Source organism: Schistocerca nitens, chromosome 5, assembly GCF_023898315.1.
Source record: "Schistocerca nitens isolate TAMUIC-IGC-003100 chromosome 5, iqSchNite1.1, whole genome shotgun sequence".
Taxonomy (NCBI): domain Eukaryota; kingdom Metazoa; phylum Arthropoda; class Insecta; order Orthoptera; family Acrididae; genus Schistocerca; species Schistocerca nitens.
The window spans coordinates 689,354,298-689,426,386 of NC_064618.1; positions in this window are offsets into that span (position 1 = coordinate 689,354,298).

Consider the following 72,089-nt stretch of genomic DNA (forward strand, 5'->3'; position numbering starts at 1 on the left):
CAACTGCCTAATTTATTGCAACTGGAAGAAGATTCTCTGGTGCACAGTCTTGAAAAATATGCTTTATGGGGACAAACAGATTTTTCAGAAAAAAGTTAAATCGGCAAGGGCATTCGGCAAGGGCATCTGTCAGGTGTCGGGGGGGGGGGGGTTCGGAAAGTTCTCGGGAGGTGTCCTCCCACAAATCATCCTCAATTACTACAAAACAAGCTTTTTTAATGACTCTGGGAAAATGATGCTTATCATAAAATGAGGGACAGCTAAACAGTCTTATGATAAAAAGAACTGGATTCAAATTATACACTATGATGATGAAAACTTCCTGGCAGTTTAAAACTGTGTGCCAGACCAAGACTCGAACTTGGGACCTTTGCCTTTCGTGGGCAAGTGCTCTACCATGTGAGCTACCCAATCATGACTCACGCTCCATCCTCAGAGCTTTACTCCTGCCAGTACCTCATCTCATATCTTCACAACTTTATAGCTCTCCTGCGAGCCTTGGAGAACTAGTGCTCCTGAAAGAAAGGGTATTACAGAGACTTGGCTTAGCCACAGCCTAGGGGATATTTCCTGAATGAGATGTTCACTTTGCAGCAGAGTGCCATGTCTCCGCAATTTCCTTTCTTTCAGGAGTGCTAGTTCTGCAAGGTTCGTAGGAGAGCTTCTGTAAAGTTTGGAAGGTAGGAGATGAGGTACTGGCAGGAGTAAAGCTGTGAGGACAGGGTGTCAGTCATGCTTGGGTAGCTCAGATGGTAGAGCACTTGCCTGCAAAAGGCAAAGGTCCCAAGTTCGAGTCTCGGTCCGGCACATAGTTTTGATCTGCCAGGAAGTTTCATATCAGCACACACTCCGCTGCAGAGTGAAAATCTCTTTCTGCACTACGAAGATGTTCCAACTTGCTTTTGAATAAATTGAGCAATAAAATAATTTATATATTTAATTTCTTAATACAACATTTAGACCAAGACAATTAGAGAAAGTTACTGTGATCTTTTAATATTTGTTTTAGGTAGGTGTAACTTCATGTTTCGAAAATATTTCAATGCCAGGTGAAGTTACCCATTGACAAACAGGAAGTTTATATAGCAAACAAAATCTATCCTGACATATTTCTTTCCACATGATTGTGCATAATATGTCACAGAGAATGTTCTCTAATTAAAACATTACATTTAGTTTTCATCTTCACATCAAAATTCATAATAAGTCTTAAAAAGTGGCCATTTGTGGTATCTTATGGATACCAAGTATTAAAATTTCATAATATGAAGAGTTAAACTTACCAACAGTGCATGTATGCTTATTATGTATTATGTCCTAAATTTAAAAAACAGTTGTTAAATTTCTATAATCTAGGTGCTTTATTATCTTGCAGTGGTACAATTGATCAAACTGTAATACATTTTGTAATAAATATTTACTTACTATCATTACTTCTTCTTTTTAAAAAAGACAGAATTAATGAATTGCCTTGAACTCTCTTCATAGGAATTCCTTTGGCACATACTCCAACTAGAACTTTATTATTACACAAACACTAGACTGTAAGTGATTGACGCATGGTGTTCGATTGTTATCTGTCTGCCTCTTGGCTACCCCTCCTAAATACTTGCAGCAAAACAAAGCACATTTGAGCTTATCCATCCCACTCATTCATCACTTAGAGTCATACAAACACAATGCATTAAAAAGTTTTAATAGGGTCTTTCAGTGAAAATATAAGTAGAGTGTTGGGTTGTTTGGGGAAGGAGACCAGACAGCGTGGTCATTGGGCTCATTGTATTAGGGAAGAATGGGGAAGGAAGGCAGCCGTGCCTTTTCAAAGGAACCATCGCGGCATTTGCCTGGGGCGATTTAGGGAAATCACGGAAAACCTAAATCAGGATGGCCGGACATGGGATTGAACCGTCATCCTCCCAAATGCGAGTCCAGTGTCTAAATATAAGTAGATTTTATTTACTGGTGAATTAGTACAACCAGAAAACATTTAATTCCTACTGCATAAGAGCTCTTAATATGTGTAATTAGTGAAGCCTGAATATATTTGTTCAATGGTGTTACTATAACACACCCGGGAGGGAAGGTTGTCAATATGTCTAGGAGGAAAGAGGGTTGATATGCAGTACCAATAAAAGCTAACTTTTAGCACCTGAGACTGTATAACACCCCTAGATACAGAAACGAGGCTGGATATTTAACGACCATGTGCCTAAACAGACGTACCTGGTCCTTCCCACGGTGGTTGATCTGCTGCTCTCTGCATTAAATTCTGTGATGTGACCTGCATTAACTATTGTCTAGCAGGGAGAGGAGCCATTCACTCCAATACCAAGTTGATCTGGTAGTATTCACTGTATTCTGTTAAACACTCACACAAGGTGGGGCTGCACTGTTCACAATTAACATTATTCCACAACGGACATGATCAGTATTTGTACTCTTAAGTACATATCCACTATGATGTATAAGGTTGCTGTCTAAATGATGGCATCCAATACAAAAACATAGCTCATAGAACACAAAACAATGACTGTTCAATGGATGTATTTACAGTTGATGACTGGCATAGTTCTTCCAACAGTTCTAAAAACTCAGTAACTTACAACATGAGTGTGCTTGTGTCAGAAACGTGACGGGTATGCTCTATAAAATTCTGGGTACTATATACAAATGGGAAAGTACCTGCATTCATGATACACATTCAGTCAAAACAATATGTGTTTATTTCACTTAGAACTCACAATTAAGATCACACCAGTCCACATTATTTTTCTGTAACTGTCACAATGCAGTTGATTGTTGTTCTCTTGACATGACTCACAAACCGAGAAACATCATCTTTTTGATAAACATTGATACTGCCTCATGAACACTGAAATTAAACTCAAAACTTGTGTGGCAAATATCTTCAATTACTTCACCATAACTTGTAAGATATGTGCTGCAGCGATGGCATCAACACAATGCTCTGCCCATGCTCCACGGAAGCTATGCCATGATTGCCCACTTTTGCTCTGTGCTCGGCAGAGAGATGACTATTGATAGTCAAAAATACAATTCTATGCTTACATTCCCACATACAAAAGTTTTCGAATCAAATTCTAGTAGAGAACTGTGAAATATGAACAATAATGAAACCCTTGTGATGGCGGCGATTGGCAGGTGTTGGGGGGGAGGGGTGGAGGGTGGGGGGGGGGGGAGGGATGGGGGTGGGGTGTTGGCGTTTGTGAAACACACCATCCCATGGATAGTGCCACAGACACTGATTACTGCAAAGCCATACCATGTCATGCAAACAAATATAAAGAAATGTAATATTATAGTTTACACAAGAAATCATAATCACTCACAAACCCACTTACAGTGCAGCCCGCTACAGAAAATCATAATTACAATTATCAGATAAAGAAAAATACAAAGCAAAATACAATATCATTTAAGTTCCCAAAAAGGAGGTATGGATTCATAAATGCTACATAAACACAGTGATTTTAAATACACTGCTGACACCATCAGAAGAGGAAAAAAAATTTTTGCTGCACTTATACGTCAGCACTTGGTTGTCCACACACCCAGGAAAAACTTCATTACTCCCAGCACTGCACCCCTAGGGCATTCATTATACAGAAAAGTGGAGAAAGGTTTGTTCTGTTTCAGCACTGCCAGCTCACAGTCACAGATTATGTGACTGCAGATACAGCAATACTGTACTTGAACAACCAGACATCAGATCCCCACCCTCATCTTGTGGTAATCTGTCCATGGTATATATGAAATGAACATAACAGTCCCTTTTCAGTTTTGATCTACTCTTAATTTATGCATCATATCTTCATCTTATATCTACTCATAGTAGCCCTTACAATTTGCTCAACTAGCTTTAACAGGAATACATGAATTTAAGTAATATCTACTAAAGTTTAAATGAGCCTGAGCACACTGGGGATACTGTGCCCACTGAAAATATACATTGTCATGCCTAAGCATGATAACAGTTAATCTCCATGTTGTAGGGAGGAAAACAAAATTCTGCAAGTTACCCACATATTAAGAATCATATTGACAATTTAGAAGACACCCATCTAGCTTTTTCATAGAAAAATTTACACATATGGAAAAAACACTATAAATACTCACTAAATGCTCCCATAAGAAATAAATACTTATTCATACTGTTCAAAACTTGTCAGTCTACATAAACAATTAACTATATAATCACATACACAGCAGAATTATTTTACCTTACATTTTGTTTACAGATTTTAAACATATTAGTTCTCAGTACTGCTCATAATATGGTTTAATGTTTTCCACATGATGCATGCCCTCACCTCTACCAGACTTTACGGCTTCCGACTCAACAGTATTTGGACACTCGATACCTATAATATGATATGTACTCTTGTAGACAAGGTGGAACTTCTTTATCACTTTGTTTACCATGCTTGAATGCATATGAGGTTTAATTAACACAATCTCCTGTCTCATACCTCATGGTCCGCTCTCTTCTATTGTGCTTCTCCTTTCTCTGCTGAGCATTCTTACATAGCTGTTCCATGGATAACTCTATCTTTTAATCCCACATTTGTCCTATGGCTTGGGAGTTAACCAAAATCTCAGAAAATATACTTTCAGGTTGCTGGTTAAGCATAACTTTGCATGGAGTGAATCCTGTCATGGCATGAGTCATACTAGTGATTACTCCTTCGAAGTCCTCTAAGCAATCCTTCCACTTACTGAGCTTGTGGTACTTAAAAGTATGGCATATGCAGTTCACTTCCTTCATAATTCTTGTTGCTGGATTGGATTCTGGTCTGTATTTTTCTATTTAGACTTGTTCCACATTGTTCCTCTGTAACATCTCCTTCGACTCTCTTGAAATAAACTGTACACCATTGTGTGTCAGAATTTTCTTGGGTGTATCTAGCTATCCCAAAGCTAACTTCATCAGCTCTATGCCATCCTTAGGAATTGCCAGCAACTTCTCTTGAACTGCTACTGGTAGTTTACATATATTATGAAGGATACCATTGCCTCCCTATTGATTGGCTCTTCTAAATAGAGGTTTCTTTCATAATAATCTTGGAAAAAATTCTTGAGATTCCGGTCACAAACTCTATCAAACCTTATGCCTTGGTATAAGCTGTTTTGCACATCATTCTACTTTTGCAGATACCAATACTGTTTTATCACTCTCGAACTCCACATATGTCTTGCATTTTTGTCCTATTCTCATTCCACAAGTAGGAGCTTCACCTTCCATTCTCAATGCAATGCAGTGTATTTTCTGCTGGTCATCCCATAGTTCAGGTATCCCACTCTTAAATTGGTCTAAATAGTTTCTCGGATGTCATTTTCTGTTTGTATCAAAATTCCTTAAAATTCCCAACACTTAGAAATACCTTGTCATTTTGTATGCCAAGTATGCTGCCTCTTGTTATGCCTCCATTGCACAATAACAATTTTACTTTATTTTTAACCTGTTGACCGACAAGTGACTGGGCCTTTGATACTTCATTGCACACATTATGTATGTTATGAGACTAATAAACCACAATTCACACCTGCTCTACATGGCTCAGCACAACAGCTTGCATCTTGTGTTTACAGTCCTACACCTTCCCCATACAGTCTTTCAAATTCTATATCATAGACCTCAACCCTTTTGCCAAGTTCCTCTTTTACCTCACTGACTTCAGCTTTAGCTTTGTCAAAACGTTTTGCCTGCTCTAAGATGTGTTGATCTAATTGAGCCATAAGTGTGTCTACCTTTTCATTACACTTGTCCCCCACTTTCTTTAGGGCTGCCACCTGTCGATCGTTATCATCCTTCATTTTGCTTATTACTTTCCTCAAATACCTGCTTCAGCACACTTATTAATGTTGTGAACATGTCAGAGTCAGACCTACACTCTTCTCATCTAGGTTTTAGCCATGATTGGTGATGACACAGCACCAAGGATTCCCATTTCAACCAATAAACTACAGTCCCACATACCAGAATTTATTGATATTTCAGTACTGCTATCTTGAACCTTCCTTTCCAGCAGACTACTTTCACCTGATGAATCTCCATCTACATTCCTGACCATTGCCACTGCATTGATGTTATTAGCTGACATCATGAGTTACTTACGCCACACAATCAAGAAAAATGGAAAAGGAGGGAAAGAAAAAAAAAAAATTAATGACCAAATCGCAGTAACCTTCTGCACAGTACACAAACAAAACAATAAGTTAAAAGGCAATGCCGTATCTCTTCAATGCACACCAGACACACATAGAACCAATGTCACAAAAATACACACATATTTACACAAAAGATTCACTGCTGCTATAGCATTACATTAACATATCACATGGGCTACTACAACAGGAATGGGCAATGATATTTAACTTTACTGCACCAATTGACCATTGTCAAAGTGTAATGCCAATATGATCAAGTTGCCTCCACTGCATTATATCAATGCTAGCTGCATCTCCTGAGGTTATCTAAATAAGTCTTCTTGTGATCTAGTAACCATTAACAGATTATCATATCAGTTTTACAAGTTGCTTCCACTGTAACAATTTAACACTATTTGCATGAAATTCTAGACAAAGTCTGCATTGCTAGTCAGTTACACTATGATATTCTTTAAATGCTCAAGGAATAACAGGGCTGCGTAAGTGTTGACTGCCCATTGGCATGTGCTGCCCTGACTTCACACCAATTCTGGGTGTTGCTGTGTTGATCAGCACTACCACCCACTGGCTGGTTGGCAAAATGCAGCACTGGTGTGGTGGTAATTGTTCACACTGTTCGTAGGTGCTACCTACATCACAGATGTTGTTGCTTGCAATAGTAGAATTACTCTCCAACACTGGATCTTAGCAATGTGCTCTGTAACAGACAAGTAGGTTTGCTGTAACTTAAACTCCTTTGGCCACAGTGGGCACAGTTTGTCTGACACCACACAACAATCCAAAATATCCAGAATGAGATTTTCACTCTGCAGCAGAGTGTGCACTGATATGAAACTTCCTGGCAGATTAAAACTGTGTGCCCGACTGAGACTCGAACTCGGGACCTTTGCCTTTCGCAGGCAAGTGCTCTACCATCTGAGCTACCAAAGCACGACTCACGACCGGTCCTCACAGCTTTACTTCTGCCATTACCTCGTCTCCTACCTTCCAAACTTTACACAAGCTCTCCTGCGAACCATGCAGAACTAGCACTCCTGAAAGAAAGGATACTGCAGAGACATGGCTTAGCCAGAGCCTGGGGGATGTTTCCAGAATGAGATTTTCACTCTGCAGCGGAGTGTGCGCTGATATGAAACTTCCTGGCAGATTAAAACTGTGTGCCCGACTGAGACTCAAACTCGGGACCTTTGCTTTCACGGGCAAGTGCTCTACCATCTGAGCTACCGAAGCACGACTCATGACCGGTCCTCACAGCTTTACTTCTGCCAGTACCTCGTCTCCTACCTTCCAAACTTTACAGAAGCTCTCCTGCGAACCATGCAGAACGAGCACTCCTGAAAGAAAGTTTGGAAGGTAGGAGACGAGGTACTGGCAGAAGTAAAGCTGTGAGGACCGGTCGTGAGTCGTGCTTCGGTAGCTCAGTTGGTAGAGCACTTGCCCACGAAATGCAAAGGTCCCGAGTTCGAGTCTCGGTTGGGCACACAGTTTTAATCTGCCAGGAAGTTTCAATCCAAAATATGCTCACTGTTTCTATCCATTATTCACTGTTTCCATTTTCAAATAAATCAGCACTTCATCACCAAAGATTACAAGTCCTGGAAATGCACATCACCGTGTAACATGACTGGGAGGAAAGAGGGTTGATATGCAGTACCAATAAAAGCTACCCTTTAGCACCTGAGGCTCTAAACCAACCCTAAACACAGGAATGGGCTGGATATTTAATGACCATGTGCCTAAACCCACGTACCTGGTCCTTCCCACAGCGGTTGATCTGTTGCTCTCTGCATTGCATGCTATGATGTAGCCTGAGAGGAGCCACTCACACCAACAATACCAAGTTGATCTGGTAGAATTCACTGTATTCTGTTAAACACTCACACAAGGTGGAGATGCACTGTTCACAATTAACATTATTCCACAATGGACATGATCAATTTTGTACTCCAAGTACATTTCCACTGGGACGTATAAGGTTGCTGTCTATGATGGCATACAATACAAAAACATGGCACATAGAGCACAAAACAATGACTGTTCAATGGATGTATTATCAGTTGATGACTGGCACAGTTCTTCTAACAGTACTAAAAACTCAGTAACTTATAACACGAGTGTGTTTGTGACTGAATCATGACAGGCATCCTCTATAAAATTCCGGGTACAATATACAAACGGGAAAGTACCTGCATTCATGATATTCAGCCATTCAAAACAATATGTGTTTTTTTCACTTAGAACTCACAATTAGGATCACATCACTCCACATTATTTTTCTGTAGCTGTCACGACGCGGTTGATTGTTGTTCTCCTGACATGACACACAAACCGAGAAACATCATCTTTTGGATAAACATTGATACTGCCTTGTGAACACTAAAATTAAACTCAAAACTTGTGTGGCAAACATTTTCAGTTATTTCACCATAGCTTGTAAGATATGTGCTGCAGTATGGCATAAACACACTGCTCCAGTCACACTTCATGAAATCTATGCCATGACTGCCCGCTGTTGCTCTGTGCTCAGCAGAGAGGTGACTATCGATATTCAACGATAGAATACTATGGTTACACTACTTTTTGTCAACTAAGACTTAAAATATTTGAATTTGCTTTTCAAAAAATGTCGTTGGGGGGGGGGGATCATGCAGTGCTCCCCCCCCCCCCCCATACCTCACCCCTGTGGGGACACACATGGGCCACTTGCTCACAGCTGTGAGCTGCTCACCTTAATATTATCTATGGAATAGTTAATCATAATTTACATCAAAGCCACTGATTTGTTTAGCACAATTCCAAGACTGGCACAGATTTGTTTCTTAAACATGATAACTCCTGGAGTTGTCCCATAATAGAAACCCTTAGAAACCAATTCAGATTTCAGTCCAACCTCTAAAATTGGAAAGGCTATGATGACATTCCATTTTAGTTCCAATCAATGCATCTATGCCTCAATAAACCAAAACTGATGACAAATGCAATTTCAATTTTTAATAAGTTATTCTCTTTTAGTAATCAGCGATTCCTTTCATGTAACACATTCACTGCATGTTTTATCTGCTTTTTTATTTTATTTTCTCTTTCTTTGTTACTAGAAAACCTTACTCCCAAAGGTAATACTAATGATTTATCCTCTTTAACACTCATCATAGAATGGTGTTCACTTAGTTTTTCATTCTAGTGATTTGGAAGTTGATTTAATACAAAATTCAATCTAAAAATCATTGCTGTGGGCCTGATGTCAGCTGATAACGTTTTATTATGATATTATGTGCATATATTCTATGTAGTGTGTGCTGTGATGGATATTTAGAAGTGCTAGAATAGTGTAGCCTTTTAAATTATTGAACAACTGCTTTGCAAAGCATTATTTCGTGCTAGGATGTACAAAATGAGAGAGTACAGTTGTAACAAATGTGCCTTGTTTTCAGGGGGATGGTGTCACCAGTCTCCATCCAGCCTCCCTGACTAATGTTTCCTGTGGTTTCCTTTTGCTAATCATATGAAGTGGATACCTGCATGCTTACTCAGTCACTCCTGTAGTATTCAATAAAATTAATTTCTCTTTCATCAATGAGTGAGGAATACAGACTTCCAGTGCCTATGAGTTTTAATAACAGTTTTTTAGTATTTTTACTGACTGTAATGGGAGTTGCAACTCTCTCTAAGTGCTGTCCAGCTGGATTGTCTCTTTGTGAACATCACAGTCTTCTTGTAATCATGCTATTTATCAGGAGTAACTCTGTTTGGTAATAGATAAATAAATTATGACTAGCCTTTTGCATGAGGACATGATTATCAGAAGGGATTTGGTTGGTACTTACTAAATATTGTACAAACCTCACTTATTTTAATCTTTGTCAAATATCAATGTTTGACACATAATATTTTTACTTCAGTTTTCTTCTTGCTATGTTGTATTTGATTTTTACAGGGATTTGTGGTGTTCACACAGTTGTTACTGACACACACTGTACAGTAATATGTATTTCATTTGCGAAATTTATGAAAGTTCTGTCTACACACCCTGAGTACAGGAAAGACCTACGCAAAATTATTGAGAAGATGCATGCAAGGGTGAAGGTAAGAAAATTCTTGTTTATTAGTTTTTGTCATTCTGTTTATAATCACTACTTTTAATTTTCTTTTTCTTAGAAGCAGAAAATACTGAATTATCAGCAAATAAAAATTCAGATAGCAGCCATCTGTCTCCCATCACATCTAAATGAAACACAAAAAAATCTTAAGATATTGCCTACTTGGAATAGCAATGAGTACTCAGTTTGTTCGTGAAGGATTATCTGAAATATAGAATAGGTTATTGGTCATATACATAAGTTAAAATAATCTTACGCTGGCATATATTATAACTTTCAACAGGAGTTGTAACGCGGTTATTGATATTACCCGTAATGATCTTATCTACCTTCTTTATCTGTTTTTTTTTCTTTTTTTCATTTAATGTGACTTCTGTTTGATGTAACATCAATGTAAAAGTTTTTTCATTATTTATAATAATTTATGTAATTGTAATTAATCTAGGGATGTAATGTCAAAAGTAATGTGAAGTAAAAAATGAAAGATTTACATGTTACTGGTTCATGAATATGGAAAGTAGGTTTGTAATCATGTAAAACTTGGAGCAAAGTCCCTCCACAGTGGAACTGCCTAGGTGGGTATAGAAAAGGTGGATCCTGCAGTTAAACTGCAAACCTCCTGTGTGGTATGAGTCAGTCAGTGGCTAATAGTCAAATAGTGCACATCTTGTGAACTGAAAGAGATGAGAGGAATTGCAACATTATATAATAGAGCCTCAGATGCAGAAGTAATGTGGCTTTTTATTCATGGCATAACTTGGTCAGCTCTGAACTATGAAAATGTGATTGGAAGGAGAGAAATTTCAGATCGCGTTACGTAGGAAGAACCATGGATACTTTTGTCATCTTTTTTTATTTGAATAGCAGAGGAGATTGATGCTGCCATCACCTTCATCTCAAATTATCAGATGAGTACTGTATAACTGCATGGACCAATTATGTGGTTTAGTTTTCAATAATAATTTTGTGTTCTGTAGACTTTGTTTTGAGCCACCGTGTGTTATCCTTAATTATTTACCTAGACAGGGTCCTATCCTAAGTGCTATGATAAATCAGAGTGTCTTATTTTACTGGACTGAAAAGCAATTATCTTATGTTACTAAAGGTAATAAACTTTGTGAATTTGTAAATTACATACTTATCAAGTGAACGTAAGTTTTGAAATACTCCATGTGATTTGCATTAATGAACAGTTAAATTTTGATCAAAGTATAATTACTAAGAGAAGATTTAAAGAATTTAGTTCAAAGATTTATTTTATTCAAATAATAGTGTTTACAATTTCACGTGTTATGCAGTTAGCAGTGTTTCCGATTTTGTGTTGTGGCTAAAGTGATCAGCCTCAATCGGAGTCTACTGACAGATTACTTCTGGCTCCCCATGCTAATAGCTGAGGCAGATTTAAATGTCATATTACAACAACAGCAATCTAGAATAAGCAACTGGCTACAAATATTCAAACTATACTAGATCTAGGTATCATACACTCCTGGAAATTGAAATAAGAACACCGTGAATTCATTGTCCCAGGAAGGGGAAACTTTATTGACACATTCCTGGGGTCAGATACATCACATGATCACACTGACAGAACCACAGGCACATAGACACAGGCAACGGAGCATGCACAATGTCGGCACTAGTACAGTGTATATCCGCCTTTCGCAGCAATGCAGGCTGCTATTCTCTGTTATGATATGGATAAGGTAAATGTAAATGGATATAAGCTCTCTGCACATGTAATGAGAGAAAATATGGAGAAAGGAGGAGTTGCCATATATGTCAAAAGTTATCATTGTGCAAAAAGTATAGAAACAAAAAAGTTTTGTGTAGAGAAACATATAGAAGCATGTGCCTGTGAGCTTAAATTAAATAAAGGCACATTTATAATTGTAACTGTATATAGGTCCCCATCAGGAAATTTTCATCTATTTCTGAAAAATTTGGACTCCTTGTTGTGCTATCTGTCAGACAGGGGGAAGCAAATAATTATTTGTGGGGACTTCAATGTAGATTCTCTGAAAGAGGGTAATAGGAAAAATGACCTTGAAGTATTACTCGGTTCTTTCAATTTGACACCTGTTATTGATTTTCCTACTCGGGTGGTAAAGGATAGCAGCTCACTGATAGATAACTTCTTTATAGACCAAGGTAAGTTTAACCAGATAAATGCTCAGCCTGTTGAGAATGGTCTTTCTGATCATGGTGCACAGCTAGTTACAATATATGACATAGCTCCATTCAGCAATACTAAACAGTCCTCCAAAGTAGAAAGTTCAGTCAACGATTTAACAATTGCAAATTTCAGGGAAAGCCTACAGCAGTTAGACTGGGATGAGGTGTACCATGAACCTGATGCCAATTTAAAATATAATTTATTTCATGTCATTTTTGTAAATGCATTTGAAAACTGCTTCCCCAAGAAAATAGTTAAATATACTCGTAAGAAACCTTGTAACAAACCATGGCTTACTAAGGGTATAAAAATATCTTGTAACCGGAAAAGGGAAATGTATCTGACAGCAAGAAAGAGTAGTGACCCAGAAACTATCAAAAATTATAAAAACTACTGTGTTATATTAAGAAAAGTTATTAAAAAATCCAGGAGTATGTGTATCATGTCTGAAATCAGCAAGTCTGATAATAAAATTAAAACAATTTGGAATATTATTAAAAGAGAAACAGGTCAACCAAGAGCAGAGGAAGACAGTATTACCATCAAATTGAATGAAAACTTTACGAACAAAAAGTCAGAAGTTGAAAATATTTTTAATAATCATTTTCTAAATGTTGTGGATATAGTAGGATCCAAGTGTTCATTAGAAGATGCTAGGCTGTTAATGGAAGAGGCCATACCTATGCAATTTGATACAATTGAAATCTCACCCACTTCTCCCTCTGAAATTAGGAAAATAATAAACTTGCTTAAAAGCAAAAACTCACATGGAATTGATGGCATTTCCAGCAAAATACTAAAAGCTTGTTCTCAACAGATAAGTAAGATTCTCAGCCACCTGTGTAATAGCTCTCTGGAACAGGGCATTTTCCCTGATAGACTGAAATATGCTATTGTTATACCTTTGCATAAAAAGGGGGATAGATCTGATGTCAACAATTACCGTCCAATCTCCCTTCTAACAGCTTTATCCAAAATTTTTGAGAAAGTAATGTATTCAAGAGTAGCTTCACATATCTGTAAAAATGAAGTACTAACAAAATGTCAGTTTGGTTTCCAGAAAGGTTTTTCAACAGAAAATGCCATATATGCTTTCACCAGTCAAATTTTGAATGATCTGAATAACCGAACACCACCCATTGGGATTTTTTGTGATCTCTCAAAGGCTTTTGATTGTGTAAATCATGAAATTCTGCTAGACAAGCTCTAGTATTGTGGCATGAGTGGGACAGTGCACAAATGGTTTAATTCGTACCTAACTGGAAGAGTGCAGAAAGTAGAAATAAGTAGTTCTCGTAACATGCAAAGATCAGCACATTCCTCAAACTGGGGAACTATCAAGAATGGGGTTCCACAAGGGTCAGTCTTGGGTCCTTTGTTGTTCTTATTATATATTAATGACTTGCCATTCTATATTCATGAAGAGGCAAAGTTAGTTCTCTTTGCTGATGATACAAGTATAGTAATCACACCTGACAAACAAGAATTAACTGATGAAATTATCAATACTGTCTTTCAGAAAATTACTAAGTGGTTCCTTGTAAACGGACTCTCCCTGAATTTTGATAAGACACAGTACATACAGTTCCGTACAGTGAATGGTATGATGCCATTAATAAATATAGACCTTAATCAGAAGCATATAGCTAAGATAGAATATTGCAAATTTTTAGGTGTGTCCATTGATGAGAGATTAAATTGGAAGAAACACATTGATGATCTGCTAAAACATTTGAGTTCAGCTACTTATGCAATAAGGGTAATTGCAAATTTTGGTGATAAACATCTTAGTAAATTAGCTTACTACGCCTATTTTCACTCATTGCTTTCATATGGCATCATATTTTGGGGTAATTCATCACTGAGGAATAAAGTATTTATTGCACAAAAGCGTGTAATCAGAATAATAGCTGGGGTCCACCCAAGATCATCCTGCAGACATTTATTTAAGGATCTAGGGATATTCACAGTAGCTTCTCAGTATATATACTCTCTTATGAAATTTGTTATTAACAACTAAACCCAATTCAAAAGTAATAGCAGTGTGCATAACTACAATACTAGGAGAAAGGATGATCTTCACTATTCAAGATTAAATCTAACTTTGGCACAGAAAGGGGTGAATTATACTGGCACTAAAGTCTTTGGTCACTTACCAAATAGTATCAAAAGTCTGACAGATAACCAACAAGTATTTAAGAAGAAATTAAAAGAATTTCTGAATGACAACTCCTTCTACTCCATAGAAGAATTTTTAGATAAAAATTAAGAAAAAAAAATATAAAAAAAATTAAAAAAATAAAAATAAAAAATAAGATAAACAAAAAAACACAATAAAATAAAGTTGTTATATTAACTTAAGTATGTTGTTAAATTAACCTAATTATGTCATGTATTGGAAAATTCGACTCGTTCCACATCATTACGAAATATCGTATTCATGATCCATGGAACTAGTATTAATCTAATCTAATCTAATCTAATCTCCCATGGAGATGATCGTAGAGACGCTGGATGTAGTCCTGTGGAACGGCTTGCCATGCCATTTCCACCTGGCGCCTCAGTTGGACCAGCGTTCGTGCTGGACGTGCAGACCGCGTGAGACGACGCTTCATCCAGTCCCAAACATGCTCAATGGGGGACAGATCCGGAGATCTTGCTGGCCAGGGTAGTTGACTTACACCTTCTAGAGCACGTTGGGTGGCACGGGATACATGCGGACGTGCATTGTCCTGTTGGAACAGCAAGTTCCCTTGCCGGTCTAGGAATGGTAGAACGATGGGTTCGATGACGGTTTGGATGTACCGTGCACTATTCAGTGTCCCCTCGATGATCACCAGAGGTGTACGGCCAGTGTAGGAGATCGCTCCCCACACCATGATGCCGGGTGTTGGCCCTGTGTGCCTCGGTCGTATGCAGTCCTGATTGTGGCGCTCACCTGCACGGCACCAAACACGCATACGACCATCATTGGCACCAAGGCAGAAGCGACTCTCATCGCTGAAGACGACACGTCTCCATTCGTCCCTCCATTCACACCTATCGCGACACCACTGGAGGCGGGCTGCACGATGTTGGGGCGTGAGCGGAAGACGGCCTAACGGTGTGCGGGACCGTAGCCCAGCTTCATGGAGACGGTTGCGAATGGTCCTCGCCGATACCCCAGGAGCAACAGTGTCCCTAATTTGCTGGGAAGTGGCGGTGCGGTCCCCTACGGCACTGCGTAGGATCCTACGGTCTTGGCGTGCATACGTGCATCGCTGCGGTCCGGTCCCAGGTCGACGGGCACGTGCACCTTCCGCCGACCACTGGCGACAACATCGATGTACTGTGGAGACCTCACGCCCCACGTGTTGAGCAATTCGGCGGTACGTCCACCCGGCCTCCCGCATGCCCACTATACGCCCTCGCTCAAAGTCCATCAACTGCACATACGGTTCACGTCCATGCTGTCGCGGCATGCTACCAGTGTTAAAGACTGCGATGGAGCTCCGTATGCCATGGCAAACTGGCTGACACTGACGGCGGTGGTGCACAAATGCTGCGCAGCTAGCGCCATTCGACGGCCAACACCGCGGTTCCTGGTGTGTCCGCTGTGCCGTGCGTGTGATCATTGCTTGTACAGCCCTCTCGCAGTGTCCGGAGCAAGTATGGTGGGTCTGACACACCGGTGTCAATGTGTTCTTTTTTCCATTTCCAGGAGTGTATGTTCCACTTGAGCTAAATAATATAGGGAAGTGTATGTTCTTGAGAATGCAAAATTAATCAGTGCAAAAGATTCTATACATCATAACTATTTCAATAGTAGTAATTTCCTGTAGTTAAACTAATAAAAGAAGGTCTTGTCCAAGACAGTGGTGCTCCACCATTAGCAGTATTTTTTTTACCTATAATTATCATTATCATCATACTGTAAAGTACAGAGAATAAGTGTTAATGAGAGCCACATGTTGCCTAGTTGCATTAATACTCCTGTGTAGTTAAGGTCACTCATTGGTATATTACTTGCTAAATCATGCTACTGTCTTGTATATAACCAGCAAAATAGAAGTTTAGTATCAAGTAAAGTCAACATACATAGTTAACTTTCTTTATGAACCAAGCTAGTACTGGGTACAACTTTTCCTATTTAGGCTGGTGACCATCTCTTTTTATGTAATTACAGTTAGCTTGATTACTAATAGAACCTTGGTTCAATTCCCATTTATCTTGCTTCTACTTCCTTTCAGTAGAAAGCTTTAGGGGAGCAAAATTAGTCTGATGCCTTACCATTACACATTGTCACAATCACAAATACAAAAAATCCTTTCACAGGAGTAACATTATCAGTATAGTACTAATTTAATGACAGCCAGTAGTGTTATACATGGCTTTTTCTGTGACAGGACTAGTTGCACTATTGGAGAAGAGTATTATAGAGTGATTGAATAGTAGTGGGGAGAATAAAAATGTAATATATAATGGAAACTGATTAAAAATTGCTGCTTGAATAATTAAAAAGGTAATTTTGAAAGAATAATTGAAAGAAATTGGAAGGTATACATATCCTGACTAACTTTAACTGCCATTAATATCAACAGACCCTCAATATTCAATACATATATTCAGCATTTAACTTTACATATTTCTTTTTCTTATTACTGCCATTGTACATAGAGCTTGGTATGACAATACTGGTTCTGGATCACCGCTCTTCTGCCCATGCAGATTAGTCTTGTCTACTTTGATCCTCTTGATGCAGGATTCGTGGCATGTTGCAGAGAAATGAATGGATAGGTATGGTAGTTCTGAATGTATGAATAAACTTTTCGATCTCATTCAGTTTCTATTGCACATTTTAATGTATTTCCTGATGAAGCAACTGATGGTTGCGAAAGCTTGAATTTTGTGTGTATGTTTGTGTTTGTTTGTGTGTCTATCGACCTGTCAGCACTTTCATTTGGTAAGTCACATCATCTTTGTTTTTAGATATATTTTTCCCACGTGGAATGTTTCCCTCTATTATATATTATCTATTTATATATTATCTTTCTGCTCCCTGGATTGGAATGACTCCTTACCCTCTCCCTTAAAACACATATCCTTTCGTCTTTCCCTCTCCTTCCCTCTTTCCTGATGAAGCAACCATTGGTTGCGAAAGCTTGAATTTTGTGTGTACGTTTGTGTTTGTTTGTGTGTCTATCGACCTGCCAGTGCTTTCGTTTTGTAAGTCACATCATCTTTCTTTTTAGATATATTTTCCCCACGTGGAATGTTTCCCTCTATTATATCCATATCATTAATTTGAACCCAACAATTACGTTTGTTATTGTCACTGTTGCATTTCGAAATCTTTTCTGTCGCCTTATTTTCTCTCTCTGTTTTTGCCACTAGTTTCACTTTGTATTCACCTTCTCCTTTTTACCGTAATATACTATACAATTTTATCCCGCCTATATGTACTCAATAATACGTAACCCACTTCCAAACCATAACCAAAAAATGTTTTTTTCCGCTTTCAACACTACCGCTGCTATAAAATCCACCGTTTCTAGTTCAAAAACAGTTCCTTTCACCTATTAAACAACCATTCTGGCTATTTCTAATAACTTTCACTTTATTTCCATTTCCGTTTTTCCCGCATCACTTATCATTTTTAGCCGCTTCCCACAGGTTTTAACGTCATTATTTCTTCGTCAGACAATTGTTAGCCTCATTTTCATAATCTGCCACCACAAAACCACTCCTTTTAATACATTTACACGCAGTTTTTTCGAAATTTTCCCGAATTTCGCCACCCTTTAACGTGTTTTGGCGGCAAGACAACCACCTAACCTTTGTACACATCGTCGTCTACTAACCCAAGTTCATCACAGGATCAACAGAGCCCAGCTTTAACCACACTTTTTCGCCTTTTTTCACACCATATCTCCAGTTGCTTTCTAGTTTACCTTTATCTCTCGCCATATATTTTTATTTTCATTTCAGCCTCATGTTACACTTTCCACCTTCTAATACCATGTCTCCCTCACAACACCCCCACAACGACCCCATTAAGTTTTATTTACATTCCCTCCGCAAACATGCCTTCGCCATAGCCAGGTTACGCTCCCATATTTTATTTTCTCAGGCTTGTCTGATATTTGGCATTACCCCCAAAGGCCTCACACTTAAATTCTGGCTGCAACCCTTCTTTCCATCAGTCCCTATACCAATTCCAAACTGAACAATCCATTGCCCTGACCCACCTAATCCTTCACCTACACATCAACTCAGCCAATGAACACACCCATCAACTCCTATCCTTAATAAAAGTCCTCAGTCTTTCCTCTCCCACATCCACACCGGCTGTTCAGAGCATCCTCCTACAGACCAACCGCAAATTAGAACAGCATGCCACCCTCCACCTCAAAAAACTATCCAATCTCCTGGTTTCCCACCTCCGGAAAGGCAACTCCCTCACCCTTCACAACCTTTCCAGGAAACCTCAACCTCCTCTCATTGCACACAGACCCAGTCTCTCCCATCTACTCAATCTCCCACTTCCAGCTCCACTCCCCCCAAAACCTCAAAATTCCAATCAACACAATCTGGAACCACAACACCCTAATTCAGTAGTTAACCTTTCCTCCAAACCTCTCTCCCAATCCGAAACCTCTGTCCTATCCAAAGGCCTCACCTTCAGCCCCACTCCCAGATTCAACCAAACAGCCCTTGTCAAAGATTTACTGTCCTACACTCGTACTCTCTGCTGGAAATATCACTTTGCAATGAAGAAAAATGATCCTAATCCTACTCCTAATGATCCAGTTCCCCAAGACACTATCCAAATTGAACCCTGCCTGGAACAGTTCCGTCCTCTGTCACAGCGGGACCCACCTCCTCTTCCTCAAAATCACCCTCTCCAAACCTTCCAGGAATGTTTGACTTCCAGCCTTGCCTCTCAATCCTTCTTAAAGAAACCTTAATCCTACTCCCAACATCACCACTGCTGAAGCCCAGGCTAGCCGTGACCTGAAGGCTGACAGATCGATCGTCATTCTTCCGGCGTCGGAAGTATGTGGCTGAGGCACTGCGTCAGCTTTCAGACAACACCACGTACAAAGTTTGCCAAGGTAATCCCATTCCTGATGTCCAGGCGGAGCTTCAAGAAATCCTCAGAAACTTAGGCCCCCTACAAAACCATTCACCTGACTCCATCAACCTCCTGACCCCACCGACACCCCGCACCCCTACCTTCTACCTTCTTCCTAAAATTCACAAACCCAATCATGCCAGCCGCCCCATTGTAGCTGGTTACCAAGCCTCCACAGAACATATCTCTGCCTATGTAGATCAACACCTCCAACCCATTACATGCAGTCTCCCAACATTCATCAAAGACACCAACCACTTTCTCGAACGCCTGGAATCCTTACCCAATCGGTTACCCCCATAAACCATCCTTGTAACCATTGATGCCTCTTCCTTATACACACGTCCAGGTTCTTGCTGTGATGGAGCACTTCCTTTCACGCTGATCACCTGCCACCCTACCTAAAACCTCTCTCCTCATTACCTTAGCCAACTTCATCCTGACCCACAACTTCTTCACTTTTGAAGGCCAGACACACCAACAATTAAGGGGAACAGCCATGGGTACCAGGATGGCCCCCTCGTATGCCTACCTATTCATGGGTCACTTAGAGGAAGCCTTCTTGGTTACCCAGGCCTGTCAACCCAAAGTTTGGTACAGATTTATTGATGACATCTTCCTAATCTGGACTCACAGTGAAGAATAACTCCAGAATTTCCTCTCCAACCACAACTCCTTTGGTTCCATCAGATTCACCTGGTCCTACTCCAAATCCCATGCCACTTTCCTTGACATTGACCTCCATCTGTCCAATGGCCAGCTTCACACGTCCGTCCACATCAAACCCACCAACAAGCAACAGTACCTCCAATATGACAGCTGCCACCCATTCCACATCAAATGGTCCCTTCCCTACAGCCTAGGTCTTCGTGGCAAACGAATCTGCTCCAGTCCGGAATCCCTGAACCATTACACCAACAACCCGACAACAGCTTTCGCATCCCGCAACTACCCTCCCGACCTGGTACAGAAGCAAATAACCAGAGCCACTTCCTCATCCTCTCAAACCCAGAACCTCCCACAGAAGAACCACAAAAGTGCCCCACTTGTGACAGGATACTTTCCGAGACTGGACCAGACTCTGAATGTGGCTCTCCAGCAGGGATACGACTTCCTCAAATCCTGCCCTGAAATGAGATCCATCCTTCATGAAATCCTCCCCACTCCACCAAGAGTGTCTTTCCGCCCACCACCTAACCTTCGTAACCTGTTAGTTCATCCCTATGAAATCCCCAAACCACCTTCCCTACCCTCTGGCACCTACCCTTGTAACCACCCCCGGAGTAAAACCTGTCCCATGCACCCTCCCACCTCCACCTACTCCAGTCCTGTAACCCGGAAGCTGTACACGATCAAAGGCAGAGCCATGTGTGAAAGCACCCACGTGATTTACCAACTGACCTGCCTACACTGTGACGCATTCTATGTGGAAATGACCAGCAACAAACTGTCCATTCGCATGAATGGACACAGGCAGACAGTGTTTGTTGGTAATGAGGATCACCCTGTGGCTAAACATGCCTTGGTGCACGGCCAGCACATCTTGGCACAGTGTTACACTGTCCGGGTTATCTGGATACTTCCCACTAACACCAACCTATCCGAACTCCGGAGATGGGAACTTGCTCTTCAATATATCCTCTCTTCCCATTACCCACCAGGCCTCAATCTCCGCTAATTTCAAGTTGCCGCCACTCATACCTCACCTGTCATTCAACAACATCTTCGCCTCTGCACTTCCGCCTCGACTGACATCTCTGCCCAAACACTTCATCTTTGAATATGTCTGCTTGTGTCTGTATATGTGTGGATGGATATGTGTGTGTGTGTGTGTGTGTGTGTGCGAGTGTATACTCGTCCTTTTTTTCCCCCTAAGGTAAGTCTTTCCGCTCCTGGGATTGGAATGACTCCTTACCCTCTCACTTAAAACCCACATCCTTTCATCTTTCCCTCTCCTTCCCTCTTTCCTGACAAAGCAACCATTGGTTGCCAAAGCTAGAATTTTGTGTGTATGTTTGTGTTTGTTTGTGTGTCTATCAACCTGCCAGCGCTTTCGTTTGGTAAGTCACAACATCTTTGTTTTTAGATATATTTTTCCCACGTGGAATGTTTCCCGAAAAGAATGAGAGGAAGGAAAAAAAAGTAATAATTTGATTCTTCACATGATGCTATTTAAATATGCAAAGCATTGCGATGGTAACATAACGCTCATTACCTAAAACCTGCTGGAAATCATTTTGACTACAGTCGTGTTACTGGAAGGTGTTGCAAATGGATGTTTCCTCATACAGTCACCCCGATTAGTACTATTATTCTATCCCTTTGTTTGACAACTGCTATTTCTACTAAAGTTACTGTCTTGATTTCTGTTTTGCTCTAAGCCTCTGTTAAGTTTGACTACATATTTTAGGAATTCATCTACAGATTCATGCATCCCATGTACTCATCCCCACTGCACTCTACTCAGAAGCCTCCTTTTCAAATCTTCAATCTGAGTGAGTCCATCAGATGGCTTGCTTAAATGAATTAATATCGTAATTTCTTTTCCACCTAATGCTTCCATGCTTTTCTGCCTTCCTCTATAAATTGGCTCATTCAAAAATTCATTTTCCATTCTTACTTCCTCTGTTTCAAATCAAAACATAATTGAAAAACACCTCTCAAATTCGTCAAAAAATATTTCAGTGATAAGTTTTGGGCTTGTGCATGACAGCACCTTCCCATCTAAACATTTCTTCACAAATCTGATTTTTAGATTAGCAGTTTTTACAAAGTTGACCCTATAACTGGTGTAGTAAATCAACAGAATGAATTTTACTGTCACCTAGGAATTGTTTAATTGAGAAGTTATTTCATTTATTGGTCCAGTTTATTCATTACATACTTAAATAGCCCATTGAACATAGGCCAAATCAAATATGAGAAAGAAGGGGACAGAGAGAGAGAGAGAGAGAGAGAGAGAGAGAGAGAGAGATAGAGAAATCAGTTTCATCATAAATTATAAGTAACAAAAACAACACAATTTGAACTTAGCTATAATACATGTTCAGTCTACAAGACTGCTTCTCATAGATTAAAAATTCTTTTACTGAGTAAAAACACTGTTCCATCAGAAGTGACTTAAGGTTTTGGGAAATTCCACTATCATGTGTGGGACAGTTGTACAGTACTTTTTTGTTCATAAGACACTGTTATGTGTTGCTGACTATCAAAAATATCAAAGCGGTACTGCATATCGAAAATAAATTATTACCTTTTGCTTTGACATATTCCTGAAGAAATGCTCTATACAGATGACACAGACAGGACATTGCACATAATACAGAATGGACATGTCAAGAATTAATCAAAAAATCCTGCCGATTGAAAAGTCTTAATATAATAACACAATTTTTTCCTGAGAATATAGAGTGTCTCACATTATATAAACAAAATACTGCTAAAACTTGTGTCATGGAAATTAAAAAAATAATAATAATAATTTATTTCTGTCTTGTGTGCGACAGAGGTGTCACATGCAGGACTCTGTACACATATCTGATGAGTTGCAATTATGTGAAGGGCTCAGTTAACATTACTAGCTGTTAACTTTATTCCAAGGCTACAGATGTCTAGCTTATGCAATATGTGTGATCTAGTGATGAAGGAAGTCGAAGAGTACAGTTTCAAAAACAGCGTATGCAATATTTAAAATAAACACTTTTTAAGATTGTTAGGTTGAGTGTAATATGAAGCGAAGTAAGATAATATAAACAGTGGCAGCTAAATATATCCCATGAAGCAGAAGTGGCCATGATTGTTTACAATTTCTTGTGTTGTAATCTTCATCAGAATTTCATTTTTATTGTAGAACTGATCACATGAAGGTATCTGGACCACCTTAGTGCATAATTGATATCTTGAACACCTCAGAGTCAGTTTCACAAATCTCTTTAGGATATTTTTGTCCATTGTATGACACAATTACTCTACCTCCAACTGACCAACTGTCATGTTGATTGTGCTTACAGGAGAAAATTACATTGCAATCTAATGCACTCTTTTTACATTATATTCCTTCTTCATTTATATATTCCTGCAATTTCAGGAAAATTTTTCCAAGATATATGTTGTTCAATGTTTTGCTTAATTGTCTCCTGATCCACATGGAGTACAGTAGCAGTTTGGAAACTTCTGATGGCACTTTGTAGAAGTCCTAGGCAGACTGAATAGTTGTTGCTTCCTTTCCTTGGATCATGCTCTTCTGGTGCGCAAGCCACTTTGCATTTCCATGCATTCCATCCACAACACCTTTTTCATGTGAAGTGACAAAATATTTCCTGATAATTTCTTGTAACACTTTACAAACAAAAAACCAAGAAGTGCAAATATGAATCAGATTTTTAAATTCTGAGGGTGGCCCATCACTCCAAATTATCACCTCTTCAAAATCAGATTCAAGTTCATTTTGGCAAATTGCATTATGTATTCATAATGACAAGTATTGTTCCTTTGTCCTTCTGTGCTGTATTTGAACATATCAAATAAGTTTTACATTTTCCCTTTCAGAATGTATCTGCAGCAAATAAAAGTACACTTCTGGAACTCAATGCACTCTGACTCTCATTTTGATACTCCCAGGAGTATGACATAGCAAAATCTACATGATGGACTAGTTTCCCACTTTGTATTCTTTTATCCTTTTCAAAATCTGCATGCAGTATGTGTTTAATATTCATGTGATGCAGCTTTTTAGGGAATTAGTCTATGAGCAATTCAAACAATTCTCCGAGACACCTCCCTCATCCTTACAGAGGAGCTGGAACCTCCCCGTATCATCTTCTCTCCATTCTTTCCAAGGTGTTACTTTCCTAGGCTCACTTGGAACCACAAATTTACTCTCAGAACTAGATGTGGAACATTTATTTTGTAAGGTGTCTCATAAAAACATTGTCAGATAATACTTCTCCAAAATTTCTTTCTTTCCATTTACCCAAACAACATACTATCTTTCATCCCTAGACACCTGTATACAATGTCAGGGCTAAAGAAGAACTTGGCAGCTTGGGAATAATATTTATTGTGATTAGATGACATTTTCATGTGCATTTAATTTGCAAGGGCCAGGCTAACTTTCCTTGTCAGTCCTTTGACTATGGCTATATTTTTGTGAGGGGATGTGGAAAGTGCGCAGACAGATTTGGTTAAAGCCTGGTCAAATGTCTGAGAACATCAGTATGGTGAAATAGTCAGTGTTGGGATGGTCAGAAGTACTGCATTCTTCATTTTTGACCTCTGAATGAACTTTCAGTCACATGCCTTCTTTCAAAGCTCCCAGAGTTCCAGTTTTGTCATATGTTCTTTTTATACATTTTTTAATTTCATTTATTGTTTTATCAATAATCAAATAATAGAAATGCTGGAGTAGGTTTAATAATGAATAAAAAATGGAGTACAGATAAGCTACTATGAACAGCATAGCGAAAGCATTACTGTAGCTAAAACAGACACGAAGCCCACACCTATCACTGAAGTACAAGTTTTTATGCTAACTAGCTCCACAGGTGATGAAGAGATTGAGGAAATGTATGATGTGACAAAAGACATTTCTGCTTGTGTCTGTGTATGTGCGGATGGATATGTGTGTGTGTGTGTGTGTGTGCGAGTGTATACCTGTCCTTTTTTCCCCCAAGGTAAGTCTTTCCACTCCCGGGATTGGAATGACTCCTTACCCTCTCCCTTAAAACCCATATCCTTTCATCTTTCCCTCTCCTTCCCTCTTTCCTGATGAAGCAACCGTGGGTTGCGAAAGCTTGAATTTTGTGTGTGTGTTTGTGTTTGTGTTTGTTTGTGTGTCTATCAACATACCAATGCTTTCGTTTGGTAAGTTACATCATATTTGTTTTTAGATATATCATTAAATAGTTTGTATCACTTCTTGCTAAGGTACTAAAGTTCTGTTTTGGACTCACCCGACATAGAATTCTTGCAGCGATGTGATGGCAGGTCAGCACTGGTGAACAGCAACTGGTGCCGGTGGTGTTGGATGTAGGCTGGTTTCCATGTCTATGTCCCTGCAATGCATGTGAGAGCTGAATACTCCCCACACCAGATCTTCTTAGTCATATCATTCTAGACATATCTCTTCTTAGTCCATTATGTTGAGATCTTCTCTCCGGTTTTTCCCGTGGCTTTCTAACCTCTTCTCCCTTACTTCTCTTTACAAATTTTCTCCCGTGGATACTCTGGCCTAATCCAGTTTCTCTTAATGGCTCTCTCGTCTTGTTATGCTAGGTTGCTATAGCAACACTTGATAGCTTTTCCTCTCTTTTACGTCTCAAAATTCCTGTTGTCTTTGGTCCTTTCACACCGGTTGCCATGTTCTAATGTTTTTGATGACTAAGAGTGCATGAAGTGTATGTGCAAAGTTCCCACTTCTCTTATATGAGTCGAATTGCTTGTTGTATACAGTCAATCTTTTTCTCTATATAGCCATCTTCTGGAATCTCTATGAACTTCTCCAAGAATGATGCTAGTTACAGGAACTTAAAAGACTCTCTCACCATTTGTGAAATAATTTGGCACTCAAAGAATACTTTTCAATAACTATTGGTATATTTGAGCTACATAAGAACAAAATTCACACTTTGCACATAAACATTTAACTTCTCGTAAGTAACTCATATCATCTCACATTAGAAACAGATTTAAGTCCATTTAGAAAAGAGTTGGCTTAACAACCATGTCTCTACTACAAATATATTCTAAAAAATATGTCTTGCCTCCAGCAAGTCCAAGATAAGAGATTTTTCAAAATTTAGAATCTCAACTGTTCTTTTGTCACTAACAATAGTCACATTAAAAACAGTGCAGAGTAACACAGAATTTCCTTGGTTCTTCCATGTGCTTTCACCACAACTACAATGGCTCATCCAACAAGTACTTGTTGGTGTTGTTCAGCCACTGCATTGACCTTTTGCTCACAACTGATTTCACACCTGCACACACAGACAGGTGACATGCAGTAGATCGGGTTCCTTCTCCAAATCACATCTAAAATATCATGTGTTTGAGACGGTGGAAGGCTGAGTGGTTCTAGAATTCTTGAAACAGAGTGTCATGTAAATGTAAGAGGGAACTTTTTATTGTAACACAGGGTCCATGGACAGAGAATTAATCAGCCATTATAAAATGTATAGTAAAATCCTAAAGAAAGTTATTCAGACATCAAAAGCACTATATTATGTAAAAGAAATTGAAAACTCCAATAATAAAATGAAAGACTGTCTGGTAAATAATCAGCAAGGAGACAGAGAACAATAAAAAAAGACCTGTAGAAAACTTCAAAATGGAACACGTAGGGAATCTTGAGCAAAATCCTGAGATCATAGCTGAAATCTTTAATAAACACTTTCTGTAAGTGTCTGAGCAAATAGGCTGCAAGGGTTCTGTGAATGATTCCTTGACCTTTTTGCAAAATGCTGTCCCTAACAAAATAATTCAGATACATATTAGACTTATTACAGTATCAGAAATTGAAAGAACAATTGCCTCCATGTAAACCAAGAACTCCTGTGGAACAGACAATATTTCTAGCAAACTGTTAAAATAATGTTTACTTCTTTAAGTGGTAAACTGTGTCATATTTTCAATGCCTCTTTGCAACAAGTTATTGTTCCTGATAGACTAAAGTATGCTATCGTGAAGCCTCTCTTTAAGAAAGTGGAGAAAACTGATGTTACAAATTTCAGACCAATATGTCTTTTGACTGTGTTTTCAAAGATACTAGAAAAACTTATGTATTCTAGAATTTTAGAACACCTACATAAATTCAGTATTCCTAGCAGATGTCAGTTTAGTTTCCTGAAAAGTGTGTCAACTGAACAAGCCATATATGCCTCTATAGATAAGGTTTTGGAATCTCTAAATGAGAAAATGGTGACAACAGGGTTATTTTGTGATTTATGCAAAGCCTCTGACACTGTGAACCACCAAATACTATTTCTGAAGGCAGACCTGGTGTAGCAAATAATTGGCTTCAGTCATACCTGACAGATAGGAAACAGAAAGTAGTCTTAGATAAGTCAGACAATTTATGTGGTGGAATGATTTCATCAGAATGGAGAGACAAGAATTGTGGAGTGCCACCAGGCTCTATTCTTGGTCCCTTACTGTTCCTGTTATTTATAAATGATTTACCTTATTCTACCACAGTACAGTGTAATTTTACCATATTTTCAGATGACACTAGCATAATGGATAATGATCATAAATGTGAAAATGTTCAAGCATCTGTTAATATTATTCTTATAGATTTAATGAAATGGTTTACTGCAAATGCTCTTTCACTAAACCTTAGTAGGACTAATTATATTCAGTTCACCCCAACTGCCAAAACTGAGGAAGAAATGAGTATTAAATATGCCACACAGGTCATAGAAAGAGTGGAAGTAACAAAGTTTCTAGGTGCAAAGATTGACTGTAGAGTAAACTGGTCCTGTCACATTTTAAATCCTTACAAGAGACTCAGCTCTTCAATTTTTGCAATGTGAATCATCTCTGACAGTGTAAACTTAACCATTAAAAAGGCAGCATACTATGGTTACTTCCAGTCTTTGATGGCATATGGAATTATTTTCTGAGGAAATCAACAACATGCAAAGAAAATATTCAATACTCAGAAGCATGCTTTAAGAGTGATGTGTGATGTAGACCCTAGATGCAGTTGCAGAAGCCTATTCCGGAAACTGGGAATTCTTACAACTACTTCTCAATACGTACATTCACTTATGTGTTTCATCAGTAAAAACACTGATTTATACAAAAGTAACACTGAATACCACCAGAACAGCACAAGGAGGAAACATGATTCCCACACTGAAGGTAAAAATTTGAAGGTTGTGCAGAAGGGTGTACAGTACTCTTGTATAAAGATATTTGATGCTCTTTCTCCAGAGATCAAATTTAAAATAGCCAACATTTAAAGAGCTTCTGAGGCAATTTCCTTTAGCCATACCATTTTACAGTTTGGAAGAGTTTATGAAACACAGTGAGAAACTGGATTAAAATAAAATAAGATGTATTATCATATAAACTGAACATTAAGCTGTACATTCTTGTCACATATGAAACTCTTTTAGTGTTAACAGCTTATATTTAACTCTATGGGTTATATGACCTTTTCATATTTAATTTACTATGTTTTATACTTTGTAATCTGAAGGCCGAAGGTTTCTCATTTCATCATATTGTGTTATGGTTCATTGTAGTAGTTACATAATTTTCTAATCTTTACTTGTAAACATAGTGTATAAGTACTTGTCATTAACAACCCACCAATATAAAAATTGACACACACTACATCCATGAGAAATTCTCACCATTGGATGCATAGTGTAAGAAATAAATAAATAAATACATAAATAAATAAGAATTTTATATGATATCAACAGTGATGGACAAGATGAACGGAAAGAGGACTTGACAACTACGATGGAAGACATCAGAAAAGATAAGTAAAAATTATTTGTGAAATTAACTGTTTTTTGTGGACTTGTGTGATTGCTAGGAAAATGAATACAGACAAGGGTAGTGGTGATGATGTGAAAGCTGTAGAACCCAGCCAAGACATCTTTAAACTGAGAGAAAGTCTAGAAAACAAAGAAACAGTGAAAACCAATATTTTTACAGTTGATTTTAGTAAAATTAGGGGAAATGAAAACAGAAAAGTCTGAAAACAATAGTAAAATGGACAGGTTACAATACCAAATAGCCCAACTTAGTAATCAGGTTTTGCAACTAAAATAGGGGTTGTCAGAGGGTTTAAAAAGTGTGAATGAAAAAGTCAATGCCTTAGAAAATAAATTTATTATTTAGGAAATCGAGTTCAAGAGAAAGCCATAGCAGAAAGAATGGAACAGAACTTCAGTAGTTTAGATCAAAAAATTTTAAATGTTGAAAACAGTAGGCAGACTAAAGTAAATGTTCCAGATCAAAAAATTTCAGTAGTTCAGGTAAATTGTATTCACAACAATCTGTATTCAAATAGCAGTATTGCATGGTCCAACATTCCAACCAAACGTTTTCTATCAGACAATTTACAGCCAGTGGATTTTCTGCACTGTAGAGATAGTTTAGTGTCAGGCACACGTGATGATCAAAAGATTAAATTTGTTAAAAGATGTCTTGAAGGCAAAGCTCTGTCTTTGGTAAATCTAAATTTAAGTCAGTGGGAAACATACCAAAGTTTCGAAAAAAGTTTTTAAGTAAATTTTGGTCAGAAGCTGAACAGGGAAGTATTAAAAGTGAATTTTCGAATGGTCCAGATTATAGGAATAGGGACAGTACACTGAAAGAGTTTTGTAAGTATCAACTTAAGAAATTAACTCACCTTGAAAGGCTACTTGATGAAATGACATTGATTGATGCACTCAAAAGGAGATTACCAGAAAGGTTGCAGTGGGATTTAGCACATGGACTTGCTGATTGACTAGAACAATTTTTATGATATGTAAACAGGCTGGATAGGGCAGTAGAAAGAAACATGTCCATAATAACCGAAATGATAGAGATTACAACGGTAACAACTACAGAAACAGAGATAGTGGAAACTTCAGTAAGGGTCAAAATGGTTAGGGACAGAAATTTTGAACATCAGCAGAATAAGAACAATGGGGGATACCTATGGGCAATGTAATAGGAAAAACAATAATAGAGGTAAATATTCAGGAAACAGCAGTCCGCCTCAATGAATGTCCACAGTTTTGGAGTGAGGAAATACAACAAGAACAGGACCCCCAATATACACCTACAATTAGAAAATAATAATGATATTAATAATGTAGCACAGGTGTCTGGAGTTGAACAGAAGGAACATCAGATTTCTCATTTATGTTTTGATCAAAAGTTTTGGAATACTGTGTTTAATTATAGTGTTGTAGGTATTAATCACAAACCAGAATGTGAGAATTATGAGGATTTTAATGTGGTGTGTACTAATGATTTCTTCTCTTGGTCAGAAAACAGTGTTATTGATGTATGAAATCAGGTGATGACTGTATTGGAACTGGATTAGGTATTTTAAGTCTGAGACTTGTAGCTTATTGCAAATGAATGTAGGTGAGGAATGTGCCTTTGATGGTGATGAGACTTGTGTTGTTAATCATGTTGTTGATGAAGTAATTTTGGAAGAGGATGATAATGAGTATCAGGTTTTGTGGAGTTTAAGAATAATGAAGTTTCAGAGTTATTTGTGAATACAGATATGATAAGTGATGTTTGCGATGATGCAAGTGAGAGTCCGGGATACCAGTCCAGTTAAAGCCTATTTTCATTAACATCATGCAGAGTAATTGTTCAAATAGTGAAGGTGAGTCATCTGTAAGCCTAGAGAATAAAGGTAAAAGTTTTTTGAAATTTTGTTTGGGACCAAATTTATGATAACATAGATAAATGCGCATTCTGGAATTAGTTAGCTGTGGTTGGTCAAAATTTGTGTCCATATTGGTGGAAACAAGTGTAAGAATATCTACATAGGAAATACAACATGAGTAACCAAAGAAATGCTATGGTGCCCTTCTGGTTAGCTGTACAGTCTAACACACTGCTTTCCGAGCGGGAAGGCATACTGGTCCCCGTCAAGAATCCACTTGGTGGATTTGTGTCGAGGTCCGGTGTGTCGGCCAGTCTGTGGATAGTTTTTAAGGTGGTTTTCCATCTGCCTCAGCAAATGAGGGCTGCTTCCCCTTATTCCACATCAGTTACATTATGTCAGTGATTGCTGTGCACTTTCTCCATGTAAACTCGTACACCATAATCACTCTACCACGCAAACATTGGTGTTACACTTGTCTGGTGTGAGACATTCACAAGGAGGTGGGGGGGGGGGGGGGGGGTTCCACTGGGCTGAACTGCACAATAACCCTGGGTTTGGTGTGAAGAGTTACAGTGGGGACGAATCCTCTCCGTTGTTTCTATGTCCTCAGTTCCATAAAATACAATGCTATGGTATTAGTAGAGTTGATAATACCCTGTAAGAATAGTGTTGGTGTAGCATTTGATGAAATTGAAAGTGATCTCATACATGAAGTGTCCAATAACAAAGATGATGATTCAGATTTTGGATGTTCTTACAGTAAGATTAAGATTTATCAGTGAGAAGGGAACTGTTTGACTGATACAGTTAGCCTCATTTGTGGTGTATCTGAACAATTTAGAGACTAGATCTAGTATAGTAAGAATTTTGTGAAAATGCCCATTGTAGATGTAAAGATAAGAGGAGCTATTGGTAAGCAAAGTGAGTATGTAAAGTATCAAGTACTGTTAACATATAGTATATCGGACAAGAGATATGAATATGGATGCATAATGGTACCAAGTCAAGAAGAAAATATTCACTGTGTTTGTAGATTTTTAAGCATATGTAATTTTGTTTTGTTTGCCATGAATGTACTGTGTAAGATCATGTAGTTTCTAGTTTTATCTTATCCATTAATTGAGTTTAAATCTATCTGTATATGCATAAGACTATATAATTGTGTTTTGTTTGTAATTAATTTAGTATGTAAGATGACGTGATTTTTAGAGATTTGTCTTATCTATTGACTGAGTTATAATTTATGATACATTATATTATGATTATGCTCTGTAATAGATTTCTGCTTTAAAATTTAAGATATATATATATATATATATATATATATATATATATATATATATATATATATATATATATATATATATATAGACACACACACACACGCACTCCTGGAAATTGAAATAAGAACACCGTGAATTCATTGTCCCAGGAAGGGGAAACTTTATTGACACATTCCTGGGGTCAGATACATCACATGATCACACTGACAGAACCACAGGCACATAGACACAGGCAACAGTGCATGCACAATGTCGGCACTAGTACAGTGTATATCCACCTTTCGCAGCAATGCAGGCTGCTATTCTCCCATGGAGACGATCGTAGAGATGCTGGATGTAGTCCTGTGGAACGGCTTGCCATGCCATTTCCACCTGGCACCTCAGTTGGACCAGCGTTCATGCTGGACGTGCAGACCGCGTGAGACGATGCTTCATCCAGTCCCAAACATGCTCAATGGGGGACAGATCCGGAGATCTTGCTGGCCAGGGTAGTTGACTTACACCTTCTACAGCACGTTGGGTGGCACAGGATACATGCGGACGTGCATTGTCCTGTTGGAACAGCAAGTTCCCTTGCCGGTCTAGGAATGGTAGAACGATGGGTTCGATGACGGTTTGGATGTACCGTGCACTATTCAGTGTCCCCTCGACGATCACCAGTGGTGTACGGCCAGTGTAGGAGATCGCTCCCCACACCATGATACCGGGTGTTGGCCCTGTGCCTCGGTCGTATGCAGTCCTGATTGTGGCGCTCACCTGCACGGCGCCAAACACGCATACAACCATCATTGGCACCAAGGCAGAAGCGACTCTCATCGCTGAAGACGACACGTCTCCATTCGTCCCTCCATTCACGCCTGTCGCGACACCACTGAAGGCGGGCTGCACGATGTTGGGGCGTGAGCGGAAGATGGTCTAATGGTGTGCGGGACCGTAGCCCAGCTTCATGGAGACGGTTGCGAATGGTTCTCGCCGATACCCCAGGAGCAACAGTGTCCCTAATTTGCTGGGAAGTGGCGGTGCGGTCCCCTACGGCACTGCGTAGGATCCTACGGTCTTGGCGTGCATCCGTGCGTCGCTGCGGTCCGGTCCCAGGTCGACGGGCACGTGCACCTTCCGCTGACCACTGGCGACAACATCGATGTACTGTGGAGACCTCATGCCCCACGTGTTGAGCAATTCGGCGGTACGTCCACCCGGCCTCCCGCATGCCCACTATACGCCCTTGCTCAAAGTCTGTCAACTGCACATACGGTTACCGTTCACGCTGTCGCGGCATGCTACCAGTGTTAAAGACTGCGATGGAGCTCCGTATGCCACGGAAAACTGGCTGACACTGACGGCGGCGGTGCACAAATGCTGCGCAGCTAGCGCCATTCGACGGCCAACACCGCGGTTCCTGGTGTGTCCGCTGTGCTGTGCGTGTGATCATTGCTTGTACAGCCCTCTCGCAGTGTCCGGAGCAAGTATGGTGGGTCTGACACACCGGTGTCAATGTGTTCTTTTTTCCATTTCGAGGAGTGTATATATATATATATATAAAAGTAGATCTTTTTGCAATGGGACCATATACATAATTTGCACGTGAAAATTAGGAACAGTATATTTTTTTACTTTATTTATTTATTTATTTATTTATTTATCCATCTATAGACAATAAATGTTGTATGGATGTTGTCCAAAAGTGCATGTAAATTTATGGGAAACAAAATTTTATATTAAGTAGCACAAAGAGTAATACATACAAAATTGTACAAAAAAAGTCCAAAGAGTAATACTTGATCATACAAGACACAGTAATACAAATTTTTATACATGTATACTAAAAGTATTGTTACTGTGTAGTTTGTTTGTCCTAAGCCTTTACTTTTGTCTTCCATAAACAGTATGCCCTTATATTCACTACAATAATTCAGTAAAGATCTTATCACACTCGCCAACTGTCTATCAGATATACAAAATTAACAGAAACGTCTGGGGATGAAAGACAGTGTTTTCAGTTTTGCCTTAATATAAACATTATCAGAATTATTTATTGGCCTAAATAGTCATTTACCGTGTAAAAACATTGTTCAAGTAGAAGTTATTTAAATTCTACTTTTAATCTGTTTCATCTTCTAACTTTCTGATATTGGCTGGCAGTATGTTGTAGAGTTTTGTACCAATATGGCTCACATGCCATTTTGTGTGCATTCTTTTTGTTCACTGAGTGTGGAGTGCTGCGCTATTTCGAGTATTGTAGTTATGCAGTCCAGCATTTGTCTGAAAATATGCAAGGTTGGCCCTGACATATAAATCACATTTGTACATATATAAGGAGGGTACTGTTAGATCTTTAAGCTTGTTGAATAAGGGTTTGCATTGAGTCTGTGGGTGACTGTGTGTTATTATTTGGATAGCCCTCTTATGTAACAGAAAGATTTGTTTTAGATGGTGGAATCCCAAAATATTATTCTGTATGTTGCAAGAGACTGAAAATTGCTAAAGTATGCCATCCTGGCACCCTCTGCAGTACAGACATTTGCAATAATTCTAAGAGGAAAACAGGCTGAGTAAATTTCTGCATAAGTTTCATTACATGTTCATTAAAATTAAGATTTTCATCTACGTGAATCCCCAGCAACTTTGCTGATTCCACTCTGTCTATGCCCTTGTCACTTATTCAGATTTCCACCAGTACAATACTGGAAATAAAGACAGATTTTACACTGGCAGCCACAGAACAGCACTTTACGAAAAGGGGCCTCAGTACGCAGGTATAAAATTAGCTAATGCACTGCCTAGTGCTGTCATGGCTCTTCCTACAGTTAAAGTGAAACATCAGCCTAAGAAATTTTTAGTAAAACACCCTTTCTACACATTAGAAGAGTAGCATACTTATATGAAGAACAACAAATGCTTTGTGAAATTATGTGAATAGAAATCAGTAAACATCTTATTGTAATTTTGTTGTAAATTAATGACGTATTCAGAAGAATGTGTCTTGTGTATTGTACAAATAACTTTAATCATTACTGTTTCTTTGTACATGTGCAGTGTACCATTTGATGTTGAATAAAGCTAATATTATTATTATTATTATCAATAGATCAAGATTTATATTTTGACATGTTATCCAAACTGCACATAATTTGTTTTATTTGCATTTAATGTCAACCGGTTTGCATTGAACCAAGTGTGGACATTATTTATTACTTGATCAGTAGTTGTTTGCAGGATTTGCTTTGGTTTACCTATTATCACACTAGAGTCATCTGCAAATAGTATGGCCTCTGCTGCTCCATTTGAGGTGTGAAAGTCATTTATGTAGACAAGGAACAATAGCAGACCTAGAATATTGCCTTGTGGCACTCCTATTTCCACTTTTTTTTTTTTTTTAATCTGATACTAAATTTATTTTGTGGTTGGAGTAACAGTCCTACAATCTTTGTTCTGTTTTGAAGGTATGTTTCAAACTACTTTTTCCCTGTTCCATGAATACCTAATGCTTCCAGTTTTTCTAAAAGAATGCTATGATTGACATCATCAAATGCTTTGGAGGGATCTAAATTTGTTCCTGCTATGCTGAAGTCTTTTTATAGATTTTTGATTATTTGTTCAGTGTAGCACATTAGTGCTTTTTCTATATTTTTACCTGCCTGGAAGCCATGCTGATTTCTATTTAGTAACTAATGGTCATTTAGATATTTTTTGATTCTGTGATTCATTAATTTCTCTATTATTTTGGAACATGCTGGAAGGAGGGATATTGGACGATAGTTTTTTACCTTATGCTTGTCACTGGTTTCCAATAATGACTTCACTTTTTTCCGGAAACACTCCTTCACTAAATGATAAGTTGGCTATGTGTGCCAAGGACCTTGCAATTTGTGCAGTTCTCATTATTATGATATAAACAGGAACTTCATCTACTCCCCAGTGACATTTTAGATTTCTAGCTCTTTATTACTTTGAACACTTCATGTTTATCTGTTGGATGTATCCTCATGCTACAAGCGCTTTTGGAAATTTAGGTTTTTCTTGGTTTGTAAATTTTGAGCTGAATGAAGTTGTTGCATTTATGAAATAATTGTTAATGTAATTTGACAAATAATGTTTTTTAATACTAACATTTTCTGTGTTCTTGAGAATGATATCCTGGTCTTCACATCTCTTTCCTTTTCCAGTCTTAACAATATCCTGTATGGCTTTTTATTTGTTATCGTATTGTATTGTATTGTATTGTATTTTTTATTGTATTGTAGCAGCTTATGCATAAGACATTGGACAAGACAAGTTATAAATATACAGGCTGAAAGTCATTACAAGGCATGCATATTTAAGGTTACAATAATACACTTTACACGTAAGTATTTATATAACACATTTCATAAATTTAAATATTGTTCAATGGAGTAAAAGCAGTGATGCTGTAAATATGACTTAAGAGATTTTCCAAATGTATTGACCTCAGTGATAGCTTTTATATTTTCAGGAAGTATTCTGTTATCAGACTGTCTTATTAAGTTTGGAAAGCACATTTCGAAATATCACATGAAAATTGAAGAAAAAGTGTAATATGCATCATTCGTATTTGTTAGGGACAGAACTTCTGCCCAGGACTGACTAGTTAGGATATTTGTAAATTCTACACAGTTTTCAGTGGAAAATTTTCTTTTATACATGAAGGAATTGAAGGAAATTTGAGGACAAGAGCATTATGGTCTGATAATCTGAAATCAGTATTTGTTACTTACATTTCTGTGGATTGCACATTTGAAAATATATTATCTATAAGACTGTTTGTATTATATGTTATTCTTGTGGTTTTTTGTATATGTGGAATCAGATTGAAACTACATACTAGATTTAGGAATTGATTTTCTAGCCTACTTTCATTCATAAGATTTATGTTGAAATCCACACAGACAGCTACAGTGGCTCTTTCAGTAAAAAAGAATGTTTAGCAGTGTTTCTAATTTCTTAATGACTATTTCTGTATCCCCGGTAGGTGATCTGTATATTGCTATGGCTATGACTTTTCCCTATATTTCATACAACTGTATAGCTGCTGCTTCAAACTGATTTCCCACACTCAATGATTCAGCTTCACACATCCTTTTGTAAAGATACATACACCTCCATTTTTGTCATTTTTTCTACAATCCTGACTTGCCAATTTATATGGATGAATATTAATAATACTTAGTTCAAAACTTCTGCACCAATGCTCCATGATACACATGGAGTCAGTGTTTGAGCCATTAATTGCTACCTCGCGTTCTAGTGATTTGTTTCTATGGCACTGAATACTTAGGCTTAAAATCTGCAGGTAATTAGGGTGAGAATTGGTTACAGTTTTATTTACGTTTTGTGTTGTCATATTCATTCCCATGTCCTGGTGAGACACCAAAAATCCTTGGGAAGGATAGGTTTCCTGCAACTCTCTGGACATACCTGTACATTGGGCTGTGGTGAGTTGCTTGTTGCACTATTGGTGCTGCTGCTAATGTACTTAATACTGCCATTTCTATCGTTGTTGTTGACAGTGATACTGTTTCTGACACTTCCAATGTTGGTTCTGCCACTACTGCTGTGACTTCCTGTGAAGTTGGAGTCTCCCCATTTTCTAAAACGATATTTGGATGATGAGGAACTGTATTTCTCATGGTGTTCACATCACTGTTGACTGTTCTTTCTGTTAACATTTTGCCTTTTTTTACGTGCTTTGCTGGTGCTGAATATGATTCTAATGCTTTTACCTCTTTTTGCAGTGCTTTCATTGTGGAGTCTGGCGATGGCGATGAATTTATCATTTTGGTTTTGAATTTATTTTGGTGTTTTTTTTTTTTATTTCCTTTGTTATCAGGTTTGTCAGATATTGTTTCCGCAAGCCATTCAGGTGAAGTCCATGTTGTGTGTGGAATCAACGTCCAATATTGCTTAAATCAACATATGTCATGTTTTTAAAATGTCCGCAAACTAATTGTTGGCCCTTTTCATTTCCGTGTTAACATATAACCCTCTTACAAGATCACAGCGATGCTGAATATTGACCATTACTACGTTTGTGTGAGTGAGATTTCTCAGGCACTGTTTAAGATAGCACATGGCGCTTACTGTTTCATTTTTTAGATGTGGTTTGTGCCTCCCAGAAGTACAACAGAGTCTTTATCATGCAGATTTTTTACCTCTGTGGTTGCAGTAACTTTTTTATTTTCTCCAAGTGGGGCTCCTGGTTTCACTATACCACACGAATATGTTTTAGTTGTTTCTTTTGGCTTACTTGCAAGTCCACGACCATGGCTGTCTGAAACCACAAACAGTTTTCTGTTACTGGAGTACACAGTGTGGGAATCGTTTCGTATTGTTTTACTAAACACTTCGGTACAATTTTTGGTTGGCACATTTACATAGACCTCATTCATACTTGTTTTCATCAGTAAATTTATTCTCCTACCTTATTCACAGTGCCTTTTTGCTTTTTCTATCATTCATGCGGAGTAGATGTTGCATTTGGCCGTCGAAAATACTTGAAATGTGTTTTTGTGCACAAAGCTTGCATTACTTTTGCAGGTTTTCCAGTTTTGCACTTTGGTCTTGCTGTTATTGCACTTCACATTTGACCACTTTTCAGTAATGGACGAACTATCTTGCGCAAGTTTTACCGCCTTCATCTCACTATTTTCTTGCCATATTTACGAAATATCTGATTTCAAACTACCGATTATGAACTGTAAGCTTGTTATGCATTCATTCAGTTTTGTTATCTTGTCTTTACAATTTTCACATGATTTCTTTTTTACTGCAAAATTTACATTTTTCTCAAAGGACACTTCCTTAACTCTTAGACCTGCTCTAGCCACCATCATAACATACACTATCTGAGTATATCTATATGTAATAGCTTATTAGAAATTTTTTTATTGTATTTACCTCTGTTTATTAATGTTTCATATGTGAATACTTTTTAATTTCAATTGACATAAATCCCATATAATTGACGTTGGAATGACTAAGGAGGATATATCTCGTTGTGAAGGAGGTATTGAACAGCATATTTAGTACACAAAACAATGTTTCAGGATTTGATGTGAATGCTAGACAGTAAGTTACCTATCCAATGGAGTGTGTGATAAGAACTGTAGGGAGGAAGCTGAAAGATGTGGGTGGATCCACTCCCCACACTGATGTATGGCTGTACCCTGCTGGACCAGTCAACTTGCAAGAGATCTTGGGTGCTGTGTAACGTACTGGAGCATTAGTTGAATGGATGTGTGTAATGGGAAATATTTGTGAATTGTTGGCCAGGGCTGCTGAAGACAATGTTATTCAGCATAAATGCATGGATCTTTTTTTTATTATTGTTATTGGAGGATTGGCTTTCCAATCATTATGTAACTTTACTTCAGTAGCCTATGTATTTTTTTATCATTTGCAAATGAATCTTCTAGGTCTTCGTGTATGTAGGTTACTTGTATGGACAGTTAACAAATATTGTGGAAGACATTTACTGGTATGGATAAGATAATTAAGATGTATACATGTCTGCTTTCATACACTGATTTTGGTTCTCAAGCTACTGAACAGTGCCATGATTCAAAGCTAGTTATGACTATGTTTACATGTATTTATCCTGAATATTGCACTATTATATCTGATTGGAACTTGAGTTGTGGACAGATTAATGGATAGCTGTGTTTTGGGTACCCCTGGTCTTCGTAACTGTGTTAGTGTGTACTCAAGGAGAATGTACAACCATTGATTGACACTAGATACTTCTCACAATTACTCTTTGCATATTATTGAACTTACTGATATGATTATGAGATTTATACATTTTGCTGTGTCGAAACATTTTTGCTGGGTTGTACAGGGTGTGGTTTAGATTCATGGGTCATGTATTATTAAAAAAAAAAAAAAAAAAAAAAAGTAAAGTATAGTACAATTGCATTATGAGTAAATGTACTGTGTGTACGAAATTGTGCTATTTGGACTTCCTCTCTTACATTTCAATTGTAGATGCATGCAGTCAACACCAAGGATGCAAGTGCATCTCAGAAAATGAAGAAAAACTTCCCAACTTGGCTCCACTTCACTTCAATAAAAATACTTAATACTTCTCTTATTCAGAATCACAGAATACACAACACTTGTAGCACATCATACTTCAAGCAATACATCTTAACCATCCTTCTACATATGAGAGAGTGAAACAAAATTGTGTACAAGAAAAAGTGACTGATTTTTTTTGTTCATTTGTCTGTGTCTTATGATGCATTCATAATTAATGTCTTTGGTGATGCTTCTGGTCAATCACTGTTTCATTTTTCTTCTATTTTTTTAAAAATAATTTTAACTTTACCATATCCTGGGGATCTTTCACCATGTACCTACACAACTGCCCCCTCACTGTGTGTTGACATGGTATGGAGACATTCAGTGTCTTTTGAATGTTCATATTTATATTTACAATTGCTGATAGGGGTTGATGCCCTTTATGCGTCGGCTTCTCTTTTATTTAAAGTTCTACAAGAAATTGAAAGATTATATACATGATATGATAGTTCATTAGGCCTACATATTTTAATTTAGCTCACTGACAATAATATTCAGTTTGCTTTGGCCTCACTACCAGTTTTTGCACTTGTGCAATGGTAGGTTTGGAGGCTAAGCAAGAGTCACTATCAATTAACCTGCTAGTTGCTACCATACTACATGCATGCACTCATTTTATTAGTGTTGATTTCACATTAAGTGTCACACTGTCACCTGAGTATTACATATTAAAGAATTGCTGTGCCATTTGTCTTCACTCTGGGTGCTGTGAGTGTGTGCTTATTTTTCAAAATCTGATGCTGTGGCAGAATTTTCCATTCTTATGGCTTGCGTATCATTATTACCTATTGTACATGCATTTTAAGGGGAGAGAAAACTGGCCAACAGCATTTGTCAATGAGGTAAGTACTGGGTTGAACAACTATAGTTCACTTATTAACGTATCAGGTGTTGTGAGACACAATACTCAGAAATTATTTCATTGCACACATATGTTAATGTCACCACACTTCACCATCCTCTTGTTGAAAGACACATATAGCTGTCCAAAACATGATATGAATTGCTTCTCTCTGAAGTTCATTCCTTCACATGGAGTTTGGTTTCCAGTGAAAATTCATATAAGTATTGAGTTAAAACAACACGCATAACAGGATAGCTTATACCTATGGCTGACATTCCATCTATCACTTATATTACGAACATAAATTTCTTAAGTTTTAAAATGTCATAAGTTTTCATTAATCAAGTTCTGCTACTATAGTTGTTTGTTAGTTTTTAAATTATCTTTGTTCACATGATGTATATACTACATGATTAAAAGTACAAGGACTGGAACTTAAATAGTGGCAACTACACTCCTGGAAATTAAAATAAGAACACCATGAATTCATTGTCCCAGGAAGGGGAAACTTTATTGACACATTCCTGGGGTCAGATACATCACATGATCACACTGACAGAACCACAGGCACATAGACACAGGCAACGGAGCATGCACAATGTCGGCACTAGTACAGTGTATATCCACCTTTCGCAGCAATGCAGGCTGCTATTCTCCCATGGAGATGATCATAGAGATGCTGGATGTAGTCCTGTGGAACGGCTTGCCATGCCATTTCCACCTGGCGCCTCAGTAGGACCAGCGTTCGTGCTGGACGTGCAGACCGCGTGAGACGATGCTTCATCCAGTCCCAAACATGCTCAATGGGGGACAGATCCGGAGATCTTGCTGGCCAGGGTAGTTGACTTACACCTTCTAGAGCACATTGGGTGGCACGGGATACATGCGGACGTGCATTGTCCTGTTGGAACAGCAAGTTCCCTTGCTGGTCTAGGAATGGTAGAACGATGGGTTCGATGATGGTTTGGATGTACCGTGCACCATTCAGTGTCCCCTCGACGATCACCAGTGGTGTACGGCCAGTGTAGGAAATCGCTCCCCACACCATGATGCCGGGTGTTGGCCCTGTGCCTCGGTTGTATGCAGTCCTGATTGTGGCGCTCACCTGCACGGCGCCAAACACGCATACGACCATCATTGGCACCAAGGCAGAAGCGACTCTCATCGCTGAAGATGACACATCTCCATTCGTCCCTCCATTCATGCCTGTCGCGACACCACTGGAGGCGGGCTGCACGATGTTGGGGCGTGAGCGGAAGACGGCCTAACGGTGTGCGGGACCGTAGCCCAGCTTCATGGAGACGGTTGCGAATGGTCCTCGCCGATACCCCAGGAGCAACAGTGTCCCTAATTTGCTGGGAAGTGGCGGTGCGGTCCCCTACGGCACTGCATAGGATCCTACGGTCTTGGCGTGCATCCGTGCATCGCTGCGGTCTGGTCCCAGGTCGACGGGCACGTGCACCTTCCGCTGACCACTGGCGACAACATCGATGTACTGTGGAGACCTCACGCCCCACGTGTTGAGCAATTCGGCGGTACGTCCACCCGGCCTCCCGCATGCCCACTATATGCCCTCGCTCAAAGTCCGTCAACTGCACATACGGTTCACATCCACGCTGTCGCAGCATGCTACCAGTGTTAAAGACTGCGATGGAGCTCCGTATGCCACGGCAAACTGGCTGACACTGACGGCGGCGGTGCACAAATGCTGCGCAGCTAGCGCCATTCGACGGCCAACACCGCGGTTCCCGGTGTGTCCGCTGTGCCGTGCATGTGATCATTGCTTGTACAGCCCTCTCGCAGTGTCCGGAGCAAGTATGGTGGGTGTGACACACTGGTGTCAATGTGTTCTTTTTTTCCATTTCCAGGAGTGTATTTATTCACAATCACTACAAAAGAGTTACACATTAGCACCTGTTACTGTTCTTGGAAGTAGTCACCAAGGTTTTGTAGAACCCATTGCCAGTGATGTGTAAGTTGTAGTACACCATTAGCACATCTTGATCTGTTGATGGTGCGAATGGAGCAGTCTAAAGTTATAATGATTTTCATCTATGGCTGTGATGGTGTTATCCTGAAGCATTATGTTCCTCCATGGCAGACAGTCAATGCACAGTATTACTGTTCATTTTTCGTGCAACACCTGTGACCAGCTTTGCGAAAGAAGCCATGACACTTTCTGTGCAACCCACCCATCATTTTCCACGACAATGCAAGCTGTGGTTGCTCTGTTCAGTCAATGGGACTGGGAAGTACTGTATCATCCACCATACTCCCCAGACTTAAGTTGTTGTGACTTTGATTTGTTTCTGAAGACAAAGGAATCACTTCTTGTCATTCACTTCAGAACTGTTCTAAAGATTCGACAGGCAGCAGACCGCTCCATTCACACCATTAACAGAACAGGATCTGCTAACAGTATACTACGCCTTCCACATCACTGGAAATGGGTTCTATACAACACTGGTGACTACTTTGAAGGAGAATAACAGGTGCAAACATGTAACTCTTTTGTAAAGGTTGTGAATAAATAGTTGCCACTTTTTAAATTCTAACCCTCGTATCCAGACATCCCCCAAAACATACATTTTTCATATTAGGTGCATTGTGCTACCACCTACTGCCAGGTACTCCATATCAGTGACCTCAGTAGTCATTAGACATCATGAGAGAGCAGAATGCGGCGCTTTGTGGAACTCATGGATTTCGAATATGGTTTGGTGATTGGTTGTCACTTGTGTCTTACATCTGTATGTGAGATTTCCACACCCCTAAACATCCCTAGGTCCACTGTTTCCAATGTGATAGTGAAGTGGAAATGTAAAGGGACATGTGCAGCACAAAAGCATACAGGCCGACCTCATCTGATGACTGACAGGAACCACCGACAGGTGAAGGAAACCAATGTGCAATCCATGTGCATACTGGGGGAAGTCATCCAAGATGTGGAAAGAGTCCTTCCGGATTCCATGAAGGATACAGGGTGCAGCCAACTGCAGGTGGTGGCTCATGTCGGCACTAATGATGTGTGTCGCTATGGATTGGAAGAGATTCTCTCTGGTTTCTGGTGGCTATCTGAGTTGGTGAAGACTGCCAGTCTTGCTAATGAGATGAAGGCAGAGATCACCATCTGCAGCATTGTTGACAAGACTGATTGCGGACCTTTGGTACAGAGCTGAGTGGAGGGTCTGAATCAGACCATGTAGGCTGCAGATTCCTCGACTTGCGCCATAGGGTTGTGGGGTTTCGGGTTCTGCTAAATAGATCAGGTGTCCACTACACACAGGAGGCAGCTACATGCGTAGCAGGGGCTGTGTGGTGTGGGCAGGGCAGCTTTTTAGGTTAGACAGTCTTGGGAAAGATAAAAAAGGTCTCCAGTCTCAAAGGGCACAGCGCAAAGAAACAACAAGAATTGACCAAGCAACAGTTGGTATTGTAGTTGTAAATTGTAGCTTTGTTGGAAAAGTACCAGAGCTTCAAGCACTGATAGAAAGCATTGAAGCTGAAATCGTTATAGGGACAGAAAGCTGGCTAAAGCTGGAGATAAATTCTGCCGAAATTTTACAGAAGCGCAAACCGTGTTCTGAAAGGATTGATTAAATAAAGTAGAAGGTGGTGTGCTTGTGTCTGTTGGTAGTAGTTTATCTTATAGTGAAGCTGAAATAGATAGTTCCTGCGAATTACTATGGGTAGAGGTTATACTCAACAACCATACCAAAATAATAATTGGCTCCTTCTACCGACCCCCTGATTCAGATGATATGATAGATGAACGCTTCACACAAAACTTGAATCTCCTTAGAAATAAGTACCCCACTCATAGAGTTATAATTGTTGGAGACTTCAATCTACCCTTGATTTGTTGATGAAAATACATGTTCAAAGCCGGTGTTAGAAAACATCTTCCAAAATCATACTAAATGCTTTCTCTGAGAATTACTTTGAACAATAACTTCATGAGCCCACACAAATTGTAAATGGTTGTGAAAACACACTTGACCTCTCAGCCACAAATAATCCTGATCTAATAGTGAGCATCATGATGGATACATGGATTAGTGAACAAAAGCCATTGTAGCAAGGCTCAAAACCATATCAACCAAAACTACTAAAAATAATTGCAAAATATATCTATTTAAAACAGCAGATAAAACTTCACTTGATGCCTTCCCAAGAGAGAGTCTCCATTCCTTCCAAGCCAATTATGTAAGTGTAGACTAGATATGGCTCAAATTCAAAGATACAGAATTGACAGCAATAGATAGATTCATATCGCATAAGGTAATAAGAGACAGGACTGATCCACCATGATACACAATACACATCAGAACACTGTTGCAGAAGCAATGGAAAAAGCATGCCAAATTCAGAAGAACGCAAAATCCCCAACACTGGCTAAGTTTCACAGAAGCTCAAAATTTAGTGCGGACGTCAATGCAAGATGCTTTTAATAGATTCCACAGTGAAATATTGTCCCAAGATATGGTAGAAAACCCAAAGAGATTCTGGTCGTATGTAAATTACACCAGTGGCAAAAAACAGTCAATACCGTCACTGCACATCAGTGATGGAAATGTTACCGATGATGGTGCCACTAAAGCAGAGTTACTAAATACGGTTTTCCATAATTCCTTCATGAAAGAAGAGAAAGTAAATATTCCAGAATTTGAAACCAGAACAGCTGTTAGCATGAGTGACATAAAAGTAGATATTTTAAGTGTTGTGAAACAACTCAAATCACTTAAGGAACCCAAGTCTTACAGTCCATATGGTATGCCAATCAGGTTCCTCTCCCAGTATGCAGACACAATGGCTCCTTTCTTAGCTAACATGTACAACTGCTCACTTGACAAAAGGTCTGTTCCTAAAGACCGCAGGTCACAGCAATATTCAAGAAGGGAAATAGGAGTGTCCCATTGAATTACAGATTCGTATCACTGACCTCAATTTGCAGTAGGATTTTGGAGCATATACTGTACTCGAACATTATGAATCACCTTGAAGAGAATGACATATTGATACATAGCCAACATGGATTCAGAAAATATCGTTATTGCCATGAAGTAATGAGTGCCGTCGACATGGAATCTCAGATCGATTCCATATTCCTAGATTTCCAGAAGGCTTTTGATACAATTCTTCACAAGTGACTATTAATCAAATTGAGTGCATGTGGAGTATCATCTCAGTTGTGTGACTGGATTAATGATTTCCTCTCAGAGACATCACAGTACATAGTGATAGATGGTAAATCGTCGAGTAGAACAGAAGTGATATCAGGTGTTCCGCAAGTTGGTGTCATAGGCCCTCTGCTGCTCCTGATTTATATAAATGATCTAGGTGATAATCTGAGCAGCCCCCTTAGTCTGTTTGCAGATGACACTGTAATTTACCATGTAGTAAAATCAGCAGATGATCAATTTCAATTACAAAATGATCTAAAGAGAATTTCTGTATGGTGCAAAAAGTGGTAATTAGCACTAAACAAAGAAAAGTATAAGGTCATCCACCTGAGTACCAAAAGAATTCTTATAAATTTTGGGTATATAATAAATCGCACAAATCTAAGGGCTGTCAATTCGACTAAATACCTAGGAACTACAATTACAAGCAACTTAAATTGGAAAGACCACATAGATAATATTGTGGGGAAGGCAAAACATAGACCGCGCTTTGTTGGCAGAACACTTAGAAGATGGGACAAACCCACTGATGAGACAGCCTACATTACACTTGTCTGTCCTCTGCTGGAATATTGCTGTGCGGTATGGGATCCTTATAGGTAGGATTGACAGAGGATATCGAAAAAGTGCAAAGAAGGGCAGCTCATTTCGTGTTATCGTGCAATAGGGGTGAGAGTGTCACTGATATGATATGCAAGTTAGGGTGGCAGTTACTGAACCAAAGGCGGTTTTCTTTGCAGTGAGATCTATTTATGATATTTCAATCACCAACTATCTCTTCCGAACACGTAAATATTTTGTTGACATCCACCTATGTAGGGAGAAATGATCATCATAATAAAATAAGAGAAATCTGAGCTCGAATGGAAAGATTTAGGTGTTACTTTTTCCCATACACCTTTCAAGAGTGGAATGGTAGAGAAATACACTCCTGGATATTGAAATAAGAACACCGTGAATTCATTGTCCCAGGAAGGGGAAACTTTATTGACACATTCCTGGGGTCAGATACATCACATGATCACACTGACAGAACCACAGGCACATAGACACAGGCAACAGAGCATGCACAATGTCGGCACTAGTACAGTGTATATCCACCTTTCGCAGCAATGCAGGCTGCTATTCTCCCATGGAGACGATCGTAGAGATGCTGGATGTAGTCCTGTGGAACGGCTTGCCATGCCATTTCCACCTGGTGCCTCAGTTGGACCAGCGTTCGTGCTGGACGTGCAGACCGCGTGAGACGATGCTTCATCCAGTCCCAAACATGCTCAATGGGGGACAGATCCGGAGATCTTGCTGGCCAGGGTAGTTGACTTACACCTTCTAGAGCACGTTGGGTGGCACGGGATACATGCGGACGCGCATTGTACTGTTGGAACAGCAAGTTCCCTTGCCGGTCTAGGAATGGTAGAACGATGGGTTCGATGACGGTTTGGATGTACAGTGCACTATTCAGTGTCCCCTCGACGATCACCAGTGGTGTACGGCCAGTGTAGGAGATCACTCCCCACACCATGATGCCGGGTGTTGGCCCTGTGTGCCTCGGTCGTATGCAGTCCTGATTGTGGCGCTCACCTGCACGGCGCCAAACACGCATATGACCATCATTGGCACCAAGGCAGAAGCGACTCTCATCGCTGAAGACGACACGTCTCCATTCGTCCCTCCATTCACGCCTGTCGCGACACCACTGGAGGCGGGCTGCACGATGTTGGGAAGACGGCCTAACGGTGTGCGGGACCGTAGCCCAGCTTCATGGAGACGGTTGCGAATGGTCCTCGCCGATACCCCAGGAGCAACAGTGTCCCTAATTTGCTGGGAAGTGGCGGTGCGGTCCCCTACGGCACTGCGTAGGATCCTACGGTCTTGGCGTGCATCCGTGCGTCGCTGCGGTCTGGTCCCAGGTCGACGGGCACGTGCACCTTCCGCCGACCACTGGCGACAACATCGATGTACTGTGGAGACCTCACGCCCCACGTGTTGAGCAATTCGGCGGTATGTCCACCCGGCCTCCCGCATGCCCACTATACGCCCTTGCTCAGAGTCCGTCAACTGCACATACGGTTCACGTCCACGCTGTCGCGGCATGCTACCAGTGTTGAAGACTGCGATGGAGCTCCGTATGCCACGGCAAACTGGCTGACACTGACGGCGGCGGTGCACAAATGCTGCGCAGCTAGCGCCATTCGACGGCCAACACAGCGGTTCCTGGTGTGTCCGCTGTGCCGTGCGTGTGATCATTACTTGTAAAGCCCTCTCGCAGTGTCCGGAGCAAGTATGGTGGGTCTGACACACCGGTGTCAATGTGTTCTTTTTTCCATTTCCAGGAGTGTAGTATGAAAATGGTTTGATGAACCCTCTGCCGGGCACTTAAGTGTGAATTGCAGAGTAACCACGTAAATGTAGATGAGAATGTGTAGTAGGCAGACATCTATCTAGACCATCACACAGGAATTCCAAACTCCATCAGGATCCACTGCAAGTACTATGACAGTTAGGTGGAAGGTGAGAAAACTTGGATTTCATGTTCGAGCAGCTGCTCATAAGCCACACATCACACCAGTAAATGCCAAACAATGCCTCACTTGGTGCAAAGAGAGTAAACATTGGATGATTGAACAGTGGAAAAACGTTGTGTGGAGTGACAAATCATGGTACACAGTGTGGCAATCCAGTGGCAGGGTGTGGGTATGGCAAATGCCCAGTGAACATCATCTTCCAGCATGTGTAGTGCCAACAGTAAAATTTGGAGGCAGTGGTGTCATGGTGTGGTCGTGTTTTTCATGGAGGAGGCTTGCACCCCTTATTGTTTTACATTTCACTACCACAGCACAGGCCTACATTGATGTTTTAAGCACCTTTTGCGTCTCACTTTTGAAGAGGAATTCGGGGATGGTGATTGCATCTTTCAGTATGGTCAAGCACCTGTTCATAATACATGGCCTGTGGAAGAGTGGTTACATGATAATAATATCCCTTTAATGGACTGGCCTGCACAGACTTCTGACCTGAACCATATAGAACACCTTCGAGATGTTTTTGGAACGTCGACTTCACGTCAGGCCTCACCAACAGACATTGATACCTCTCCTCATCCAGCACTCCATGATTCCCCAAGAAACCTTCCAGCATCTGATTGAACATATTTCTGTGAGAGTGGAAGCTGTAATCAAGGCTAAGGGTGGGCCAACAACATATATTAATTCCAACATTACCATTGGAGGGTGCCACAAACTTGTAAGTCATTTTCAGCCAGGTGTCTGGATATTCTTGATCACATGGTGTACAAATTAATTACATAACACATTATTATGATACAATACATGCATATAATACATTTATATTTCATTTTATAGCTAGGCTTTTATCACTTACGGGAGCTCATTTCTTCTTTAGGTAGAGGAGGGAGAAAAACATTCAAAATGACACTAAAACGTTATGCAATGCTGTCTTAACTACACTTGACACTGCCTACTTTGTTTTGGAGGGAAGAAAGGAAATACTCATCTACTGGTTCAAGGATTTATGAGGAAATGTTACTTGCACAATCATGGACTAGTTGCTAACTTTAATTTCAAGGAAATGATGTTTACTGTCTAATGTTGTTTCTTCATGCACTTGTGCTGTTTACTTCAATTTACAGGTAGCTTAGTGTAAAATATGAAGAAGTTTCATCCATCATAGACTTATCTTCCTCGAATACCTGTGAATGTCATTATTTATGCTTTCACATAATAAGATAAAAATTAGTTGGTTTTTGCAAAATGACATGCTTAAATATGTATGTGTATTCTGCTGTGAATAGGTACTGATAAATGTCATCGAGGTATACTGTGATGATCCATATTTTCATTTATCATTTTTCTTATGACCTTCATATAAATATCCTTACAACTAAATTGTTTACTCAAGGTGCAGCCCATTTCTTCATTTTGTACCAGCTACTCTCGACATAATTCTCTTCCTCTGCATCATGACAATGCACTGCTCACTGAAAGAAAAAAATACTTACAATTAACTTAAAACCAATTGCATTATGTAGCTCGGTGGCCACTGATACATTTGGTAATTACATCCACCTGCAGATATTTCCATATTTAATTTAAATTCATAGACGTTCATTTACTCTGTTATCCTTTATGCAAAGATATTTGTCTGAAATTTCTTACGGTCTTTTGTCATTTCTTCTTAGCTTACACATCTTGTATATTTCTTCATAGTGCTTCCTTTTGCTTGTAAATATGTTGTATATAGCTTAGTATTTAATTAAATCTCTGTGTACATATAGAAATAGGTTCCTTAGTTCTTAGACAGTAGACGTAATTGATTAGTATCTCCGTTTACTTTGTATTTAAGTTAGGTACTTGTATATATCAAATTCCTATTTGGTTGCAGCTTCTGCCATTCTGTCGCGCATACATACAGTTCAATGCTTCCTCTCCTACTACTGATGTCAGCGAGTATTGTTGAGCGTGCACAGCTGAGCCATAAGCCAATTTTGTTTATACTTTCGCTTCATGTGAAGAGGTGTATTACTTCTCATTCCTGTGACTTTATGCTTATGTGTACAAATTAAAGGATTACTTATACCTATGCAAGCTACTTCATCTTAAAATACACTCCAGAAGAAAAAATTACAGTTAAAGTTATGTACACTATGTTCAATTATCCTATGATAGAAAAGAAAAAATGCTACCTAGCTCCATTATTCTGTAGAAGCTTTAACATCTCTGTGAGGGTGCAGACACTTGTCTCTCCCTGTTTTCTGATATACTAATCTGTACGTCCCAGGATATGGTATTTTGGAAATTATATATGCTTCTGAATAGAGCAATTGCCACTTCTTATTCAGTTTGCCAAATTTTGTCAATTTAGGGTGCACCCATCAGAGGATTCGTTGCCCTTGAAAAAACTGTGTAATGTGTTTCAGTTTCTTATTATACATTTTCTTTCAATACTTGGCCCTGTTTTCTAGTGTATTCATGGCTAGTTGGTCATTTCTATAGTGGTTACTTTTGGTATGAGCAACTCCCACTCATTCGTTTGTTTTGTCCAGAACATTAATTCATCAGGTATGAAACCTGTTGAGGAATGTGGAAGGTTATTGACAACTTGCATGAAAGGGGTTATGTATTCCAACCATCGGGTGTGTTTGAGAAGGGTGTTATGTCCTAATGAACTGTTCAAATTCTTTAAAGACTCATTCTACTGGGCTTGCTTCTAGGTGAAAAAAGCTTACTAATGCATGTTGTATGCTGTGTGAGGTCATAAATTTTTTCCACTTTTGCCCAACAAAATATGAAGCATTATCAGTTAGTAGTACCTTTGGTTTACCTATTCTTCTCAGATAGTCTTCCCAATTCTTTTTCTGATATTTGTGGCTGTTGCAGTTTTAATGGCATACATTTTGATATGTTTCAAGAAAATATCATATAGTGCTACTATGTATCCCATTCCTCCTTTACTTCCTGGATATGGACCAGGTATGTCCAGGGATACTATATCTAGAGGGATTTTTGTGAGTATTGAGTGTAGCTCAGTATATTTTGACACATAGCACTGTTTTGATTTTGGACATATTACACACTTTCTTAATACTTGCAGGACTTGCATACTCAAATTTGGAAAATAATGAAGTGTAGCAATTTTTTCAGTACATTTACCTACTCCATAATGCCCCCTTATTTCATGTGTGTGTCTTATAAATTCGTTGATATAATCTTTAGGAATACACACTCACCATTGATCAGATTTTTTATGTTTTCTATTAAACAAAACGCCCTTGTACTCCTGATACCATTTACGTACCTTCCACCTTCATCTTGCTTTAGGTTTTGCATGAATTTACTCCATCTGTGATCTTGCTGTTGCATAATTTTCATTTGCTTACTAAACTTATGGTAATCAGACTGTTTTGTTGTACCTTGCATTAATAATGTTTTGATTTCTGCATCTTGCTCTGGTAATTCACTAAATTCCTCTAAACCTTGTGGTAACCTAGACATGGTTTCTGAAATAACATTCAGACTTCCTTTAATATAAATGATCTTGAAATTGAATTCTTGTAAGTATAGACACCACCTAGCTAATCTACAGTGCAATGGCTTACTTGTTAAAAGAAATTGCAGTGACAGATGGTCACCGTAAACTTTGGTATTCTTGTCCCACAAAAAATACTCAAAAATTTTAAATGCCCATATTACAGCTAAACTTTCCATTTCTGACACAGAGGAAGATATTTATGCTTCTGATAATGTGCAACTAGCAAAACTGATGACCTTGTGTACTTCCTTACCTTCTTCTTCTAGCATCTGGAAGAAGCATGCCGCCAACCCTGAGATGAGGCAACTGTGCATAGACAAAAATACTTGGACATGTCAGGGTGGCTAAGAATGTTTGCATTGCATGCTTGATGTTACTTAAGTCCTCCTGACACTTATTATCCCATAATACAGGCCTATTTTTTCATAACAAATTGAGTAATGCATCACTGTTTATCAGTTTCTGTGGTATGAATTTACGACAAAAATATGCTAGTCCTAAAAAGGGTTTTAGTTGTTTTTTATTCCTTAGAGCTGGGCAATTGTGTACAGCATCAAGTTTTTTTTCAGATCAGGTAATGTACCTTGTTCTGACACAACATGTCCTAAAAACTGGACTTGCTCCTTACCAAAACTAGACTTTTTTAAACTGGCTGTTACTCCATAATCTGAAAATTGTTGAAGTATCTGTTCAAGAAGCCTGATATGTTCTAACCAAGTGGGTGTGGCTATTAGCACATCATCCACATAAACAGTGACTTTGATAAGCAATTTTGGTCCTAAGGCCTTGTCCATTGTAGATATGGTAATATTTTCTTCTGAAACATTGTGGATCCAGTCTTGTAGATTAATGTTTACCTTGTTCACTATTTCATTTTTTTTCTGAACAGCTTTTTCTACTACATCTGTGCATAACTTACAATTGCTACTAACTTCTCTGCAATGGTATCACTTTTATCTAACATACGTGCTTCAGCTTGACAAATGTTATTTAGATTTTCATTGATCTTCTCTCTCTCCTTCTTAGCACAAGCTGAGTCAGATTCTAATGCTGATACCCTTAAAGTAAGCTCTTCTACAGCTAGAGGTACACCTTCATAGTCTTTGTTTATTTGTTAACGACAGTGGTTACCTTTTTTACAGTCAAACACAACTGGTTTTGTGTGGCTTCAGTATTTGTGTTCACATCTGTTATTTTCTTTATCTGTTGCTCTACTAGACCATGATGGTCATTAGAAGAATCTACCTTCTGTTTTAACTCCATAATGTTACTATTAACTTCAGAAAGTACTTCATGCTTTACTTGTTTTCTCATATCATTCAATTTTTCGTCAATTTCAGTGTGAAAGTTTTTGGCTAAGTCATTCAATTTCTGTGAGACTGTGTCTTGCATATCCTTGAATACTTAATTTGGCTCTTGTTTCATTGTATTTAAATCTTGTGTAACAGTATTTTGTTGATGTTTTACTATATTCATGTCTTGTGTCAAATTATCAATTTTGATATTCACATCTTGTTTCATATCACTAAAATTTGAGTTGATACTATTTAATTTCATGTTTACCTTAGATAATAACTGCCACAGCAGTGCATCAGTTGTACTACTGTGGTTGCTGTCAGCCAAGCATTCCTAGTTAATGTTTGTGTTGTGAACAAGTGGTGTTTGTAACATGTTGTCAAGATTCATACTTGTATCGCTTTCCAACGTTTCATTCATGAGCAGTATATCACTATGGGAGATGCATGACATTGTCTCATCAATTGTAAACATTGTGCCATCAAGGTGGTTCTACTGTGGACTGTTGTTATCATTTGTCACACCTGCGACACTCATCTCTGACCTACTTAAACTTTCTGCAGTAGGCATGCATGGCACGTGAACTTCAATTGTTTGATCCCACAATTCTACATCATCTTGGCTGACTGCATTTTCTCTATTGCTTTCAACAATGGACATATATTTTTCTGCTATGTTGTATTAATATGCAACAATAAAAAATTCACGAAAAATGTTACAATTTTGTATGCTAATTATTACACTTGATAATTGTAATTTATGCAATGTCAAAGCCTGTTTCACATCTATTATGATATGCAAACTATTGTGTCACAATCCTTTGTGTTTTACTGACAACACGTATCACACTGAAAAATTCCTGTAAATTTTCTACCATAAAATTCAAGGAAGGGAACAATGAGGAAAAGGTTTCTGTCTACACCAAAAGAGGTGCTACAAAGTGTGACCGTGCAAGCAACTTGTGTAACCATCTTACCTCTGCTGCACCAAACAAAATAGCTTACTATGAAAAATTTTACTTAACCTGTGTCCAATTCTTATTTCTTTCCAAAATTTTCTCCTCAGTTTTTGCCTTTTTGCTACACTTGCTCCCTGTTGTAATTCACACAAACATACAGACAATTAGTTTTTATGACTAATAACAATGTCTCATAGAATTTTCTTACTATAACAATAGTTAACAAACCCTGCTTACAACCTATGCCCTGAAGTTGTGGCATTTAGCTCACCAGTTGTAATATGATAAATAAAAAAATATTTATAAATGAAAAAAAATTAAAGTATGGTACAATTGCGGGGGGGGGGGGGGGGGGTGTCCAACAGTGGTCTAAGACACTTTTTTAAGAAATAGAGAAACAACAGAAGGTCAAACATGGTTCAAATGGCTCTGAGCACTATGCAACTTAACTTCTGAGGTCAACAGTCGCCTAGAACTTAGAACTAATTAAACCTAACAACATCACACACATCCATGCCCAAAGCAGGATTCAAACCTGTGACCATAGCGGTCGCTCGGTTCCAGACTGTAGTGCCTAGAACCGCACGGCCTCTCCGGCTGGCTGAAGGTCAAAGTTATACAATTGTGGTTTATCTTGGAATTTGGAAATCCCACTTTTTTGGTAGTGGTGTATACCATGATGATTGTTTAACTTAACCACAATGTTATAAAGTCTTTTGTGAATCAGTTTTAGGGAGAGTGCAGTTTTTATGAGGCACTTGCAACTCGTTCTCTTGGTTAGACCACTGTTGCACTGACATTTTTGTGTACATGAGAAAGAAGAAAAAATGTTATTTGAATAAATGTAATGTAATTAATCATATGTACATCCTAATAGTTCCTTTACAAGTTTTAATATGAATTTAAGGTAACGACACTTTAAACAAAGTGGTTCTGTCAGTAAAATATTAAGATTATAAACTTATCACTGCTAGCAAGAGCTTTCTTTTTCGGTATACTTTTTCAGTATGTTTTTTGCAAGATTACACAGTAGGCCTATGACACATAATCAGGACTATCAAAAATGTCTTCACTCTCATCTTTCACAATATGTTGTACATTTTCATCTTACTCAGTTCTGTTATGAGATGCCAGACTATTGTAAAATAAATGGGAAATGGGTGGAACATATTTCAAAAGGTCATTAATATCTTCAAGTTTCTTTGGGTTTATTGGCATTGGGTTGGAATATTTTGGTACTAGCTGAATATGTTGTAGTTATTCTTTCTGTTTTGTTCTGTAACGATATTCACATATGCACCTTGCTCTATACCATCCGAATAATAATGCCTGACACAATATTTCTATGGTTATTCAACAGAGACTTTCAGCATTGAAATGTCACTGAAAGCAACAGGTTCTTTATCCTCAGTTAATTTATGATTAGTTATTTTATCAGTTAAAGGCTTTGTACTTACGATATCAACCTGCTGCATTAAATTTTCTTTTACCTGTCCTAGTATTTTTTATGAGATCTATCCACCCAGCACGTGTATACACATATTTTTCCAATCTCTTTTTCTTCTCTATGAGTCCAAAGTCCCTATCACAGGGTAGGTAGCTATGACCTGATACTAGATACTTGTGAAATATTTCCTTAACATATTGTTTGTGAATAAGTTGCAACCGAAAACATACTAAGGATATATTCTTATTTTGGGCAAAACAATTATCAGAATATATGATTAATTTATCAATATTTTGAAGATTGTTGAGTATATTTAATTAAACATGATATTATTTCATAAGCACACTGTCCTGCATTATGTTCTGGCCATACATACATGTGCACATCATCTGAAGTACAATCATGCACACAAAAGTTATAAGTCCACAACTGTCTCTTGTAGAAAACCTCACTAGTGTGTAGATGGGGAGTAGGCAGGGCTTGTTGTAAATCGAATACTATCACTTCTACAGAATTGTGGTCTTTAGAATAAGAACTGTGGTCTTTAGAATAAGCTGTATCAATCTTTAGGTTGTTATATGCCTGTTGAGCTTTTAATTGATGCAAATCTAACTCTTTTTGGACGTTAGCTTTTTCAACATCTTCCTCCAAATGTGAAAGTTTTATGCACAATGATTCACACACCTTGCATGTCAGTAGATTATGAGGAAAAAGAGAAGCTGAATTTTGTATTTAAAATATCCCTGTAAATGTATTCACTAACAATATCTTCAGGATTATGTTCCTGTTTCATCCAAGTAACATAAAGTTTATACATCATAACTGCATTAAGACCTTCAGGCAAATGTTTTCTGTTTGGAGCAGAAGCTCTCGAATAATGACTTTCACACAATGGAAAATTGGACTGATGATCACTAGTTTTATTGGGTCTATTTCTATGTCTTACATGACCATCTTCTTTTGGTATTCCCTCAGTCTGTTTCTGTGAAACTGCCCTCGAAATTCTACCATTACTGATTCCAATCAAAGAGATGAATGCCTGTTTGCAATTCCTTTTATCACTACCATCTAATGAAATATAATAACTGATGGTTGTGTTGTCTCCTGCCCTCATTTCCACTTACACCATATTTTTTCTTCACTAGGTTTACTTTCACACACCCACTAATATACGCATTTTGTAAACTAAAGTCACACATATTCCAAAACCTTTTGAATACTGTTTTGCATTGTTCTTCACTGAAACATGCATAACACTGATGTTAACAACCATGTGGTGGGCCTTTTTACGTTTGTGGACTTTCTTGTCTGTTTTCCCTACATATTCTTCTCCTGCATTTCTTTTTCTCTTCTTTATTTTCCTGTCCCAGAAATGTATACATCTTGCCCTTTTCCTTCCACAGTTTTCCACTGTTTCTTCAATATTTTCATTGCTTGAGATGCCAGTCTCACCCTGAATGTCAGCCATACTTGATGTTATTACATGTGATCCAGATACTGACTTCTCATTAGCCGTTTGAGGTTGGACCAACGTTGCACTAAAAAAAAAAATTGAACTTTGTTTGAGGGAAGGAATTAGTGGCTTCTAAATAATATGTACAAGGTGATATTGGTCTATTCCACATGGTAGAAAGGTAGTTCACCTCACTAGACAACAGATGGCACCAATATCTCATTTTTCATATTGGTGAGGGTTACACTACTGTTGCACTGATCCCCTCAATTGCATTGTTAGTAAACGTCCTACATGTATGAAATTGTGCTATTCAGACTTCCTCTCTTACATTTCAATTGTAAATGCAGGCAGCCAACTCCAGGGACACCAGTGCATCTGTGAAGAAAAACCGTCCAGCTTGGCTCCACTTCACTTCATTAAAAATACTGTTGTTAAGTCTCATCTTATTCAGAATCACATATAATACGTAACACTCGTAACATGTCATACTTCAAGCAATACACCTTAACTATCCTTCTACATATGAGAAAGTGAAACAAAATCATGTACAAGGAAAAGTGAGTGATGATGTTTGTTCATTTGTCTACGCCTTACCACACATTCATTATTAATTTCTTTGCCAATGCTTATGGTCAATCAATCACTGTTTCATCTTTCTTCTATACTTTTTTTTTCCACAAGTTTTAACTTTACCATATCGAGGATGTCTTTCTCTGTGTACCTATACAGTTGATCCCCACATCATAAACTTAGGCGCTAATATTTTTCCATTGTATAAATCTTAACTGAAAATTAGAAAGTCTAGTAATTTACATTGTCTCTGTAATCATTTCTATAGTTTAATGGTGTAATGTTGTAGTTTTGACATTGTATTATTTGTCTTGTGACACTATGTTCCACAGATCTGAAAATCAGAATGCCATATCCTGATATATGTATAGATTATGATCTTTATAGTATATATTTTTCTTATGTTTTCTGTAATATGTTATATATCAGACACTTCTGTATATCTATCTGATATCCTGGGCATCACCGTGTACATCGTTTGACAAACCTTGTAGTCTGTCACAAAATACTGCAAACATTCTGGTCCAAATTTTTTGAGGGGATATTATAATGGGTCACCCTGCTCTAACAGTACCCTTTTTTTCTATGGAAATAACTGATACCATGTATAATCTCGATTCTTATACAGGTGAACATTCTCGGCTGGTTAACTGAATGAACTTCATATGATTTTGTATATGATGTATTATATTTCAGGTTAAAATGTATAAAAAGAAATTAATGTGTTACTTTGAACCGCCATTATGAAACAAGTGAAATGTGGATAACACAAACTGAGCCACTAGAGCAACAAAGCTTCATTGCTCATCAACAATGGGTCTGCGGAAGACAATAATAAAATTAGGGTGGTAAACAACAATAGCTTTGGACATATCCAAAAGCTATTGTTCACATTTCTGTACCCGTCAAAATAATGGATTTCAGTCCTTGTAGTAGGAGTTGTTTGGGACACTTTTTAGAATGGTCCTAGTGGGTAAATTCTTTTCAGATATCTACCTAACAAATGTTTATGGAAAGTCATAGGAAATGGGACCAGCAGAAGAATCCATTTAGGAGAAATAAGTCAACAGAGGTAGAATACCCATCAAAATGACGGGTGTAGTGCTTTTGTTGTAAACATTTAAGTCGTGTTATAGTGGTTAATAAAAAAGAAAATAAATGGTTGAAAATGTGGGAAGAAATGGCTACAGCCTAGGGGATGTTTCCAGAATGAAGCCATGTCTCCGCAATATCCCTTCTTTCAGGAGTGCTAGTTCTGCAAGGTTCGCAGGAGAGCTTCTGTTAAGTTTGGAAGGTAGGAGACGAGGTACTGGCAGAAGTAAAGCTATGAGGATGGGGCATGAGTTATGCTTGCATAGCTCAGTTGGTAGAGCACTTGCCCGCGAAAGACAAAGGTCCCGAGTTCGAGTCTCAGTCCGGCACACAGTTTTAATCTGCCAGGACATTTGTTGTAATTTATATCTGAGGGAATGAGTGTAGCGCGGTGACATTCAGAGTCCCGCTACATCGGGGGACTGGAATTCAATAGTAGGAAAAGGAAGAGAAAGAAAAGCAGTAGGTGAATATGTACTGGGGGTAAGGAATGAAACAGGAAGCCACCTGGTAGAATTCTGGAACAGAGTATAACATCATCATAGCTAACATTTGTTTTAAGAATCATGAAAGGAAGTTATGTACATGGAAGAGAGCAGGAGATACACAAAGGTTTCAGATAGATTATATAATGGTAATACAGAGATTTAGGAACAAGGTTTTAAATTGTAAGATATACCCAGGGGCAGATGTGGTCTCTGACCACACTTTATTGTTTATGACATGTGGATTAAAAATGAAGAAACTACAAAAACATGGGAATTTAAGGAGATGGGATCTGTATAAACTGGAAGAACCAGAGGTTTTAGAGGGTTTCAGAGAGAGCATTAGGGAATGATTGACAAGAACAATTTAAAGAAATACAGTAGAAGAAGAATGGGTAGCTTTGAGAGACGAAATAATGGCAGCAGCAGGGGATCCATTAGGTAAAAAGACGAGGGGAGTAGAAATCCTTGGGTAAACAAAGAGATATTGAATTTAATTGATGAAAGGAGAAAATATAAAAATGCAATAAATGAAGCAGGTGAAAAGGAGTACAAACATCTCAAAAATGAGATTGACAGGAAGAGCAAAAAGGCTATGCAGGGATGGCTAGAGGGCAAATGTAAGGATGTAGAGGCATATATAACTAGGTGTAATATGGATACTACCTACAGAAAAATTGAAGATACCATTGGAGAAAAGGGAAGCACTTGTATGAATACCAAGTGCTCATATGGAAAACCAGGGAAAGCAGAAAGGTGGAAAGCCTATATAGAGGGTCTATGCAAGAGTGATGGCAATATTATGGAAATGGAAGAGGATGCAGATGAAAATGAAATGGGAGATATGACACTATGTGAAAAATTTGACAGAGCACTACAAGATCTAAGTCAAAACAAGGCTGTGGAAGTAGACAACATTCCATTAGAACTACTGAGAGCCTTGGGAGAGCCAGCCCTCACAAAACTCTATCATCTGTGAGCAAGATGTATGAGACAGGTGAAATACCTTCAAACTTCAAGAAGAATATAGTAATTCTGATTCCAAAGAAAGCAGGTGTTGTCAGGTGTGAAAATTACCAAACTACCTGTTTAATAAGCCAGGACTGCAAAATACTAATACGAATTCCTTACAGATGGGTGGAAAAACTGGTAGAAGCTGACCTCGGGGAAGATCAGTTTGGATTCCATAGAAATGTTGGAACACATGAGGCAATACTGACACTATGATTTATCTTAAAATGTAGATTAACGAAAGGAAAACCTGCATTTCTAGTATTTGTAGACTTGTAGAAAGCTTTTGACAATGTTTACTGGAATACTCTCTTTCAAATTCTGGAGGTTAGCAGGGGTGAAATACAGGGAGCCAAAGGATATTTACAGTGTGTACAGAAACCAGATGACAGTCATCATAGTAAAGGGGCATGAAAGAGAAGCAGTGGTTGAGAAGGGATTGAGACAGGGTTGTAGCTTATCAGCGATCTTATTCAATCTGTATATTGAGCAATCAGTAAAGGAAACAAAAGAAAAATATGGAGTAGGAATTAAATTCCATGGAGAAGAAGGAAACACTTTGAGAGTTGCTGATGACATTATAATTCTGTCAGAGACTTGGAAGAGCAGTTGAATGGAATGGACAGTGTCTTCTAAGGAGGATATAAGATGAACATCAACAAAAGCAAAACAGAGATAATGGAATGTAGTTGAATGAAATCAAGTGATGCTGAAGGAATTAGATTAGAACATGAGGCACTTAAAGTAGTAGATGAGTTTTGCTATTTGGGGAGTAAAATAACTGATGATAGTTGAAGTAGAGAGGGTATAAAATGAAGCCTGGCTATGGCGAGTAAAGTGTTTCTGAAGAACTTTGTTAACTTCAAGTGTAGATTTAAGTGTCAGGAAGTCTTTTCTGAAAGTATTTGTATGGAGTGTAGCCACTTATGGAAGTCAAACATGGGTGATAAATAATTTAGACAAGAAGAGAAAGTAACTTTTGAAATGTGGTGCTACAAGAGAATACTGAAGATTAGATGGGTAGATCACATAGCTAATGAGGAGGTACTGAATAGAATTGTAGAGAAGAGTAATTTGTGGCACAACTTGACTAGAAGAAGAGATCAGTTGGTGGGACATGTTCTGAGGCATCAAGGAATCACAAATTCAGTATTGGAGGGCAGCATGGAGGGTAAAATTCATAGAGGGAGACCAAGAGATGAATACACTTTGCAGATTCAGAAGGATGTAGGTTGCAGTAGTTACTTGGAGATGAAGAGGCATGCACAGGATAGAGCTGCATCAATCCATTCTCTGGGCTGAAGACCACAACATCACAACAACATCCTTTTATATTTTCTTCTTTGCACGTACTTCTGAGTTTCCTCATCCTGGCTACATTTGTAGACATCTGTTTTGATTGATCTGCCATTTCTGTCAAAACATAACCCAAATTAGACTTATGAACATCATAAAATTAAATTATTTGCCTCTGGCTGAAGCTGAATATGGACAGAAAGGAGGTATATTTGTATTCTTACAGCATTATGTAAGTAAAAAAATTGGCATCCTGTACATATAATCATATGCATATGGTATCACATGTGGAAAAAAATTAAAATTAAGATATATATGACAGTTGGTGTCATATGCCAATACTTCCACTCCTATGTTAGGGAAGAGGGCAATCATCATTTTAAACGTTTTTCTCTTGATGCAGTTTGAATCGTAACCATATTTTTGTCATGTGTAGGACAACTGATTTTGCATAATTCAACTCATAATGGTTATAAGCTATAGTATATATGCTGAGTATATTAATACTTAGTAATTTCAGAATATAGAACTACTTTTATTGTATCACACTTCTGGTATGCAGTTGTACACTTGAAGATATACTAATTTAGCATACACAATACAGCTGATGGGTAGCCATCTTTCATCTGACATTACCAACTGATAAAATGCAAATTTCCTTAAGTATTATGTAGGCACTGCTGCTGATATATTAAATTACCCTTTAATACAGTTTGTAGCACACATTTTTTTTTAAAAAATAGATGTATGATTACTGCTTTTCATGGAATCACCCATATTTAAAATATTCTTATGTTGACGAAATTTTAAATCACTAGGTAGGCTTTTGAATAATTTTAACTCATATCTGTGAGAAATTTTCCTAATACAATACTGTTCTACACTGAGCCATATGGATATTACTGATTTTTCTTGTGTTGTGGCTAAGGAGAAGCTTATTTTGTTGTAGATGTCCAGTAATGTTTAATAAATACACATTACTTGTGCATGGAGTTTCAACAAAGCTTACAGTTGGTGCCATTGTTCCCAGAACTGATTGAGGCCTTTGATTCTAAGTCAACTGGAAGGACTAGACCAGAGATTTCAAAGGTTCTCTGACAAATTAAGCTGCTATCTCCTGTACTTGCACCATAGTGTTCATAACTGTAGGGTTCTAAATTGGTCAGGTGTGCACTACACATCAGAGGTTGCTACTCACAATGTGTGGGGTGCATGCAAGGTTTTTTTTAGATTAGATGACTCTCCATCCAGTCTAGGTGACAGTAGCTTTGGGAAATCTGGAAATATCTGTGTAAGATCAAAAGAAATGTCTCCCATAGGTGAGAGTTTTAAAATCCTAATGTTAAGCTGCTGAAGCATACACAACAAAATGCCAGGTTTTAAAGCACTCATGAAAAGCAGTGAAGCTCACATAATATTAGGTACAGAAAGCTGGTTGAAACCTGAAATTCATAGCAGTGAGATTTCTGGGGAAAATTCAAGTATATCAAAAGGATAGGCAAATGGAAGTTGACATGGTGTATTTGTGATAGTAGACAAGAAACAAGAAACATAAATCCACCAAAATAGAAATTGAAGCTACATTTGAGAGTGTCTGGACAAGAGTCAGTACCAGGAGTGGGCATAAAATGATAATTGAATACTTCTCTCACCCACCAGACTCATCTTCTGATGTGTGTGTGTGTGTGTGTGTGTGTGTGTGTGTGTGTGTGTGTGTGTCTCTCTCTCTCTCTCTCTCTCTCTCTCTCTCTATATATATATATATATATATATATATATATATATATATATATTATTTTGTAGTTTCACCGCCAGACACCACACTTGCTAGGTGGTAGCTTAAATTGGCCGCGGTCCATTAGTACATGTCGGACCCGCGGGTCGCCACTGTCAGGATCACAGACCTAGCGCCACCACAAGGCAGGTCTCGAGAGATGTACGAGCACTCGCCCCAGTTGTACGGACGACATTGCTAGCGACTACACATACGAAGCCTTTCTCTCGTTTGCCGAGAGACAGTTGGAGTAGCCTTCAGCTGAGTTAATGGCTACGACCTAGCAAGGCGCCATTTGTACCATTGCATGTATCTCAAGATAGTCTCACTTGTATCATCAAGAATGCTGTATACCAAAGGACGATATAAAAGTTAAGTGTTCTAGTAGCTACGTTCTTTTCTTTATCACATTCATTACGAATCCTGTTCCAGACTTCGCGCCAGTCGGCGTGTGTGTACGTGTGCCTTCTCGGCTACCCGTCACTGTGGACTGGCTGCCTTAACAGTCCACTACATTGGCGATGAGTCTAAAAAGGGACTTCAGCGTTCGTATTGCACTAATTTGCTTGTGTCATGGCTTCGCCACATTCTCCAGATCTACTGTCCGAATTTTATCGCTTGCAGAATCAGCAGACGCAGGCCTTATTGGATGCCCTTGGACAGCTTGTCCGGGGTCAACGCACGCTGCACAACGATGCGGCCGCCGCCGCTTCATCGCTACCGCTGCCACAACACGCAGTTGCACCACAGTTTTGTCCGTATAACGCGGACGAAGAGTCTTGGACGGAATGGTCACGACAATTTGGATTTCATCTCGCCGCCGTTTTTGCTTTCGTGTGTAGGTGTGTCCACCTACCGTGTGATAGTGAAATTGTTTCCCCGGCGCGACGTAGCAACTCTGTCATACGAAGAAATTTTGTCTGCTTTATATGCCTATTTCGAGGAAACAGTAAATGTCGTTGCAAAAAGGTATGCGTTCTTTCGTACAAAACGTACAGCTGGTCAGACTAATCGGGAGTGGGTTGCAACTTTGCAAGGACTTACTAGGGATTGTGCATTTGAATGTGACTGTGGACTCCCTTATTCAGATACTATGGTGCGTGATGCAATTGCACAGAACGTTTCTGATGTTCGCATAAGGGAACAGATTTTGAAACTAGTAAATCCCTCCCTTCAACAAGTGATAGACATATTGGACAGGCAAGACACACTTGACTTTGCTCAGGAATCATTTGCAACTTCGCCAGCAGTGTGTCGCATTAACCGGCCTGCCGGGCGCACTGCGCGGACCTGTAAACAGCCTTCGCGCGCGTCCGCACCGCCACGTGTCCCGCAGAAGCAAGCAAATGCAGTGAAATCATGCCCGCGGTGTGCTACTAGACATTCATGTGAGAATTGCCCGTCATGCCAAGCTATTTGCTTTTTCTGTAATAAGAAAGGGCATGTTCAAAGTGTTTACCAGAAAAAGCTCGGATCAGACAATCACAACCATTCCAGGCCCTTTGCTTCGCGCCGGAATAGAACCAAGGACAATCAGGCTCGTGAACCTTCGCCCATGGACATTCATGTAGTTAATTCCACCCCGTCCAGTGCCACTATCTCAAACAGTGACTGTGTTCGTCCCACACAAAGTGTGCGTCGACGTCGACGGAAGTCCCGTCACGTCGCACGTGCTTCTGTACCAGTGTCTGTTCAAGTTGCACAAAACAGTAGCTCTTGTCGTCAGCAGGACAATAAACTTTTTGTAGACTTGAACTTTGAAGGCAAAGTGATACCATTCCAGCTTGATACCGGAGCTGCAGTTTCATTGCTCAATCACGCCATGTACAAACAACTGGGCGCACCTCCGTTGCATGCCGCAAATGTTCAGCTCACGAGTTATTCCAGACAGGCTCTCCCTGTGTTAGGACAGTGCACTCTTCTTGCTACATACAAGGAACAAACAAAACTTGTGTCATTTTACGTCCTTCGTTCTTCTTCGGCAGTGAACTTGTTTGGTTACGATTTATTTCAGTTGTTTAATATGTCTATAGTCAATCAGGTTCTATCAGTGAATCAGACTGTGCCTGCAGCCAGTGTTTCTAGTCTATGTGACGAATTTGCAGACATTTTTGCACCGGGCCTTGTTTGCGCTAAGAACTATGAAGCACATTTGGAACTGAAAGTAAACGCGCAACAGAAATTTTTCAGAGCGCGCAATGTTCCCCACGCATTTCGTTATGAGGTCGCCAACCGCTACGATATCTTGTATCGGTCCACTGCTAAGCACGGAAACGCTGATGCGTTGTCCCGTTTGCCTGTTGCTGAGGATCGAGCATTCGATTCTTCCGAACTTGCTTGCATGTTCATTGATTCCGAAACCGATGATGTTGTCGAATCATTTCCGATTGATTTTCGTCGTGTCGCTACAGCCACAGCTGCTGACCCTGTCCTTGCTACCGTTTTGCGTTTTGTTGCTAAGCAATGGCCCTTTTCAAAGTCATGGATCGAGGATCCGTTGGTTCGCCGATTTTTTGCTCACAAGGAGAGACTTTTTGTACGACGTGGTGTTTTGCTGTTGCGTTCTGATAATGACCAGTCCAGAGTCGTGGTCCCACGTTCGTTACAGTCCTCTGTCTTACGGCTCCTTCACCAAGGACATTGGGGTATAGTGCGCACGAAACAACTTGCTCGTCAGCACTGTACTTGGTTCAGAATCTATGCTGCGATTACGAATATGTGCTCTTCTTGCATGGCGTGTGCCGAACAACAATCCGCGCCGCCGTGGAAATTCTTTGCATGGCCGAAAGCCACTTCCCCTTGGCAACGCTTGCACATAGATTTTGCCGGTCCATTCTGGAATGCTCAATCGTTGGTTGTGGTCGATTCTTTCAGTAATTTTCCTTTTGTTGTCCGGATGTCTTCCACGACGTCATCTGCCACCATACAAGCGTTATCCACTATTTTTTGCATTGAAGGTCTTCTGCAGACTATTGTTTCCGACAATGGCCCACAATTCATGTCCGCAGAATTTCAGTCATTCTGCAAGGCCAATGGTATTCAACATCTGACATCCGCGCCGTTTTCGCCTCAGTCAAACGGTGCAGCTGAACGATTGGTCCGGACTTTCAAGTCACAGGTGTTGAAGTTGAAAGAGTCGCATTCCCGGGAGGACGCGTTATTGCTCTTTTTGTCCTCGTATCGCTCTCAGCCCCGCGATGGTCGCTCGCCGGCTGAGTTGCTCCACGGTCGTCCTCCTCGAACCTTGATGTCTTTGCTGCATCCGCCGCATCAGGTTCCTGTGCAGCGGCAGACTCCTGCTTTTGCTCCTGACGACGTTGTCTTCTATCGCAACTATCGAGGTTCATGGCATTGGCTCGCAGGGCGCATTCTTCGCTGCCTCAGCCGTGCGATGTATTTGGTTTTGGGGGCCTCTGGTGCGTCGGCATCTCAATCAGCTGCGCCTCTGTCGTCGCCTGGGTTCTGCCGCTCCCCATCTGCTTTCAGCGACGGTGCCGTCCGGTCAGCGCCCTGGGGACGCATCTACTGGCTCGCCTCTTCCCCAGGTGTTACCGACGCCGCCTTCCCTATTGCCTAGTGGCGACATGCCGACGCCAACGCCTGTTCTCCCGCCGGCGCCGCCCGCAGTGGACGCTTCGCTGCAGCCGCCCAGCGCCTCCCTGGGTCACGCGCCACCGATCGCTTCCCGTGACCAGCTGTCCTCCGCTATGGAACTCTTGCCCGCTCTGGCCCAGATGTCGTCATCGCGCGTCGGATCCCCCGACGCAATGGAAATCGACCCTTCGGCCCCTCCTGTCTCCTTACGGGCGCATACACCGCATGTTGACGTGCACCCTGGACTAGGTTTTCAGGCGTTTCCTAGCTCCCCTCGGACCGAATGGCAGGGTGCGGGTGGCCCGGCCTCGCCTGTTGTTAGGCTCCCCACCTCATCGCATACGTCAACATGGGGTCCTCCCCACGGCGGGCGGAAGCCTTATCACACAACCGTTTGCCGATTTCGATTTGCGGGGGAGGAATGTGGTGTCACCGCCGGACACCACACTTGCTAGGTGGTAGCTTAAATCGGCCGCGGTCCATTAGTACATGTCGGACCCGCGTGTCGCCACTGTCAGGATCGCAGACCTAGCGCCACCACAAGGCAGGTCTCGAGAGATGTACGAGCACTCGCCCCAGTTGTACGGACGACATTGCTAGCGACTACACGTACGAAGCCTTTCTCTCATTTGCCGAGAGACAGTTGGAGTAGCCTTCAGCTGAGTTAATGGCTACGACCTAGCAAGGCGCTATTTGTACCATTGCATGTATCTCAAGATAGTCTCACTTGTATCATCAAGAATGCTGTATACTAAAGGACGATATAAAGGTTAAGTGTTCTAGTAGCTACGTTCTTTTCTTTATCACATTCATTACGAATCCTGTTCCAGACTTCGCGCCAGTCGGCGTGTGTGTACGTGTGCCCTCTTGGCTACCCGTCACTGTGGACTGGCTGCCTTAACAGTCCACTACATATATATTAGAGAAACCATACTTCTCTTGTAGTTCCCCAGTCATACTGTAACCATTGGTGGAGACTTTAATCATCCAACAATTAATTGGGAAAGAAACTGTTTTGTTAATGGTGGGGGTGATAAAACATCCTGTGAAACATTACTAAATGCTTTCTCTGAAAACTACTTAGAACAGTTAGTTAGGAACCCACTCATGACAGAAATATATTGGATCTAATGGCAAAAAATAGACCTGATCTCTTTGAGGATCTCCATGTCGAAACAGGTATCAGTGACAATGATGTGGTTCTGGCAACTCTGATCACCGAACAACAAAAGACAACTAATACAAGCAGAAAGGCATGTATGTTCAATAAGCTAGACATAATATTATATGTCAATGAGAAACTTGAAATTTTCAGCACAGGGCAGGAGCATGTAGAGGAATTATGGCTCAAGTTTAAAAGAATAGTTGATTAGACACTGCATGTATGTGTATGTACCCAGTAGAACAGTCCATAGTAGGAGGGAACCTTCATGGCATACAGTCACTGTAAAGGAACATTTAAAGAAATAGAGATTATTTCATAATAGGTTTGAATGAAAGTGTAGGGCTTTAGATAGAGAGATGCTGAATGAAACACATTTGGCTGTCAAGGGAGCAATGCATGATGCTGTCAATGACTACTGTAACACAATATTGTCAAAAGATCTTGCACAGAACCCAAAGAGATTCTGGTCAAATGTAAAGGCTGTTAGTGGCACCAAAGTCAGTGCCCAGTTCCTAGCTTATGAGTCAGGAACAGAAATAAATGGTAGCAAAGCAAAAGCTGAAATCCATAACTCAGTTTTCAAATGCTCCTTTGCAAAGGAAAACACAGGGAAATGCCCCAATTTAATTCTCGTATACTGAAAAGATGAATGAAATAAGTATTTGTGTCAGTGGTGTTGAGAAATAGCTGAAATCGTAAAAATTGAACAAAGCTCTAGGGCACAATGGAAGCCCTGTCAGGTTCTGCACTGAATTTGTAGATGAGTTAGCCCCTCTTTTAACTATAAATTATGATAAGGGCCTTGAACAAAAAACAGTGCCCATTTCTTGGAGAAAGCACAGTTGACACCCATCTACAAGAATGATAGTAGAAATGATCCACAAAACTACAGTCCAGTATCCTTTACATCGATTTGTTGTAGAATCTTACAACCTATTCTGAGCTCAGGCATAATGAGGTATCTTGAACAGAATGACCTCCGTAGTGCATGGATTCCAAAAACATCAATCATGTGAAAAACAACTCCCACTTTTCTTACATGACATACTGAAAGCTGTGTTTCATTATTTCTCAAAAGCATTTGATTGAATACCACGTGTATACTTATTGTCAAAAGCATACTCATATGACTCATATACCAGTGGTCACAGGTGTCAGAGGGATGCCTTTTTTAGGATAAGGAAGGGAGAAAGAAAACGAGTTTTAAGAGAGATTGGCAGACACACTCACTTTGAGAAAACAGATGAACAGGAGTAAGATTTTAGCATACAGATTCCATTTAAACAATGTTTAACAGAAAGTAATCAGAAGCTGCCAGTTCATATTCACCAAAGCAGTTATAATCCCATTAGTATGCAGTATCAGTTATCTTTCTTGCACCAGAACATTCTGGGACTCAGAAATCAAATTGATGAACTACTCATTTGTATTGATGAAATGAATTCAACTAACCAAATTGACATAATCTGCCTCTCTGAACATCAAGTGACCACTGGCATAGATATGTTAGACATTTCAGGATTTAAGCTAGCTTCCTACTTCTGCAGAGTAGATATGGATGGAGGAGGAGTTGCCACATTTATTAAAAACTGCCATAAATTCAAGAACATTGACATTAATAAATTCTGTATTAAAGTCACCATAACAGATCCTATATAATAGTAACTATTTACTGAGCACCTGCAGCAAATTACAATCTATTCATAAATCATCTAGAAGCTCTTTTGGGTTATTTAACAGGAAGAAACAAAGAAATTTTGATTGCTGGTGACTTTAATACAGATTTTCTAATGCAATCTTCCAGTAAACATTTACTGCAGTTAGTAATGTTGTCATTCAATCAAACTCACACTGTAAACTTTCCAACTAGGCTCACTAAAGCCTCAAGGACAGCCATTGATAACATTTTTATAGACAAATCAAAGGAACAAATTAATATCATAAAACCTGTAATAAATGGACTATCAGATCATGAAATGCAGCTCCTTGTTTTAGATGTAAATTCTGAGCAGATTATCAACACTGCTAAGTCTGAGTACAGGAGAGTAGTCAGTCAATCAAAAATTGAGTGTTTCAGAAAACTGCTCAAAGATATGAACTGGAAAGATGTTGATAGTGCCCATAACATGAATGACAAATATAATACATTCATGAACAATGTCAGTACCATGTTTGAAATCTGTTTTCCTCTAAAAGTTACTCAAATTAAACAGAAGTCTATAATAAAACCATGGATTACACAAGGAATAAAGATTTCCTGTAAGACAAAAAGGAAAATGTATCTGTCGACCAAGAATAGCTCCAATACTGATGATTTAGCTAAATACAAGGAATACTGTAAAATATTAAAAAAAGTAATTCAGACTTCTAAGCAAATGCACTACGAGAAGAAGATAGCAATGTCAGGGAACAATATAAAAACAATATGGGATATAGTGAAAGAGCAGACTGGTAGAACCAGAAAGGAACAGGAGCAAATAGCATTAAGGGTAGACGACACATTAGTAAATGATGGGCATAGTGTGGCAAATCTATTTAACAAGTACTTTATATCCGTTACTAATGGGACTTTCAGGATCAGAAAATAGTGCCCTTGATTATCTGAAACTAGCCTTCACAAATAGCTTCAAGTACATGAATATATCACTCACTTCACCAAAAGAAATAACATCCATAATAAAATCTTCAAAAACAAAGCATTCTAGTGGGTAGAATGAAATATCAACAAAGTTAATTAAGGCATGTTCTTGTGAGTTTAGTACAATTCTAAGTTACTTGTGTAACCAGTCAATTATAACTGGGACATTTCCTGACTGGCCAAAATATGCAAATGGTAAGCCTCTATTCAAGAAAGGGGATAAAGAGATACCATCAAACTACAAACTGATTTCACTTTTGCCAGAATTCTCAAAAATTTTAGAAAAAGTAATGTACAGGCAGCTGCTCAACCATCTGACCACAAATAACATATTAACAAGAACACAGTTTGGATTTCTGAAGGGTTCTGATGTCGAGAAGGCTATTTACACCTACAGTGAAAATGTACTTAATTCATTAAATAACAAATTACAAGCAGCAGGTATTTTCTGTGATTTGTCAAAGGCATTTGATTGTGTGAACCACAACATCCTTTTAAGTAAATTAGAATTCTATGGTGTCACGGGCAGTGCTGCAAAATGGTTCAAGTCATACCTCACTAACAGGAAACAAAAGGGTGTCAGTACAAGGGACTAGTGAATTAAGTCGTCAGTCATCATCAGAATGGGAAGAAATTACATGTGGTGTCCCACAAGGATCCATCTTAGGGCCATTCCTTTTTCTTGTGTACATTAATGATCTCTCATCAGTTACACTGCCAGAAGCAGAGTTCGTTTTGTTTGCAGATGACACAAGTATTGCAATAAATAGTATATCGCTAGTTCTAGGAAGATCTGCTAATGATATTTTCATGGATATTAATAAATGGTTTAAAGCCAACTCATTGACATTAAACTTTGAAAAGACTCACTACATGCAATTCAGAACCTGTAAGAGGTTTCCACCCAGCATATGCATAAAATA